A 72,089-nucleotide genomic window follows, 5' to 3' on the forward strand; every position below is an offset into this window, starting at 1 on the left:
TCTGTGAATTCCCCCACCCCCTCCCGAATTTTGGCCTATTGTTTGGAAAATGAAAGGTTGCTTTGAGAAAAAGAGATGTTAGGATTTAATGGTGTAATATGTATGAATTCAATAATTTCCTATCAGGTGTGTGCAAAGTAGAACTTTTTCTAAGAACTTATTTTCCTTTTTGAGTCTTTATTACTGCTCATCAGCAGAAAGTTGAAATCTTTTATTTCTACATATTCCAGTCACTTCTAGTTTAAAACATAATTGTTCTTAGGTCCATCAGATTCAGATATGTTTTTATAGTCCAGTTTGGGTGTTGTTGACTCAGTCACTGGTTGGGTCCCAGCACTGTTCCTTTGAAAACTCTCTTTTCGACTTCCTGCCTGCCTGCCTTGCTTTCCCACAGCATTGATGATGTTATAGTAAGGCACCTGCAATGGAGGACCAAGCTGGATGTGCTTGTGCAAATCCTGGCTTGGTTTTTGGTGCAGATCATAACTTACCGCTAGTTCTTTAAAAAATGACTCTCGGGGCGCCTGGGTGGCGCAGTCGGTTAAGCATCCGACTTCAGCCAGGTCACGATCTCACGGTCAGTGAGTTCGAGCCCCGCATCAGGCTCTGGGCTGACGGCTCAGAGCCTGGAGCCTGCTTCCGATTCTGTGTCTCCCTCTCTCTCTGCCCCTCCCCCGTTCATGCTCTGTCTCTCTCTGTCCCAAAAATAAATAAACGTTGAAAAAAAAAATTTAAAAAAAAAAAATGACTCTCCCGGTTATCCTATTCATAAGGCACTTGAGTTAATTGTGGGACACCTGGCTGCCTTGTTTCTTATGCTTCTAGCAAATCCATGCCAACGCCAATGTGTGACCCTTTTACCTTCTTGTGGGGCTGGGTACCTCTACTATTCATGCTCCCAGTTACCATTTATGTTTTTATTCTTTTTAAAAATGTTTATTTTTCAAAAGCGAGAGAGACAGAGCGTGAACAGGGGAGGGGCAGAGAGAGAGAGAGAGAGGGACACAGAATCTGAAGCAGGCTCCAGGGAATGAACTGTCAGCACAGAGCCCGATGCAAGGCTTGAACTTGAGATCATGATGCCAGTGGAAGTTGGATGCTTAACTGACTGAGCCACCCAAGCGCCCCTCCCAGTTACCATTTGAGAAGGATTCTCTGGTCTCAAAGCACTGTTGGATCTTTCCATAGCTGCAATGGAAAGAGAGAGTTCAGACCCAGACCATAAAGAGGTCCTTTCTGTCCTTACATTTTCTGTGTACTTGTATCACACTGCCCTTTCTTTATGGTTCTCTTTTCTTAGTGCCTAGCACCAAAGGGCATGCCTGCATGCTCTAGCCCATAGCCGACTCCTATGGGAACAAGGAGACCATTGAAATTTCTAAACTCTTGGTCTTCAGGAATCCCAAAATTTCATGAGTAGGCTAGTTGAATGCTACCCTCTGTTGGATTTGGACAAACACCTTCTTTCTCCAATTTGTCTAGGTTCAAACAACCTTTTATCTCTTGAGTTGGAAAAGGCCAAAGTGTTAGTACTAACTTATTCACATCCTTCATGGATTTAGGGCCTGACAGCCAGTGGTAAAATCCTACTTGAATTTACCTATTTTAGAGTATATATATTTTTGTATCCTACAGCTTCTGCAGTAATCTGTGCCCTTTTGGTTTAGCCACGAGAAGAGAGGAGAAGTCTGCAGGGAGTCTGGGAGAATAAAAAGGGAAATTTTTATTGACATTTTATTTTCCCGTGGCTTTGGATAATCCAGTACACGTCAGCATAGAAAAGTAACCGTTATATACAATTGTAAAGATTCTACTGCATATATGCCTAATACCATTGATTAAGTGGTTTAGAAGATAATGGGAAGAGCATAGATATTTTCATTTTATTTCATGAAACAGCTTTAAAATTTTTTTTAATGTTTATTTATTTTTGAGAGAGAGAGAGGAAAGAGAAAAACAGGGCGCAAGTAGGGGAGGCGCAGAAAGAGAGAGAGACACAAATTCCAAAGCAAGCTCCAGGCTCTGAGCTGTCAACACAGAGCCCGATGTGGGGCTGGAACCCACAGACTGTGAGATCATGACCTGAGCCGAAGTTGGATGCTCAACCAACTAAGCCACCCAGGCACCCTGAAACAGCTTTGAAAGATAAAAAATAGGTGGGCTTAGATACTAAGGGAGGATTTTTCAAACACTACCCAAATTACATTAAAAGTAGATCATGTCTTGGGACACTTGGGTGGCTCAGTCGGTTAAGAGTTCGACTTCAGCTCAGGTCATGATCTCACAGTTCGTGAGTTCAAGTCCCACATCGGGCTCCATGCTGATAGCTTGGAACCTGGAGCCTGCTTTGGATTCTGTGTCTCCTCTCTCTCTGCCCCTCCCCTGCTTGCACTCTGTCTCTCTTTCTCTCAATTAAAAAAAAATTAAAAAAAAAAAAAAGTAGATCATGTCTCAACCCAAGATGGCTGACCTACCAGCATGATGCCTTTTACAAGTCATGGTCAACATTTAGTGAGCTCTTGCTATTGGCCAAGCACAATTCTAAGTACTTTATGTATATTCAATAATTTAATCCTCATAACTCTTTGAGATAGCTTTGTTATTTTGCCCTTGCCAGTTTATAGGTGAGGACATTGAGGCTCTGGGGGGTTAAGTAACACCCAAGTATATCCGCTAAAGAGTGGCAGAGCTAGTATTAGGCACCGAGGTACATGTGCTTCTAACCACTAGACCATACTACCAGTTTCTCCAAGATACTAAATCTAACCATCAAGATTACTTATACCAACCTGAGAGTTAGGTGTGAAGAAGGCAGCACAACAACCCTGTAATGCAGTTCCTTTGCTGGGCCTGGCTGAAAGTGTCCCACACTATTCCTGTCTCAAAAGGGTGGTGATCCTTATTATCTGTATATTTAAAAATACAGTTCTGGGACCCATACAGAATTAATTCAGCAGGTTGGATTGGAGTTCCGGGATCCCCATACTGTGATAGGGCCCAGATGGTTCTAATATTATGCAGGTTTCTCTCTGGAGAGTTCTGGGTCTCTCTAGTTCTGGTCCCTATGCAATGCTGGTCTACATATTTCAGAGGAGGAATCAGCAGGACAAAGGCCCTAGGGTGCAGTGGGAATAAGATTTGCATGTTTAAAAATCAAGATAAAGGCCAGTGTGGCTGAAGCTAGGCGAGAAGTGGGAGAGGAATAGAAAATGTGATCATAGGGGGTTAAATCACGTAGGACCTGATAGGCTATAGTATGAGGTTTGCATTTAATTCCATGTAAAATGGAACACTAGGGGAACTTTTATGCAGGGACTGACATGGTCAAATTTAATGTCTTAACCATCAAATGAAATTCAAGCAGGTTTTCAAAATAAAACATTTTCACCAGGCTCTCCATCTAAGAGGAAACTGGCATCTGGACTGCTTTTCCTAACATATTTAAATTTCTTTAGATATTTCTTTCTACAAGATTATTTTTATCTCGTGTTTTATATGTAATATCATAGGCCACACTACTGAAAAACTCTGACAAATATTTAATTCTTTTTTGCCGTTTTTTTTTTTCAACATAAGTTTGCAAATTCTATTCTTTACAATTCATGTTCTGGAATTTGTTGTATTCTATTTCTGCTGGAACAAATTACCACACATTTAGTGGCTTAAAATAACATGAACGTATTCTCTTACAATACTGTAGGCCAGAAGTCTGATACAGATCCTACTGGGCTAAGACAGAGGTGTTACTGGGGGGCTTCTGGGGAATTCCTTTCCTTGCTTTTTCCAGCTTCCAGAGCCACCCACATTCCTTGGTTCTTGGACCCCTTCTTTCACTTTCACAACCAGATGTCTTCATCTCCCTGACCATTCTTCTGTGGTTACGTCTCCCTTCTCTGTTTTAAGCACTCATATGATTAGCAACACTCAGATAACACAGTATAATCCCCCTACCTCAAGGTCCTTAACTTAACCACATTGGCAAAATCCCTTTTGTCACGTCAGATAACATATTCATTGTTTTTGGGGATTAGGATGGGGACGTCTTTGGATGGAGCATTATTTTGCTCACCGCACTGTGCTTCTCCTGAAAAGAAATTGCCTTCAGATCCAAATTTTTATAAAAAGTTCAATGTAATATAAAAGTTAGGAGCCTGTTTGGATCTGGCATTCTGAATGGTGATTTCTCAGTGAGGTTTTCTTCTTTTTCTCTATGAAATCAACAGAATATTTCATCATTTTCTGAAACCTTTACCAGCCCTTTTATGCCTTAAATGTGTACAGAAGCTCCTATATTACACATAAATTGTTTTTCTTTCAATTGTTTCCTCTCCCCAAGTATTCGTTCCTTTTATTTGTGCGTTATCTTTATGTCAAAGCATTTCTCAACTTGACATTTTCTTTCCAAGGTTTTAGCCTCCCATTACACAGGCTTTTTATTGCTTCACGGGAGAAACTTACCACAAAGTTATTTTTATTCCCTACCTGATTACTTCACTTTCTGACACCAACATTATTTTAACCTCTAAAAAGTACAGATGCTTCATATGATATTTATTCGTAAGAGGTCATAGATACAGACAATTAAAATTCTGTTGGTGTTCGTGGTGAAGTGTCAGCTTTAAAATTGACAGATTTATGTTGATCTTATTTAAACATATACCTACATACATATGTATATATTTTATGAACTTTCACTTGTACGATCTTTCCACTGTCTTATGACCTGGTGGCTGATTACCTGTGAGATAGACTGCCAAGAATTTAAATTTTGACTTAGAGATTAAGTACAGGTAGAAAGGGTTTGAAATGTACAATCACCAACCGATTATAATTCCTATTGATATCTATTTCCAAAGACTGTACAAGCCCGTTATATTGGAGTTCCTATTAGCTCCTTCACACAGAGATTTGGATTTAGAGCTATAGCTCTTTAAGCAAGACTTAAACTTGAAAAGTACACGATGGCACGTTTGTAGGTCTATTCCACTTAGCAGGAAGGACCAAAAAAACCTCTTATAGGTTTTGTCATTTCATTTGCTCTGTCCCTACATTTTTGTAAATGTTATGGCTGTTCTTTGACAAGTCTCTAATTTTTCAAATAGAATGACTGTTCATGAGAGGATTTCAATCTTCAGCACTTGGCTTTTCTCTTTCTTTCTTCCTTCCTTTCTTTCTCTTTCTTTCTTCTGAAATATGCAGCTTAAATTGTGCAAATGCCAGTGTGAGCATTTAGTAGTGTCAGCTACTAAAATTCAAATATCAAAGTCTCCTTAATTCCTATGGTATTTCATTTCTGCTCAAATCCCCAATTTTTAGGTCACATTTGGGGAACTCTGCCCTTCCTCCTCTTCAGCTTGAGGGATAGAAGACTCTAGTTTCTGCATCAGTCTGGGGAGGACAACATTTTTTCCTCTAGTGTTGCTGCCTTTGTATCCAAGTTTTGAATTACAGTTAAGTTTTCTCACAGGGTTAGTCGTATATTCTGAATCTCCCAGGAGGTGGGGTGTGTTTCGGGACAGCTGATAAAGGAAGATGGCATGATCACTGTGTTGGGCCACCGGGGAAGCTGAGTTATAGGAGTGGCTTTTAGAGAATCTATTTTCCTAATCTCTGGATTAAAACATATGAATCTTTTGAAAAGTATATTTCAATATAAACTAACCTAATTCAGGAAAATATCCAGGACTGTAAAATAGTTACTGGGTAAATTTGAAATGATGTTATGGCTCAGTTTGTGAAAATATTCAGGGCAACTTACACCAATTTGGAAATATTGTATTTGCAGACAAATGGCACAAATATATCACAGGCCTAAAAATTGGTTTATAAAACAATCTAAACATTGCACGCAGAGTCAAGATATTTTCAGGATGTGCTTGAGGGAGTGCAAACCTTCATTTCATGGAAAAATAAAGAACTCAGTGCTAAGGAAATTGATGTTATGCTAGAAAGTTCCCTATCTGAGATATGTATACAAGCAGTGAAGGGGAAAAGAACGCCATCTGTCTAACTCTTGATTTCCAAGTGTTAAAAACAAAAGTCTAGAGTGTAGTGGGCATACGTCAATATTTTAATACTTCTATTAACAATGTTAAGATAATTATTAAATACTTGAAAATTGATTGGGTGAAAGACTGTGTATTTGCTGTGGAGTATTTAACGTTGAATCTAACATGGCCTATGCACTCATGGCCATTTAATTGGAGAGAAAATGCATGCATGAAAATAATTACTGAACTTGGTTGAGAATGTTTACTGCCACCAGGAGGGTAGAGTTCAAATTTTGTAGGACTTTAGAGGACAAATGGTTACTTTCAACTGGTTTGGAAAAAGATTAGTGGCATTGGTATTTCAAATGGGCCTTGAAGGTTAGCTATACATCTGGGCATTGAGAAGGAACAATACAGGGGAGGCATGGGAGTTGGGAACCGGTAGAGGATGTAGTTTAGCTTCAAGTGTGGAAGAACAGAGGGAGAAGCAGGACACACATCCCAAACCTGCCCTCCTTAGGTCTCATCTCATCTGAAGATGCCTTTTTACTGGTTTGAGAAGTATCCATTTTTCTTCTGAATTAGTTTCCTACATTAAAAAACCAGGAGTTTTTATACAAAAATACAGATTTCTGGCTTTTCCTAAGACATGGGTCCATGTTGTCTTAAGTGGTCAGCTCTCTTCAGATGCAGCTATGGTCTCCCTTTTTTTTTCTACCCCAGGACCACTTTACCCAATTATGTGCCCACTTTGTCTCCGTTGGGGTTTGAGATCCCCTCACACTGAGTGAGGACCAGATCATTAAGGGTCTTGTAGGAACAAACTAGTAAATTTAACTTTATCTTCCCCCTGTAGAAAATGGTTTCTGAGGAGAGGAGTGACATAAACAGTGGTTCAGAAATATCTGTCTGGGAGCTGGCTTACAGATGGACGGGAAAGGGAGAATTAGATTTGGAGGGAACAATTAGGAAGCTACCACATGAGTCTGGGAGTAATCATGAGGTGAAACTAAGAGAGTGTCTAGTCAGAGGAATTATGAGAACAGGATTTATAATTTTGTGGCTCCATATATATATGGAGAGAGGGAAGAGTGCAAGTGTTTTATTTTTCTCCATCTCTGTCTTCTACATAGCCCCTACATAGGATTAATTTGTGCTTGAGAGAGATCAGAGCAAACAACTATCTGAAAATTTGGCATATTTATTATAAGTATGCCAAAGATTTTGTTCATATATTGTATAGAATCTCTTCAGGAGAACCCAGGAAGTAAATTTTTCTGTGGCTTTGCTATTAGGAATGGGGATGTGTATACTGAATGTATATACTGAATAGCTGTGTGGCTTTTCTTTATGGGCACGATGTAACTACTCAGATTTATTCTTTCTCTCTGGTGAATATAGAAAGGTCAGAGCCACACGTGTGACCACATTGATTTCACTACATGCACTTATGTACTTAATTTCATTCTTAAGTTTTTTTTCAAGAAAACAAAGTAATTTTTAAAATATGCTTTATTTTGTATTCAAGTATAATCAACATACATGTTATATTAGTTTCAAATGTACAACATATTCAACAATTTTATACATTTCTCAGTGCCCATCAAGGTAAGTGTTCTCTCTTTTTTTTTTTTTTAAAGTTTATTTATTTTGAGAGGGCGAGAGAGCAAGGCAGGGTGGACAGGGGGAGAGAGAGGAAAGACTGCCACAGGAGTCCAACACATGAACCGTGAGATCATGACCTGAGCCGAAACCAAGAGCCAGATGCTTAACTGATGGAGTCACCCGGGTGTCCAAAGGTAAGTGTCCTCTCAATCTCCTTTGTCTAATTCATCCATCCCCCTACCCACCTTCCCTCTGGTAACCCTAAGTTTGTTCCCTATATTTAAGAATCTGTCTTTTTGTTGGTCTCTTCTCTTTGTTCATTTGTTTTCTTTTGTAAATTCCACATATGAGTGAAACTGTATGGCATTTATCTTTTTCTGACTGACTTATTTCACTTAACACCCTTTAGGTTTACCCATGTTGTTGCAAATGGCAAGATCTCATACTTTTTTATGGTGGAGTCATATTCCAGTGTGTGTGTGTGTGTGTGTGTGTGTGTGTGTCTTCTTTGTCTATTTATATATGGATAGACACTAGGCTGCTTTCATATGTTGCCTATTGTAAATAATGCTGCACTAAACATAGGGGTGAGTATATCTTTTTGAATTAGTGTTTTTGTTTTCTTTGGGTAGATACTCAGTAGTGGAATTACTGAATCATGTGGTAATTCTATATTACTTCTAAAGACTCTACAAAAAAAAACCTAAGTGAATTCAATTAAATCATAGGATATGAAATTAATTTACAGATAATAATATGCAAACATGTTGCATTTCTGTATACTAATAATAAAGTAGCAGAAAGAGAAATTAAGAGAACAATTCCATCTGGGGTGCCTGGATGTCTCAGTTGGTTGTGCATCCGACTCTTGGTTTTGGCTCAGGTCATGATCTCATGGTTTTGTGAGTTCAAGCCCCACATCGGTCTCTGTGCTGGCACCAAGGAGCCAGCTTGAGATTTTCTCTCTCTCCTTCCCCCCCCCACCCCGCCCCCACTCACACTCCCTGTCTCTCTCAAAATAAATAATAAAAAAAATTCCATTGACTATTGCACCAAAAATAATAAAATACCTAGGAATAAACTTAAGCAAAGAGGTGAAAGACCTATACTCTGAAAACTGTAAAACACTGATGAAAGAAATTAAAGATGACACAAACTAATGGGAAGATATTCCATGCTCATTGGAAGAACTAATTATTAAAATGTCCATACTACCCACAACAATGTACAGATGTAATATAATCTGTATCAAAATAGCAACAACATCTGTCACAGAACTAGAGAAAATAATCCTGAAATCTGTATGGAATCACAAAAGACCTTGAAGAGGCCAAGCAATCTTGAAAAAGAAGAACAAAACTGGAGATACTGCAATCTCAGATTTCAAAATACACTACAAAGCTGCAGCAATCAAAACCACACGGTACTGCACAAAAATAGACACACAGATCAATGGAACAGAATAGTGAGCCAAGAAATAAACCCATGCTTATATGGCCAATTAATCTACAACAAAGGAGGCAAGAGTATGCAACGGGAAAAAGAGTCTCTTCAACAAATGGTGCTGGGAAAACCGGACAGCTACATGCAAAAGAATGAAACTGGGCCACTTTCTTGCATCGTACCTAAAAATAAACTCAAAATGGATTAGAGACCTAAATGTGAGACCTGAAACCATCAAGTTCCTAGAAGAAAGCGTAGGCAATAATTTCTTTGACACTAGCCATTGAAACATTTTTCTAGATATGTCTCCTTTGGCAAGGGAAACAAAAGCAAAATTAAACTTTTTGGATTACACCAAAATAAAAGGCTTCTGCACAGTAAAGGCAACCATCAACAATACAAAATGATAACCAACTGAATGGAAGTAAACATCTGCAAATGAAATATCTGATAAGGGGTTAATATCCAAAATATTGAAAGAACTTACAAATTTAACACACACACAAAACCCCAAATAATCTGATTAAAAACGGGCAGAGGACATGAATAAACATTTTTGCAAAGGAGACATATAGATGGCCAACAGAAACATGAAAAGATGCTGAAGATCATTAATCATCAGGGAAGTGCAAATGAAGATACAATGAGATATCACTTTATACCGCTCAGAATGGCTAATCTTGCATAAAAACCAGGAAATAACAGGTGTTGGTGAGGATGTGAGGATAAAGGAACCTTAATGCACTGTTGGTAGGAATGCAAACTGGTGCAGCCACTGTGAAAAACAGTATGGTGGTTCCTCAAAAAATTAAAAACAACAACAATGCTTTTTTTAAATTAAAAAAAATTCCATTCATTTTATTTTATTATTTTTACTACTAATTCTAAAAGTTTTTATGTAATTTCAAGGTATTTAAAATTTTTTTAATGTTTATTTTAGTTGAGACAGAGAGAGAGATTGGTGGAGTGACAGAGAGAGGGACACACAGAATCAGAAGCAGGCTCCAGGCTCTGAGCTGTCAGCACAGAGCCTGACATGAGGCTCGAACTCAAAAACCGTAAGGTGGTGACCTGAGCTGAAGTTAGACACTTAACCGACTGAGCCACCCAAGCTCCCTATGGTATTTTTAAAATTACCTTACATCCTTTAAAATTTTTTTTAATGTTTTTTCATTTTTGAGAGAGAGAGAGAGAGAGAGAGAGAGAAAGAAAGAGAGAGAGAGAACATGAGCAGGGGAGGGTAAGAGAGAGAGGGAGACAGAATCTAAAGCAGGCTCCAGGCTCTGAGCTGTCAGCACACAGCCTGATGCAGGGCTTGAACCCACGGATGTGAGATCATGTCCTGAGCCGAAGTCAGATACTCAACAGTTGAGCCACCCAGACTCCCTGCCTTACATCTTTTTTAGAGCACTGTAGAGTATAAAAGGTATATTATAATAACATTAATTAAATTCATGTTTAAATTAAGCCTGAATTTCCCCTTTTGTGACTTTACAAAGATCAAATAGAAAGGTAACCGGATTTGATACAAAGTAAAATAAGTGAAATATTTTATGAAGATCCTTAAGGTTTGAAAACCCAGGAAACATTCATTGACAAAAGACAAGCCAACATTTCTGAGAAATGTTACTCAGAAATTGGACAATATTAAAGATATGTTAATCCAGTTAGTACATGATTAGAAGAAGAAATCTTATTCCATCATGAAAGAATGTTTAAAAATACACATATTCTAGCATTAAGATGATGTTCATTCTGATTTGTATACAATCTTGTCCTGAAGTTATGCCTGGAAAACTTTTTCCGGGCTTGTGAAAGAAAACAGAGTCTTTGGCTGTGACTCAAAAGTAGATTAAGGACGATAACCCACTGAATTCAGACATCTTGCTAATAATTAGATGCTAATTTGGTAGTTCTATTCCTTGAGTGTTTTTTTTTTGTTTGGAGTTTTGAACAATTATTTATGTTCTTTCAACAACTTTTTAACATTCTGAAACTACTGAAATGAGTAGGACATATTTCTTGACCTCAGAATGGAAAGGCGTTGAACCATAGACCGTGACGAAAGTATGCAGAGCAAAACATTAAGCAGATGGAAACAATTCAACACGCATTTTTTATTTTATATAAGGAAACTAATTTCACTTTTAAGGACTGGAAAAATGTGTTATTACCTATTTTATTTGAAACTAATACATCTGATAGTATTCCAGTTTATAGAAAACAGCATTAGACTGGGAGTCAGGCTTATTCCAGATCAACCTCCAATTGGCTCAATGACATTAGGCAAATTGGTTAATCCATCTACAATTTATTTTCATTTCTAAAATGACATTGGTGTCTTTGAGCTAGGCAATCTCTTCCAATTCTGACATTACGTGATTTTCATCTGTATTATTCATATGTGGCTTAAAAAAAAATTCACACTGGATGAGTCTTCTCTATGCATGAAAAGGTCCTTTTCGTTCGAGGCTTTAGTTTTAAAGGGCTGCCTCTTGGTTTTACATTTGTCCCTTGCTTTGTGCCTGCTTATTTTAAATTTGACTCTATCACCGACAGCTTTATAAAGTGAATGGAAATAGATCATGCTGAGGAGAAGGAAGATTGATTAAAGAGAAAGGTGAAAAAGGCTGAAAAAGAATAAAAAGAAGCTGAGAAAATAGTTAAGACAGTAGCAAGAAAGGAATGAGAACCATAGCCTCAAAACCTTTTTGATTCAGGAAATATTTCTGCACTTTATCAGTTTATTTAGAAGGAACTCTTCAGATGAATTTCCTCAGACAATTTCTATGTGTCAAGAACCAAGGGTCAAAGGTATTTGGCTCATTTTACTCTCCCTTTTGCTTATCTTATGCCTCTTATTGACTAAAATTCTAAAAACAAGTTTGTGTACTCAATTCAGCCACTCAGTATTCAAATGTATTCTTGTTAAATTTTTAGAGCTGATTCCTTTTTAAAAGTCATGATTGAAAAGCCCCTTAGCTTCTGGAACACACTGTCTCTTGTTTCTTATTCCACTTCCCTGAGGAACAGACTGTCTCTTCTTTCTCATTAGACCTCCCTGACGATTCTTTTCTGTTTCTGTTGCTGTCCCCTTCTCATTTTTGGGATGCACTGCCCCAGGACTGTCACCCCAGGCCCCGCTTTATTCTTATCTGCTCTGATCCTCAGGTGACCCCATACCGCTGTATGACATACCATCTCTGTGCTCAGAGCTCAATTGTCAGAACTCCCATACAGAGACCGCAGGGGAAACCTGCTAATTATGCAACGCTGGTTTATTAAACTTGCTAAGCAAGGGAGTATCTCACCTTGGCAGGGTCTCAGGGGTGTCTCAAAAGGGAGACATAGGGAAGGGCACTTACTGGGCTTTAAGAATTGGAGTTAGTCATATGGTAGTTTTAAGATGGAAGCAAGTGAGTGTGTTTGGGCAAGAATTGATGAGAATTGAGTGAGTTGCTATTCGGAAATGCCTTCTTTTCAGAGAGGCCTTCCTTGATTATCTTATATGAAATAGAGCAACTCCATTCCAACTTTCTATTCACTCAAACTGCTTTATGATTCATAGCACTTTTCATCACTTGGCATATTTTATATCGATTTATTTTTTATTGCTGGACTCCTTCCGCTGTTACGTAAAGTTCCACTAGGGCAGGGCTCTCACCTGTCTGGCTCACTGCCAGATCCTTCGCACTTAGAACAAAGCCTAATAAGCATTCAATGCACATTTGTGGAACAAATGAATAAATGGTACTCTTAATTAATGCTAGCTGTAATGACTACTTTTTCACTTTTAATTATTTAGTAATTATTTCCAAGCTTAAATTTGTGATTACTTCTGAATCCATTTCAAAGGCTACAAACAGTCAGTGTGTCCCTAGCAGGGGCTCCTCTGAATGCCAGCTCGTGTCAGTTTGTCGCTGGGGTCTCCTTTTCTGACGGTGTTAGTTCCATGGCAGCAGTTAGTGGACAGGAAGGATTTGACCTCTTGCTTTTCTTTGACAGTCGTTTTATTTTTATGAAACTCGGTATAAAAAGGGAAGCAAATGGCATTTCTTTCGTTCTTCTCTTCTTTCCCCTTCCCATTTCTTATTTGCCTCCCTCCCTCCACTCACCTCTTTTTTTCTTTGTTCTTTTTTTTCTGAAGGCAGGTTGCTGGGTTAGCCCTTCACTTCTCCACTGAAAAACAATTCGATCTCCTTTTAGTTCAGAAAAATTTATCACTGATTTTGAGTTCTGCCAGAGCTCACCCAGAACTTTCTGAGAACTACGTTTCGTGGTCAATACTTACATAAATTTGTAACCGGTTTACAACAAATGGAACTGCGCCATGAATGTTGCAATTTGACAATGAGCAGCATGTGCCAGGATAAGTTTCACCTGATGTGGTGTAAGCCCTAGATGGTTTTTGAGGGTCTCCTGGAGTAGGATCTTGAATTGTATCTGAAGCTGCAAAGAAGCGAAAGATGGGCATCTTGCTTACAAAATTGTTTTTGGTGGGTTTTCTTTTGTTAAAAAATTTGTATAGCTTTTTTTAAGATAACATTTTTAATTGACATTCAAGTTTTAGTGGCCCTTAATTATTATTATTAAAAATTTTTTTAAATCTTTTTATTTTTGAGAGAGACAGAGAGAGACAGAGTGCGAGCGGGGGAGGAACAGAAAGAGAGGGAGACACAGAATCTGAAGCAGGCTCCAGGCTCTGAGCTGTCAGCACAGAGTCCCACGTGGGGCTGGAACTCATGAACCATGAGATCATGACCTGAGCCAAAGTTGATGACCTGAGCCAAAGTCGGATGCTTAACTGACTGAGCCACCCAGACACCCCTATTATTATTATTATTTTTTAATTTAAATTTTAGTTAACATACAGTGCAATATTGGTTTCAGGAGAAGAGCCCAGTGTTTCATCACTTATATACAACACCCAATGTTCATCACAAGTGCCCTCCTTAATGTTTTACATTTTTATCACTATAATACATACATAGGCCTAAAATATGTCTTAAGTCCCGAGAGGTTTACAATATTTAATACAGCAACAGCAACAGCCCCCACTGCCCTCTCTACTCTTCTGCCAAGTCTCAGTGCCCAGTGATAACTGCTTTGAACACTCAGGAGATTTTTCTAGTATTTACTTTTAGAAAATAATTTGTTTTTATTGCTATGTCTTGATTTATCAATTCTAGATTCTATCTCTTGACTTCCTATTATGGTTAGTGAGCACTTGGCTTTCCTTCATTGTTCATCCAAGTCTCTGCCCTTATCATTCCAATAGAGTTACATGGTGATAAAACAATGATCATTTATATTCACAGCACTCTGTAAATGCTATCCCCTGAAACACCAAGTAGTGTATTATGACTATATTTCTTTTCTTAAACAATGTTTTCCTTTTCCTGTAGTTAACAGCTATCCAGTTTCTTTTTTCCCCATAGTTAGCAATTGCCTAGTTTGTTACTTGATAATTTTCCTTAATTTTTCAAATGTTTTATCAGCAATCCTATTGGGGCCTTAGAGTTGGGTAATTCCAAGAAGCATCATTCTCTCTGGAGTTGTGTAATATTGTGGTATTGTAAATGTCTCAACAGTTTTTTCCAAGTCACTTATTGCATTTCCATATAAATTTTAGAATCAGCTTGTCAATTTTCATATATGTGCATGCACACACATACACACAGACCAACTAGAATTTTGCTTTGGATTGCATTAAACCTATACGTTCATTAGTGAAGCACTGACATCTTAACAATATTTAGTCTTCCAATCTTTAAACAAGGTATGTGTCTCCATTAATTTTGTCTTCTTTAATTTCTCTTGATATTGTTTTCTAGTTTTCAGTATAGAGGTCTTATGCATGTTTTGCCAGATTTATCTCAAATGCTGTTTAAATGATATTGTTTAAAAATTTTAATCTCTAATTGTTTGGTGCTGGCATATAGGAATACAGTTTATTTTCCAACTTGATCTGGCATCCTGTAAATTGCTAAACTTATTAGTTATAATGGCATTTTTGTAGATTTCATTAAATTTAACACATAGGTGATCATGTCAGCTGTGAAAAAAGGCAGATGTAATTTTGTTTCCAATCTGTATACCTTTTATTTCTCTCTCTCTCTCTCTCTCTCTTTCTTTTTTTTTTTTTTTTTTTTACCTTATTTCACTGTGTATAACAGCTAGTATGTTGAATACAAGTCCTGAGAGTGGACATCCTTGTGTTGTTCCTTATCTTTTTTTTTCTAAATTTTTGTTTATTTTTGAGAGAGAGAGAGAGCATGAATCAGAGAGGAGCAGAAAGACAGGGGGACAGAGGATCTGAAGTGGACTTTATGCTGACAATAGCAGCAAGCCTAATGTGGGGCTTGAACTCATGAACTGTGAGCCAAAGTCAGATGCTAAACCAATTGAGCCACCCAGGCACCCATGTGTTGTTCCTAACCTTAAGGGTAGAACATTCAGTCTTTAATCATTAAGTATGCTTAATGATAGGTTTTTCATAGGCACCCTTATCAGATTGAGGAAGTTTCCTTTTATTCCTTGTACGCTAGAGTTATTACAAGGAATAGTTGTTGGATTTTGTAAAATGTGTTTTCTGTGTCCACTGAAATTATAATATAGTTTTTCTTTTTGGTTGTTTAATATGACAAATTACATTGAATAATTTTAAATGTTAACCCAACCGTGTATTCTTGGGTTAAACCCCAATGGGTTATGATAAATTATCTTTTTTAGATATTGTTGATTCAATTTTCTAAAGCTTTGTTCAGAAATTTTGTATCTGTTTTCATAAGAAATATTCATCTGTAATTTTTTTTGGCAATATTTATTTTAGGTAGAGGTATTAGATTACCAGTGCAATGCTGGTCTGATAAGATTAGTTAAAATGTGTTACCTTGGGCGCCTAGGTGGCGCAGTCGGTTAAGTATCCGACTTCAGCCAGGTTACGATCTCTCAGTCCGTGAGTTCGAGCCCCGCGTCAGGCTCTGGGCTGATGGCTCAGAGCCTGGAGCCTGTTTCCGATTCTGTGTCTCCCTCTCTCTCTGCCCCTCCCCCGTTCATGCTCTGTCTCGGTCCCAAAAATAAATAAACATTGGAAAAAAAAAATTAAAAAAAAATAAATAAAAATAAAATGTGTTACCTTATCTATAATTTTCTAGAACATTTTGTGCAGAACTGGTATTTTTTTCCCTTAAATATTTCTTCTCTTTCTTTCTGTTTTTTTTTTTTAAGTTTATTTATTTATTTTGAGAGAGACAGGGAGTGGGCACATGTGTGAGCAGGGAGGGGCAGAGAGAGAAGGAGTGAGAGAATCCCAAACAGGCTCCAGGCTCAGAGCTCTACATGGGGCTCCACTCCATGAACTATGAGATCATGACCTGAGCAGAAATTGAGAGTTGGACACTCAATCGACTCAGTCCCAGATGTTCCTTTCCTTAAATGTTTCTTAAATATGTCTTCAAATTTATTATTTCACCAGTGAAGCAATCTGAATCTGGAGTTGTCTTAATTTAGAAATTAAATTTTCTGACTAGATTTGGGGCTGACATTATCTAGTTCTTTTTAGTGGTCTTTAGCAGTTTGTGTCATTCAAGGACATTTTCCATTTTATATAAGTTTTTGAACTTACTGGCATAAAGTTATTCATAATATTCCATTGTTATTCTTTTAATATCAGTATAACTTATAGTGATGTCACTTTTTCAATTCTGAAATTGTCAATTTGTATATTATTTCTTTCTTTTTTCCCCTTGATCAGTCTGTCTGGCAGTTCATGAATTTTATTAATCTTAAAGTGCGTTTCCTATAAACAACATATATTAGATCTTGCCTTATTTAACTAATATGACAATCTCAAACTTTTAATTGGTGGTATTTATATTTAATGTGGTTATTGATATGGTAAAATTTAAATCTATCATCTTATGATTTATTTTCTATTAGCTTATTTGTTCTCTGTTATCTTTTTCCTCTTTTATGACTTTTGAATTATTTTTCATGATTCCATTTTACCCCCTTTTTTGGTTTATTAGCTACAACTCCTTCTCAAATTTTTGTTATTTTAGTGCTTGCTTTTTGGGTATATCAGTCTGCTATTAAGTGATAATATACCACCTTCCATATAGTAGAAGATCCTTGTAGTAGTATTGTTACAGAACCAGGCTGGAACGCTGGCAGGAAAACCAAGTGGAACTCAGAGATCTTGGTGGATTGGAGATTTATTAAACACTGGCGGACTCAGAGGAGACCGTTTCTCCAATGATCTGAGAGCCGAATGCAAATGGGAAGGGTAATTTATAGCTGTCAGCTTCCATATCTGTGGGGTTTTCGTGCATGTGGCAAACAGGGCAAGAAGAACCCGGAAGAGGCATCTCCAAGCTAGAGACCAGAGCTTGTTTTAGTCCCTTCGGCCATCTTATGGTGTAAAACTTTATTCATTTTCCCAACATTCTCCCCTCTGATGCCTTATTAAAAATCTTTTATTAGGCATTACTTTTTAGCTCTAGGAATTGGTACCCTTGGAGGGCTAAGATACATGCTGCAGTTTGGCAAGCAGCAGTGTTTTCAGTAAAATGTACCAGGGTATTTATTATATAGGGACTGACGGTCACAAGCACAATTATGGAAAGGAGGGGCCCTGCCAGGGCAGGGAGCCAGGATGTCCAGTCTGTGAGATCCCATACTCTCCATTGACTGATATTTTCCTGTTGTCTACATTGAATTCTTTCCTTGAGTTCCTTAACCTTAGTCCTGATTATTCCTGATTGGTTTACAAATAGCAACATTCCTCCCCAGAAAGATACACGTCCCTCCTTTTTCTGAAGTGAGGAGGTCGAGGGCTCACCTATTTTGGAGGAACACTGCTGCCAGGGAGTTTATTTGGCTTTGTCAGGTTACCTGGGAGTTTGCCATACGTTCCATGTCCAGCTTGTTGGTGCAGTCTCTATTAGCCCAACAATAAGAAGCAAGATCAGGGCTATGACACCGGGAAGGGGCAAGGGCTGGCAGAGTTGCATCCAAAGCCCTGGGCTTCGGTCCACATGTTGATTCCTCAAGATTCTGCCATGCGCAGGCCAGCCAGCTTCCGGGGTGTGGCTGGAGCAGGGCTGGAGATCTCAGGGGCCAGTGTCTTTTTGAGGGTCGGTTTAAGCGGGTTGACTGGATCTGGATCACTTTGCCAGGTTGAGGGTTCCTCTGAGTTGGCCTTATGAACTCTGGAATGATGGACCCATGGGTGATAACCTGAAACTGAATCCTCTGTTTGGTTGTATGTCTGTGAAGTCCACCTCCAAGTCTTCAAAAGGGGCAGGTTTCTGGTAACTGTCAGATCAGGTTTAGGGAAGACATGGTTTACATATTTAGAGACCCATCCTGTTTTCCAGTTGTTTAAATAATCATATGCCCATGGGGTCCTATTATTATCTCTACAGAATAACAAGCATAGAAAATTGTCTATATATGAAATACTGTGACAATTTTTCTGAAGTTTACCTCAAGTTGTCTAGTTTAGGCAAACAACAAACATTTCAAGATAATCATAACTAGAATTTAGCATCCATAACAGTGCATTGTTGAAACATAGTTTTTCTCTCTAACCCTCCTCCCCTCCCCCCAGAGATAGCCAAATTGAGACCAATGCATTTGCAGAACAAGTCCAATCTTAACAAACCTGGCCTAATTATTTACATAAGCTCAGCAAGAGTAGCGATTCATCATGAGGATCTTTTAAAGTTTGCTTTGCTGGAACGTTTTATAAGGAATCTCCGGGTTGAACTTTTAATAGCTTCTCCAGGCCAGAAGCCAAGCCAAAAACTTGCCATCGGACAGGCCTGCAATACTTGTAGAATCGGGCAAATTCCTCCTCACGAGGTCCCCAAGGTATCCTGAGGTTTCTTCACCTGCCAGGAAGTGACCTTTACTCACCTGGTGAGGCTGCTGGAACTCTGTAAGCAAGGTATCAGGCCAACTTTTCCAAGGGGCTTTATGGCTCCATGTTTCCTAAAGCCAACCTTAGTTCTTAAAGCTGTCTAGTCATATCTGAGTCTATGAATGTCACTCTCAAATATGACATTCCAGTCAAATCTTGGTAAAATAACCAGTATTTCCAATGGTGACCTGTTACAAGATGAAACGATTCTTATTGAACTTATGCAAATAATTGTAATTGCCATGAAAGAAAGAATACTCACTGAGAGTTTTCGAATTTCAGGGGGGTTATGTAGAGAGAAAAGATAAATGCTTCATTTGACAAATGAATACTTTATGACATTTCTGTATATCATAGATATCTTAAGAGAAAGTTTCCTTAATCTAGAAGAGCAAACATTAGAGAACCAGCAATATTTTCAGCAAGAATCACAAAACTATACTCTTCCTTACTTCATTTTATCCTATGTTCCTAATTCTTGTTCAATTTGAATGCAGCTTTTTAGTTCTGGAAAGTCTTAACCATTTTAGTATTAATCTTAAATATGTCGAATACCTGTATTTGTCCCCGAAATCCTTTTTATAAATTTCCTTGAAGAAGAAACACGTTTTGTGAGAGAATAAGAACAATTATAAATGACAAAATCTGAGAAATAGACATTGTTAAATATCTGATGAGAGTTCATTATGATGCAATTGACAAAGAAATTCGGTTATTTCTGTGACACATAACATTTCAAGTAATCAGAATATTAAGTGATGACCTTACATCAAAACATTAAAACTTTAGGAATTGCATATATATTTGGGCAGTTACAACATTTACCTGTGCAATACAACCTAAGGTTTACCATTGTGCTTTTCCAAGTAACTTAGCATCTCAAATAAAAGGGCCTAACTGGTCAAAAAGACTTCATTTACCATTTAAATCCTGGCAAGTTTGTTAAAACCTTAGGAAGTTATAAGCACATCCTAAATAGGATTACAGATCATTACAAATCTTAAAACTTTATTTATTCAACCAAGGTGGCAATAAAAGATCCTAAAGGTGAATGTGTAGCACTATATAGTTGTTACCGAAACCTAGCTCCTTTAACATTGAGAAGTTTTAACTAAGTAATCCAAGACCTGATAAAGATGAAACCTAAAACTTTGGTTTTCCTGGAAGACAAACCTTTGTTTGCATTGTCTTATCTAGAGCAGATCAACAGTCCAAGAAAACTTTGTCATTTGAGCAGAGAAAAAAGCAGAATTTCAACCTTATACCAGTGTACTTTTAAAATTCCATTCATCTCAACCTTAGTCCATCCTGAGCACATATAAAATTCCTTTCCAAAGATATCCCTTCATGAACCTTCTACAACTTTCCTTTGCCTTCAAACTTTGTCCCAAAGACATTTCTCTCCAAATAACCAGTCTCACTTAGGACAAAATTACTTTCTTCTACCCTCAATAAAAATGTATTTCCATTCCTTATATCTTTCTTACATACCTCCTACTTTCCTACATACAGGGTTGCTTTCCTTATTTCCATCAGTCTTAAGTATACTCAGCAGAATTTTAACTCTTAGGAAACCTTAGTCCCCAATTGAGGACTAAGTAACCGAGAGGTGTTTACACCAGAATTTTTTTAGATGGTAAATTCATGAACCAATTAAGTACAAAGCATGTTTTCCAATAGGTCCAAATAGCCTTAATTTCTCTGCAATAAGAAGTTAAAAACACAAACCTATATTCAGTAATCAAAGCTTTAGCAATTCATTCTATTTGGAAAAGACCTAGATGTCCAAGGGGGTGCACTTTACTCCCTGACCTTGAGGATGGGAGGAGGAGTTAATGGTGCCTGAGGCATTAAGGAGGGTATAGGAACCAGTTATGTAGACCACACCCAAGCTGGCCCAGAAACAGCAGGGGGAGAGGAAGGCGGAAGAGGCAAGGTGCCAGTAGAAGGCAGAGAAGGAAAACTTTATTCAAAACCTTAACCCAGAGGAGGAGACGCCATGTTTTTTTCCACCAAAGTGGAAATATGGAGTCTACATCAGGCCAGAGAAGACAGGGAATTTCCCAGAAACAAATGGATTTTCAGCAACTGCTTGGGATCATTCCTTAAATCCCCATCCGGAGGTGGACTAACCACAGTTGGCTCCAATTATAGCTGTTAACCTGGGAAATGAGGGAGAATCCCTCACATCTATTAGGCAGAGGAACAGGGAGGGAGAGTCAGTGTCCCCTTCAGTCTGATTCTATCTTGGCCAGACCATTAAGGTCCCCTTCTCAAGGTTCCTCCTGATATTGGCTGTGTTTCTGGGACTGTCCCTTTTTGGGACATTCATTCTTCCAGTGTCCCTTCTCTTTGTAGTATGCACATTGGTCCTTTGCTAAGGGGGCCCTGGGCTTCCCTCCTTTTGGTGGTTGGGGTCTTCCCATCTTTGCAGTGTCTGTTTCTTTTAGTGTTGCTGCGAGAAGGGTGGCTTTCTGTTTTAGTCTTCTCTCCACTTCTCTTTTGGGTGTGACTTCTCTGTTTATGAAAACTTTATTGGTGACCTCTATCAGCTGAGGGATATTCATCCTGGCAAAGCCCTCCAACTTCTGGAGTTTTCTTCTGATATCTGGGGTAGCCTGTGCCACAAAAGAGGTATTTACCATTTGTTGACTTTCTGGTGCCTCGGGTCAAAGCGGGGGGGTATACACGGTATGCTTCACGTAGTCTTTCATAGTAGTCTCCGGGAGACTCCCCAGGCTGCTGTGTGACTGATGATATTTTAGTCATGTTCATGGGCTTTTTGGCTCCAGCTAGGATTCCCAAAGGAGGGCTTCCTGGTATTGTTGGATGTGGGCTTGTCCTCCTTCTGTGGTGAAATCTCATGTTGGGCGTTCTTCAGGCATGACAGCTTGAGCCCAGATGTCAGGGTCATTGATCCCTGGAAGTGCATGATCTTCTAGATACTGTCATGTTTCTCTCATTCTTCTTCTTTTTCTTCTGTATTAAACAGAATACAGAGTAACTGTTGACAATCTTCCCAAGTTGGTTGGTGGGTCTGGAAGAGGGACTCCATCAAGTTGACCATTGCTTGTGGCTTTTCAGAGTATGATGGTATGTTGTGTTTCCAGTTGAGGAGGTCGGTTGTAGAGAAAGGTTGATAGATCATGGAACAACGGGGCTGAACTGTTCCATCCTCATTCTGTCTTTCAGGCTCTCTTGTCTCCCTTACAGGTGTTTGGAGAGTGTTAGGTCTGGGTCTGGGGCACAGTCTGGCTTCTGGCCCTTGTTGGGGAGGCTTCTCTGGGTTGGGGAGGGGAGGAGAGTTGGGCAGTGGTGGCAGTGGAGGAAAGACAGATGGGGAAGGAGTTTCTAGCTCAGGGGCAGGGGGGAGGGAGTCCAGTGAGTCATAATGTGGCAGATGGACGGGATCTTCCTCTGGGTCTCCTGCAAACACTAGGGGAGTGGTGAGTTGCTTCTTTGGCTCCCTGGGTGAGTCTGTGGATGAAGAGGCTAAAACCTTTGCCTGGCTCTGCTTGCTATGGATGAATTGCACCCAAGGTGGAGGATTTTGGGCAATTTCAAGCCAGGAGTCGATGTATGGAAATTGATCAGGATGACCTGGGTTCCCAGTGACTATCAGCCAAACCTGCTGCACTATTTGAGCATCTAATGTCCCTTCTGGGGGCCATCCTACATTGAATATGGGCCATCCTAGTTCACAAAAAGTCCTTAACTTCCTGGGTGTCATTTTCACTTGGTAATCACCTGAAAATCCCTTCATAAATTTTTGAGCATGACTTCTAAAATTGTAGTCTTACTCTATTTTGATCCTATTATTCCTTTCTTGTGTTCAGTGTCTTGGAGACAGACAAAGGGAGGGTATCCCCTTGGATGAGAGGACCAATCAGATATTCCACTGGTCATGTTCCCAAGGGAAACTTTAAGTGAGGCTTGGCCATAGCAGACTCAGCTTTGTGACTTGTGGTAGGAGTCTGATCTGATGCTGCCCTGGACCATATGCCTTTCACCATGAGGCAGGAGAGTCCACCCAGACTTGGTAGAATTTTGGGGACCTTGAGGGTGCCCATCCATGGAGCCACAAACTCGAGCTCAACTGGCAAGCCTGGCCAACCCCCGCATTCACACTCACATACACACCTGAAGTTATTACATTTCTTCCCACAGAATTCCTACCTGTGAGACCTCTGAGGTCTCTGGGGAGTGATTAGGCCCTCCTTCCACTCTCGTGAGTGGGCCTGACTAGATTGGGTCCCAGCCTTACCAGTTTCGACGTCAGGTCCAGGTCCTCACCTGCCAAGTCTCCTGGAGTCTGGCGGGAACAGCGGAGTGGGGCCAGCCTGAGGTGACCTGCTGAAATTCATGCCAGGCACACCTTCTCCCTAGTGATCCCTCCTTCCGTCACCACCTGGCTGTTCTCCCAAACCGGTGGCAACAATGGGCCAGCGCAGTTGGGTTTCCCGGTCAGGGAACCAAATATGTTACAGAACCAGGCTGAATGCTGGCGGGAAAACCAAGTGGCACTCAGAGATCTTGGTGGATTGGAGATTCATTTAACACCGGTGGCCTCAGAGGAAACCATTTCTCCAACAATCTGAGTGCCCAATACAAACGGGAAGGGTAATTTATAGTTGTCAGCTTCCATTCTGTGGGAGGTTTCCTGCGCTCATAGCAAACGGGGCAAGAAGAACCGGAAGAGGGGTCTCCAAGCTAGAGACCAGAGCTTGTTTTAGTCCCATCTGCCATTTTACGGTGTAAAACTTTATTCATTTTCCCAACAGTATATACTTCCATTTCACTCCTTCTGACCTTTGTGCTATTGTTGTCGTGTATTTTACTGTTATATTTATTACACCCTCCACCATATGTTGTTTTTCTTTGTGTTTAAATATTTAATTGTCTTTAAAAGAAATTTAAGTAATATGATTAGGTCTTGTATATGAACCCATATAGCTAACATTTCCTGTCTTATTCATTCTTTTGTTCATTTCCATTTAATCTCATTTCCTTCTACCTGAAGGAATTTCTTTAATGGTTTTTGTAACGTAAATCTGCTGGTAATAAATTCTTCCAGCTTTTGTATGTCTGAAAATATCACTTTTGCCTTCATTTTTGAGAGAGTTTTTTTGAGTATAGAATTTGTCTTCTAACACCCAGTGCTGTTTACTAAGAATTCAAATCACTTTCTAATTCTTTTTAAATGTATCTCTTGGAAGCTTTTAGGGTCATATCTTTGTCTCTGATGAGTGAAAATTTCATTGTGATGGGTCTTGGTATCTATCTTATTGTTGATGAGGGAGCATAAGGCAAGCTGACACGCTGCACCCCCAACCCCTGTCCCAGGTGGGATATGTGTGATATTCCTCAGGCACTCCTGGCTGCCCAAGAACAAAGGAAAGGGGAAAACAAATAGTTAACTGACAGAGATCATAGTCATGAAAGACAGGAATCTCTATCAGTTGACATGTCTTAGTAAATTACAAGAAAGAGGCAATCTTATCAATACCCCAACCTCCAGAAACCTATAAACTCAATTTCCTGGAGCCCCAACATCACCCTCCCCTCCACAGTGATATGGGGAACAAAGGCAAGAAGGAAATGGCAAATAAAATAAACTTCCTTATAACCTGCAGCCCAGTGACAAATACTTGGGGCAAATACAGAGTATACCATTTCTGTAGGAACTGTCTGCTGTTGTAATGTTAATGGCTTACTACAGGGAAAACAACCTCAGCTTGACAATAGCAAGGCCTCCAGTATCTTAGCAGTCCTCTTTAGCCTATCAAAGTCCTTCTTGAGGCCTCCCTTTGCCTTTACCTCCCTGCCTCTGCAGTATATAACCAGTCACTCTTTGTAACCCCAGGGCCGCTCTTTCTGCTAATGGGTCCTATCCCTGTGCTTTAATAAAATCACCTTTTTTGCACCCAAGATGTCTCAAGAGTTCTTTCTTGGCCATCAGCTCTGAACCCCCACCATTCCAAAACCCCATCATTGTGGGGGCAGGTTCCTGGCCTTTCTATCTAGAGATGGGAAACCTTTAATTCTGGAAAATATTGTGTCTCTTTAACAATTTTTGCTCTTCTTGTAACTCTTTTTTTCTTTCCTACAAGTATTAATTCAATGTTAGCATCCTTGATTGACTTGCTAAGACTTATTTCTTTCCTTAACAAAAAAATAGAATCTTTTTTTGTGTGTGTGACTTATTTTACGTTCTGGGCAATTTTTGGGCAATTTGTCATCTGGGAAATTTCCTAAATTTTATATTCCTTTGTTTATACATATGTTTCTACTCTCAAAAATTTTTTTTCTTTTTTGCTCTCATAGTTTTTTTCTGATGTTTTTAATTAAAAAAATTTTTTTGAGACACAGAGAGAGAGAGACAGAGACAGAGACAGAGCATGAGTAGAGAAGGGGCAGAGAGAGAGGGAAACACAGAATCTAAAGCAGGCTCCAGGCTCTGAGCTGTCAGCACAGAGCCCGACGTGGGGCTTGAACTTGTGAACTGTGAGATTATAACCTGAGCTGAAGTCGGCCGCTTAACCGACTGAGCCATTCAAGCTCCCCTCTGCTCTCATAGTTTTCATGTTCAACAGTTTTTTCTGATTTTTTCTTTTAAACATTCTTTTCTCCTTTTTCTTTTTTGAAACTTTTGTTTTCTATTTCAACACATTTTATTAGTCTTTTATGGTTAGAACTTTTATTTTCTCATTGCTGTTTTGTCTATATAGATAGTTTTTATTATTTTTTTACCTATCTCAGTCTGATACCTTTCTTCGAATATTAGTGACCCTTACTTGGCTGACCATTCATATTTAAGAGTGAAACACTACAGAATGGAATGTTATCTCTTGAGTATTTGAGGGACATGCCGTTGTGTTAAGGTACTCTTCAGGGAACCAGTTTACTTTACTGGGGGATTCCTAATGGTCAATGTGGAAAGATATGCTTATACATTTTCTCTAAGGCCATTTATTTTCTCCAGAAAAGAATTTTTCAATTTTCTTCATGGGAGAAATAGGTTGGCTGTAGGAATTTTGGGAAGCAGGAAGTGCTATGGTTGGCTTCCATGATTCAGACATAGACGTACTTTTAATGTCATGTTTAATGGTGCTCTTTACTATACTGATGTCCTTGCATCCCAAACTTCTTCCTTTTTATTTCTCCTGAGAATAAAGCAGCACGCTCCTGTGGAAGGTGAGTTGGGGTGTGCAAATCACCCCGTAAGGGCGTGATACCCTGCACTATGTAATGGCGGGGGATGCTGGAGACCTGTCTGCTCCAAATACAGTAGTCAGCCAGTCCTATATTTTAGCCCTTGGTCTCTCTCCACAACTCTGTGGTACCCATGTCATGGCACTATTCTCAGGAGCAAATTGGCTTGCTTCTTGGGTGTATCTCCTGCATGTGCTTGAGGCATAGCTTTTTTGTTGTTGTTGTTGTTCTGAAGCAGTTACTACGTTTCCACTTCACTGAACGTTTTTATCCGCTATTGTCTACACTTCTGTTCTCATTGTCCATGTGGGTTCATATATTTTGTTGTTGTTGTTTTAAAAAAATAATTTTCAAGCCTTCACTGGCAGTTTAATTGGTTTTTTAAAAGACTGTACTAGAGTTAAGTTTAAATTGCTCTAACAACTTCTGGCTATGTTTAAAAGGAATTCATTCAGAGGAGAGGCAGCGAAAGAGTTTCTGTTGAGCATCTATCACGTTAGGTTTTGTATGTTAGGTAGCTTTATTCTCATTTAAAAGTGAGGAAACAAAGACATATTAAGTTAAATTTTCTCCAGATCGTACAAGAAAGAACCCAGCTTTATATAAGGATACAACTTCATATGTTTCTCTACATACCAGTGCTTCCCAACTCCTAGGGAGACCAACCGGCCCAGTTGGGGATTGTCCCAGTTTTAGCATTGGGAAATCCCACATGCATGGAGTTCTCTCAGTCTGAAGCAAAATGGGATGGTTCACTAATATCACAAGAGGGTTTTTTTCATGTACAAATTCCTGGGTCTCATCTTCCTAAGAACCTGACTTAGTTAATTTTGGGGTAGGATCTGGTATCAGCATTTTTTAAAAGCCAGAATTATTTGATTCAAATGTTCACAACCACTGCCTTATACCATTCTGCCACCTGACAGATCAATAGCCTGGATTCCATTGTCTTTTAATCTCTAGCTGGCATGCAAAGCACTAAATCCTGGGGTCATCAGTATACACAGCATAACAAAGAAGTAGCCTCTAGACTGGGGTGGTTGCTGGCCCACTGCTTGTTTTTGTAAATAAAGTTTTATTGGAATACAATCATGTTCACTATATTCTCTTTGGCTGCTTTCTTGTGTTGCTATAGCTGCAGAGTTGAGTAGTTTGAGACTCTTGGGTGTACAGATCTTAAAATATTTACACACTGGCCTTTCACATAGAAAGTTTGCTGACTCTTGCTCCTGACCCTAACATGAATCAAAAATAAAAATAAAACAAAATGGAAAAAAAAGTCCCACCATATTAGAAGTGCCATTGCACACTCAGCAAGAGCATTCTTCCTTTACTCAAGACATAGTTCTAAGGCCTGAGGTGGAAAGAAAATTGTGAAATGTACCCTGTCCCTTTCACATTTTTATGTGCATACATATAACCTGGATATCTTTTATTTTTTATTTATTGTTTATTTTTTTAATGTTTATTTATTTTTGAGACAGAGAGCATGAGTGGGTTAGGGGCAGAGAGAGAGGGAGACACAGAATCTGAAGCAGGCTCCAGGCTCTGAGCTGTCAGCACAGAGTCCGACACGGGGCTCAAACTCACAAGCTGTGAGATCACGACCTGAGCTGAAGTCAGACACTCAACTGACTGAGCCACCCAGGTGCCCCTAACCTGGATAACTGTTATTTATTTATTTATTTATTTATTTATTTATTTATTTATTAAAAAAATTTTTTTTTCAACGTTTTTTATTTATTTTTGGGACAGAGAGAGACAGAGCATGAACGGGGGAGGGGCAGAGAGAGAGGGAGACACAGAATAGGAAACAGGCTCCAGGCTCTGAGCCATCAGCCCAGAGCCTGACGCGGGGCTGGAACTCACAGACCGCGAGATCGTGACCTGGCTGAAGTCGGACGCTTAACCGACTGCGCCACCCAGGCGCCCCATAACCTGGATAACTTTTAAAATGCAGATTCTGTTTCAGTAGCATGAGGTGGGGCCAAAATTCTGCATTTCTAACAGCTCGCCAGTGGTGTTAATAACGTTCTTGATCCAGCAAACACAGTGGAATGCCAGATATATAGATCACTGGGTGCTTTTCAGAGTGAAAGGTGAAATCAGCTCAAACCCTAAAAGCAGCTGATTGCCGCAGTAGAAAGAGCTATTGCCTATTGACCATGTATATGGACCAGGTAAATCAACGGAAAAACACACTACTGTGGGAAGGATACTGGGCTTGAATGTCACTTTCAACCAATGACTCTCAAAGTGCATTCAAGACACCTCAACAGCATTAAGAGATAGCTTCTTAGAGGGCTAGCTTCACATCGACTTCTGGGCCAGGAAATCCTTAGGAAGGCATAGGTTGCTGTGCTTAAACTGTGATAAGTCAATTAATGATTATGTTCCCCATTTGCCAGAGACGGTTTCACTCTGATGCCCCGCAGGAGAGCCCAGGATCAGGAGTGCCACACACACCTGATATCACAAATTCAAAGAAAGTGTGACCCCATCCAGAGTAAAACAACACTTTTTTATCTAAAAAAAAAGAGAAAAGAAAGAAAAGAAAGCCAGCTTGGTTCTTAATTTTGCACTTGAATCTGTTTTTTCTTGTTTTTGTTGTTGATTTTGCTCTAAGTAGATATTATCTCCTATATCTTTATTTTAAAAACAAATTAAAAAATCTGTATTTATAGTAGGAAATTAGAAATAAAATATTAAGATATCCATAATCATACATATTATGCATGAACACGCCTATTTTCCAAAATCTTCACACAAACTGGTTGGTACAGACTTTGAAAATAAGTTCAATAGATGAAAAGTGGCATCTTATTATTTTAATTGACATTATTTCAGCATGGGAATGTTGTTTATAGAAGAAATGTGTGCCCATTTAAAAAGCAGTCAGAAGTTCTTAAAGGTTTTTAAAAATTATTTTTAATTTTTTTATTTTAGAGACAGAGTATGAGCAGGGGGAAGGGCAGAGGGAGAGTGAGAGAATCTTAAGCAGGATCCCTGCTCAGTACAGAACCTAAAGTGGGTCTCAACCCCACGACCCTGGGATCATGACCTGAGCTGAAATCAAGAGTCCGACACTCAACTAGTTGAGCCGCCCAGATGCCCCAAAAGGTGTTTCTGTAATCCTAAGAGTTTGATATACATAAACTGATAAGTGTATAAGTACATACTCACATAACTATACTCATTATTCTGTGGCCTGCTTTGTTCAAGACCTGGATTTGACTGTGCCATTCATCAGTTGAATAAACTTGGTGACGTTATATACATTCTCTCTCCCTCTGTAAAAGGCACCAATCATATAGGATGTATAATATATGTATATGTATGTGTGTGTGTATATATGTTTCCAGCTTATATTTTGTCTTCATAGGTTTTCTGACATGCATTCCTTATATTATGTGGTCAAATCATTTGAACTATTTTCAAGCATTTTCTTTAAGGTTTGATGTTCTGTTTTCTATAACTTTTTACTATAGAAGAGGCATTATTACTGTTTATGCTGATGTTTTGATAAAAAGTTTTCTACTTTTTGAAAAAGTCAAATTTCCTAGAACGTTAAGTTCAACCTAGAGAGAAGACTTGGTTTTCATCCCTTTATTACCAGAAGGAGATATAGAGCAATACAGTTGATGTGTTTTCAAGTTATAGATCTGAGGTCCTTGAAGTCCTGCTAGAGCTCCACGGTGGGTCCATGATAGATGTAACTTGGCACATTCACAGAAGCTTATAAGTAACTGGTGTTTTTTCAGAATTCAAGACATACCACATCCTGATTCCAAGCACACTTAGTCCAAAAGTATTTGGAAAACTCTTTACTATAAGTAAAAGCAGATTTGTTGACAACCTTCATGATCCCACTGCCTCCTAGTGAAATCCTTTATATTAAAGGGGATGGTGATGCTGGAACGGTGGAGTCAAAGAAAGAGGCCTTGAACTTCACCACCAATTTCAGGCTAAGAGATTAAAACTGAAATATGCTGCTGAAGGTGTGAATCAGAGTGAAATGGCATCAATCTGCACCACAGCTTTTATCTGTCATCTTTCATTGGCCAAGTGAAGACGCAGCAAATGAAAGTGTTCAGAGCCACTGTAATGATAGACCATTTTTTAGAAACTATCTTTTGAACGGTTGAACTTGCTTTAACCTTGGTGGTTTCTTGCTATCACTTTGTCCACCAAGATATTTGACACGACGTACTTTAGTTACTTGAAGTTACCTTAACAGTACCTTGTTAAACTTTTCCCTTCATTGATATTCAAACATTTTCTTTTTTTTGCAGGTATATCTTTTGGCATAGAATTCTGGAGGACAAACTTTCCTCCTCAATTATTCTATAAAAAATAACATATTTTCCTGAATTCCTATTAAAATTTTAACACCTGCTGCTTGTCATTTGACATTTTCACCAACACGAGCATTATTAAGTTTCTGTTAAGTTTTAAGTGTTTTTATGTGACCTACAGATAGCCTTGGATGTTGATAACTTTGTTTAAATGCACATTGCAAACTTGCAAGGAAAGCAAATCAAAGTAAACACTATTCTCTTGTCAATTGAGATGCACAAAAATCCTTGACAACGGTTTTAGCGTACAAGGAAACAAGAATCACTGAGATCATGACTAAGCAAAACCTACTAATAAGAATAGTGAGGCTAGTGCTAATAAAAAAATTCTCACTTGAGGTACCTGTAGCTTGCAAGTTATTAAAGCCAAACCATTACCTTTTATTATCTACTCAAAACTTTTATTATCTGTTCAATATACTGCATTAGGGTTTGTGGAAAGAGTGGATATGTTTTATAGTTTCATAAATTCTGCTGGTTTTATTTGTCAATATTTACTATTTTGAGAGGTAATATTTTTATTAGCCTAGTACAATTAGCTTTCAACAGGGTTCTTAAATTATTATCTGTACTGCAATAAAAAAAAGTAAGAGTTTATCATTCCTGTCTACTCTTTCTATTAAGTTTACCAACATTTAAATACATGTCATTGACAGATTTCCTTAAAAACAATAAACATTCACTCATGACACATCTAATGGATATGATTTTGGAATTCATAACAATGATTGTGTCTGATATATGATTTGCCTTTGTGGCTTATTTATTTATGCTTGTAAAATCTTAACCAATTTATCTCTCAGAATTCCCTAAACAGGACTTGTATGGGAGAAAAAAATTCATCCATAACAATGACCGCAATGAGTTAGATTAGGTCCTATATGCCAAGTTTAGCCCTTCTTGTTTTTGTCAAGTTGTGTTGGGACATAGCTGCACTCATTGGTTTACATATTGTCTATGGTTGTTTTTGTGCTACTACTTGTACGTTTTGTTCTGTTCTATGTTGACATAGAAATAACGTAGACCTACGGCCTACAAAACCAAAAAAATTTATTATCTGAACCCACCAAAAAATTCATCATTCCCTTAGTTCGGTTACTTTTTTGTAGGGCTATTCACTTGACCACCAAAGATTATACCTTTGATGTGCTATGTTCAGTTTATTTAAAGAATTTTTAAATTTATTTCTCTATTTTTGAATAGGAGATACATGTATATGGTGTAAAATTTAATAGGTACAAGGGAGTATACAGTGAAAAGTAAGCCTCTCTTCTACCCGACTTCCAGTTTCTCTCCAAAAGACCATCATTGTTACCTGTCTCTAGCTGTGTCTTTACACAAATATTCTGACTATATAATTTTATATGATTATAATCAACTTTTTGGACAGATAACAACATATACGTTCTTCCCTGCATTTTTTAAAAAAAATTTTGACTATGTATCTAGGAGATTGTTCCACAATCATACACATAGAACTGCCTTTTACTTTTAATAACAAATAGTATTCTATTGTTTAATTATAATTTATTTAGCACCTTGTGAATGGACATTTTGTTTATAGTTGTTTTTTCTTTTATAAAATTCTGCAAACTTTTAGGGGGCATATATGTGTTTCTGTGCACATGTGCAAATATATTTCTAGGATAATTCCCTGGAAGTGCATTCCATACTTCAAGGCTGTGTGTACTTTAATTTTTTTGATTAATGTTGGCAGATTGCCTTCTACAGAGCAACCAATTTTACACCTCTGCTTAGCAAGATGTAAAAACAGTTGTCACCATATCTACATGCTATATAGAGCATTCTCAAACTTCTGATATTTTCTTCCTGGTAGAGAAAATAGTGTCTCGTTTTAATTAACATTTATGTTGTAATGAGTGAGGTTTGGCACACTTTACTATAAGCCATTTGTATTTCCTTTTCTGTGAGTAATAGTTTTTGTTGCTTAATTTATTGTTATGTAATTTCCCCCCCCCCCCCCCCTTTTCCTGCTACCTTGCTTTCTTTCCACTTTGGTTTTAATAAACAAATACGCACTTTACTAGAAGCCAAATGGGTTGGCCACTCTCATTTCTATCGCTTTAAGGGGACTGCTGAGCATCAGAACAGGGGAGTGTTATCTCTTCCTATAGTAATTTTGTTCCTGTATAAAACACATAACCTTCCTTTTAGGGACCTACAACTTAACATATCCCTATCTGTACTCATTATCAAAGAGAAGATAGCTTTCAATATATGGTTGTAAATTTAAACATATTTTCATCATGGAAATATTCCTTCAAAAAAAGTCTTATGCACATATTGAATATATATAAAACAGATTTGTTTTAAAAATGGATTGTAGAAGAAACCAGTTAAGGGTTTATCAAATTGAATCTCATAAACTCTTTATCACTTGCGAAAAGCTCAAGTAAGTCCTTATAGAAAGACTAGAGCGAGGCTGCCAGAACCAGCAGTGAGGAGGTTCTCACGTATAAAAGTACCATGACAATGGGGCGCCTGGGTGGCGCAGTCGGTTAAGCCTCCGACTTCAGCCAGGTCACGATCTCGCGGTCCGTGAGTTCGAGCCCCGCGTTGGGCTCTGGGCTGATGGCTCAGAGCCTGGAGCCTGTTTCCGATTCTGTGTCTCCCTCTCTCTCTGCCCATCCCCCGTTCATGCTCTGTCTCTCTCTGTCCCAAAACTAAAACAAACGTTGAAAAAAAAAAAAATTAAAAGTACCATGACAAGACACTGGTGGGGGACCCAAATGAACTTCCAGGTCTAACTTGACATCTGGGAAGCTCATCTACCTCACCTTAATTATCAAGAAAAAATACCCAAGCTTTTTAGGCCTCAAGTAACCTACTGATTTTGAGCAGGTTATGCTGATTAATAGTGTGCTCAGATCAACCAATGTAAAACTAAAAGAATAATTTATGGCATTATCTTCTATGTATTCTGTACTTTAGGTCCCATCATTCAATAACATGGGTGTACAATTTGCAGCTAATCCATATTGGAGATTCACCATGGAAGTTCTTCCCTTAAAATTAGGTACTGTAGTTACAGCTGGGTCTCATGGAACAGAATAGGTTTCTAACTAGGCTAGGCTTGTCCCAGATTCATATGCTTCGAGAGGAATATGGTACTCTTTTCTGGAGGGTCAATTTTTCTTGGAAAAAAAATTATTAATTATAAAATTATATTTGTAAATTTACTTAATATAAAATTAAGTGTGTGTATGTGTGTATAAATAGTAGAGACAAATCGTGAGAATGTTGAGAAGTGATATATCTAGGTAATACATTCCCAATCGAAGCAATATTGCCTCTAGTGGGGTGGAGATTGGTTCTTGGGAGGCCAAAAAACTTACTCCTTTTATCTATAAAGTGTAAGTATATACACAGTACATAAACAGATTTATAGTGTATCTCTTATATTAAAATTTGTTTGGATAGGGGTTGGCAAATAGGAAAAAGCATCTAAGTTCTCCTTAGAGAGAACTTTGAAGTATGCTATTGAAAAAAAGGTTGAGAAACACTCTTCTAGGTGAAGGACATATTTATGTATATTGTACAATGCTTACAGCTTTCTGAAGGTTTGAAATGGGAAGCCTTGATCATGATTAAATTTTATTTTCATCCTGTTTTTCACTGCATGGTGCTGGCTGGATAGTACCAAACAATCTAGATATAATTAAGTGGGTAAATGTTTTTAAAAATGTGTAAAATGTTTTATTGTAAATAAGAATAGCAAAACTCCTTATTGGCCAATCTGGTTGTTAGTTACTTTGATAGCTTAGAGGGAAAGAAAATGAGTAGCTGGAAGACTGGGGGCCCAAGACAGGTACTTAGGGCAGGTGCCCTGCAGTTGAGCCAAAATAGTCTCACCATTTAGTGCCCATATACTGGCTGTTGGAGTAAAGGAGCAGAGAGACAGAGTTCCCTGGAAGTCTACAGATGCTACAAAACTTCTGAAATAGAAGCTTTCCTTCTTTTGATCTAGGGGTTTTAAACTATTGATTAGGCACTAAAAAACTGATTATTACAGATTAGTTCAACTTCTTGCTGTAATTGTACCCAGACATTTTGCCTACAGGTTATACTATTGTGTTGAAGGTCCTCTTCTTCTGGTGTTGGTTCCTAATGAACTTAATTATATTTCAAATCTGTGTTTGTGAGTGTGTGTGCTGTGGTTTTAAAAATCACTCTTCATTTGCCTTCTTAAAATACAGATGTTTGAAGTTAAGTTGGTTATATTGATGATGATATTTAGTGATGAAGAGAAATACTTTGAAGTATAGGTTAAAACCATAAAAATAAAAGTTAATGGTGGAAAATTCACAGCAATCAGAAATCAGCAAGGGTGAGACTAGACCTGACATTGTTCCTAAAACTTCTCATAATAAGCTGGCAGATATAAACATGTATAATACATTTGATAATTCAAACATGGGATTATCATTATAGAAACATGGGTGAGCCTAAGCCTTGATATCTCTTATTTATAAAAAAGAAAAAAAATCCTCATCAGTGGCAAACATATGAGTTTATTATTCTTGCAGTGACATTTACAAATCAGAAAAATTTAGAAGAAAAATATTCTAAAAGGAGAAAAAGGAGAAGTATCCTGGCTAGAAAGAATATTATAAAAAGCCCAAATAGTAAAATAAATGTATTTTAAAAATTCTTATAGCCAGTTTCAGCTTCACCTTGAAAAGTGACACTCCTGTGATAGGAATCACTGTGTGATAGAAATGGCTGAATCTATTTGGATCCAAACCCAGGCAGCCAGACTAACAAAAAATATTCCCTTATGGAGCATTGCCTATTGTAATGTGTGCAAAAGGCATGCTTTCAACACTGATTGAGAGACTGAGGTTCACTTGGTTGGATAAAGGCATGGATAATAATAGTTTCACTTAGTTTTAAAATTTGGCTGTTGTTGCTATATTTATAACAATGTCTATGAAGAGAGGCTATTTTGTAAAGTGCTTCATGGATAAATAAATTTTCAGTAGGGGAATTTTAATAAAAACTGTCCAGACATTTGCACAGATGGGCCACATCTATAAAAGGAAAAGATGCTTTAGGAACCTTCAATACACCCTACCTCAAACAGCCTGCCTCCTGATTTTTGCATTGTGAACCAGGACTGGGGGGAGGCATGGGAAGGATAAAAATTATGATGGTTTTGGTAAAATAGTTATTTGAAGGATTAACTTCATGGGCAACTTTATAAGGAGAGAAGTAACGTGAAACACTTGTCTTCCCCTGTTGTGCAAGGAAATTCTCAAAATTTACTTCTTTTTTCCTGTAAAAAGAGACATTAAGACACAGTATGGAAGATGGAGGGCTAAAATGAGTGAATCTGCTACTCATTTAATTTCCTGTGGCTGAATACACACAATCAACAATCGTGAATGAAGGCTGTTTTGCTGCAATAATAAAAGAGATTGGAGAGTTAGATGCAGACAGTTAATTATGAGAACTATGAGTTATTTGAGATCCTAGAGCTGTAATGAGGATTAATGGAGTTAATGAATATGAAATTAGATGTCCAGCACAAAGTAGGCAGTCAAAAAAGATAGGTGGTTCATTTTGTGCATGTTAAAAATAAAGCATTGATGAACTAAAGGACATAATTATTTATCTTCAATACAAACATCATTGCATGAGTGTTTTTCTGAGGCAAAAGAAAATTCAGCAGACCTGAGTGGCCTGACTCCTTGGTAGATATAGTTATCAACATTTTAAAAAAATGTTTATTTTATTTTTTAGAGAGAGAGAGAGACAGAATGTAAGCAGGGAGAGGCAGAGAGAGAAGGAGACACAGAATCCAAAGCAGGCTCCAGGGTCTGAGCTGTCAGCATAAAGCCTGGCCCGGGGCTCAACCCATGAACCTCAAGATCATGACCTGAGCTGAAGTTGGAGGATTGACCGAGGGAGCCACCCAGATGCCCCATCATTTTTACTACTGGTAGCTAAAAAATTTGTGTGCCACACAACTGGTGGTGTGTTGGAGCTAGCTTCTTGCAAGAATTAATTAGAAAGTTTTCAGAAATTTTTGCAAGGTTGTTGATATCTCATGGGTAGCTTGAAATCAGCCATGGTGGGAATATATGCACCATAGAAATTGGCAAAAGTGATGCTAGGACTTGAACTTTTTCCTCTTTTATTTTTTATTATTTTTTACAATTTCTTAATGTCCATTTATTTTTGAGAGAGAGAGAGAACAGAGCGAGAGTAGGGGAGGAACAGAGAGAGAGGGAGACACAGAATCCAAAGCAGGCTCCAGCCTCTGAGCTGTCAGTACAGAGCCCCATGTGGGGCTCGAAACCACTAACTGTGAAATCATGACCTGAGCTGAAGTTGGACGCTTAACCATCTGAGTCACCCAGGAACCCCTTTTCTCTTTTCTTTTAGAGAATAGTTGTTAAACATTTATGGGTACTCCACTGCATAGAGCCCTGGACTTCAGGATTTTTCTGCTTTGTGATTGACTTGACATTTAGCAGTGAAAAAATTTATTTTTTAGTTTCATATTTTCAAATATGAGCTTTCAAAATATGGTGATATCAAGTAGAAAAAATTGGTTGCCAAATATGATTTGTGGGACCATTTTCATTAATTTGGCCCATTTTCTAAAATTGATATACATGATTTTGTATATGTTAAAAAGGAAGAATTACTTTTCATAATGATATGCAATTTAAAATCTTGCTTTTTAAATTTAAGTAAATATTAATTTATTACAAAGTAAAAACTAAATATATAAATTCTTAAGCTAAAGTAAGATAAATTCAAAAAAATTTTGAATTATGGTCTGGCTCATTCTAGTTTGGCTTTGGAACTGTAGAGAAGGCATGATTATTCTCTTTGGTCATTAGATATTCTTCCAACAAAATATTTAACAAGAGAAGATTTATACTAACTCAGGAAACCACTTAAAACTCAAATTTGTAAGAATATATTATGATAGTAAATTTTGTTCACACATATACACATATGCACACACATATCAAATAACCTTTTTTATGAAGGCCTGTACTAGATTCCTACTGCTGCTGTAACAAATTACCATAAAGTAGGTGTCTTAAAAACAAATGTATTATCTTACAGCCTGAAGTTCAGAAGTCCAAAATCATTCTCACTGGGCAAAAATCAGTGTTAGCAGGTATGACTTCCTTTTGCAGACTTTGGAGGAGAATCCATTTTCTTGCCTTTTCTAGCTTCTAGAGGTCGCCTGCATTCCTTTGCTAGTGGCCCTTTCTTCTGTCTTCAGGCAAGCAGTTGGATAGTATCTCAAAATCAATCTTTCAATCTCTCTCTCTCTCTCTCTCTGTCTCATATCTGCTTCCATTGCCACATTATCTTTTTTGATTCTGACTCTCCTGCCTCCCTCTTTTCTGTTATAAAGACACTTGTGGTTACCTTGTACTCATCCAGATAATCCAAGATAATCTTGCCATGTCAAGATCCTTAACTTAGTCCCATCAGAAAAGTGCTTTTTACCATGTAAGGTAACATATTCCCAGGTTTTGGAGAAACTTTGGATGGCCATATTCTAACACTGTCTACCCTTTGGCCCCCAAAGTTCATGTTTGTTCCACTTGCAAAGTATATTTATTCTATTTCAATTTCCCAAAAGTCTAAACTCTTTACAACATCAACTCAAGTCCAATATTTCATCCACACCTCATCAACTTAATGTCCAATTTTGTAAGTCAGGGGTTCATTCTGTGAGGGTGATGTAAGTCACTGGAGTATACTAAGTAGGGAAGTGATATCTTATTTGCATTTGTCTCAGTAGTTGTAACAGAGAATAGAGTCTTGGCAGTTGTTGTAACAGAGAATAGATTGCTTGCTTGTGTGTGTCTGTGTGTGTGTGTGCGCATGTGCTCATTCTTGTGTGTGTGAAGGGTGTGAGGGAGTAGGTATTCAAATGTAGACACTGGAAAGTCAAGAGGGCATTGTAGCAGTCCTGTTAAGAGTGGAAGGTAACAGGGGCGCCTGGGGGGCTCAGTCGGTTAAGCATCCAAGTTCATGATCTCACAGTTGGTGGGTTGGAGTCCCACATCAGGCTTGCTGCTGTCAGCCTGTCAGCACAGAGCCACAGAGCCTGGAGCCTGTTTCAGATTCTGTGTCTCCCTCTCTCTCTCTCTGCCCTTCCCCTTCTCACGCTCTGTCTCTCTCTGTCTCTCAAATATGAATAAACATTGAAAAAAAATAAAAAGAAGAGTGGAAGGTGGTTTGTATCAGGTTGGGCAACAGTGGGGAGGGAAAGAACAAGTAGATCTGGGTTATTTTTTGGAGTTAGAACTGCAAGAGAGTGGAAACTATGGAAACTACGGAAGAGAGGGCAGGATGAGACTGAAATCCAGGAACCTTATTAGGTTTTTGGCATTAGAAATTGGGTGGAGTCACCTACTGAAATGAAAAAGACTAGGAAAAGATTGGATGTGTGGTGTGTGTGTGGCGGGGGAAGGGGGCTGGGGGCGTATGGTATGCCAAACTTTTATTTTGATCATATTACATTTGAGGAATATATTAAACATTTAAAGGGAAATATCAAGCAATCAGTTGAATGTAAGAATCTGGAACTCAGTGGCAAGGTGAGACTGGAGATCAGTATTTAGGATCTATAGATCATGTCAAAGCCATGGAACTGGATAGAACCATTTCCAGAGCAAGTGTACATAGAGCATGTTGGTTAGGCATTGTAATGATTTTCTAAGTGGAGAGAGGCAAGCTTTGGGTTTAGGATTTGAGCCGAGACCGTGGTAAGAAGTCCTTAGGTGGTGAAAAGAATTCCATAGGCAACATACTCTCTCCTAGTTAAAAAGAGTTTTAGTGAAAAATATTTTGTTTCCAATTGGGCATTTTTCCTCTATGTACAGAGAGAATGGAGTTCCTGGCGAACTGGATACCAGGATAATGATTCTCAAACTTTTTTTTTTTTTTTTTTTTTTTAATTTTTTTTCAACGTTTATTTATTTTTGGGACAGAGAGAGACAGAGCATGAACGGGGGAGGGGCAGAGAGAGAGGGAGACACAGAATCAGAAACAGGCTCCAGGCTCTGAGCCATCAGCCCAGAGCCCGACGCGGGGCTCGAACTCAAGCACCGTGAGATCGTGACCTGGCTGAAGTCGGACGCTTAACCGACTGCGCCACCCAGGCGCCCCTGATTCTCAAACTTTTAAAGCCATAGCCCTTTTGGGAAAATGTCAAAGAGACCTGTGCTTTCATATCCGCTTACTACTACTTTCCAGTAGATGATAACTTCATGAAAACAAATCGCTGGAGAGGAACAAAATAGAGAAATTGCAGTACACCTGTTGATAGCAAAATATATGAAGCACTTGTTAACTCTAGTGTTATTTTATTTTATGGAACAATATACTTAAAACAACCTAATAGCTTTAAGTTAGTAAGTTGAAAGTTAAAAATCCTCTAGCAAACAGTTAATTTACTTTATAAGGTTCTAGTACTCAATAGGTTATTAGTAAGTAGTCCAAACATTTTATGTAAAATTATGAAAATATTTGTGATGCATCTGTAAGCACATAAAAAAGAATTTAAGATTTTTGTTTAGAGAGTTGTCAATTGAGGGCAGGACACTGGGCTGCCAGGCTGTTCACTACCCAGGCTCTCATCTGTGGGGTTCCTCGTACTGCACAGTCCATGGGAAAACCTTCTTTTGCAATGTCTTTCCTCTGGGCAAATGCTACCTTGTAATAAGAATTTCTTCTGTTGATCTGACAATCTCTTAAAGATAGCTGATGTTTGTAAATTCTATGTGGTAAGCGTATAGTTGTACTTTTGCTCTGTTTGAATGATAAGACCATGGTTAGCTTTGGCAGAGAGATGCGCGGGTTACAGGTGCATGACTCGTGAATCCTTGGTCTCTTAGAACTCTACCTTCATTTGGACAGCCTGGTGTCAAAGGTCCTCTAATTCCTCCTGTTGATGCAGGACGCACTGAAAGATTTACTGTTCCTTTCTGCGAGCTGTTAGGATGACATTTGTGCTTCCCCTCTGGCATTGGTGTGCTCCAAACTCTGCCTAGGCCTTTCTGTGATTGAGACCTTACTTTTTGCCTCCCTGTGGAGAGGGCTTAAGGTATTACATGCTTAAGGGTTTAGGGAAGTAAGTAAAACTTACTTTTCACAAACATATCTGGTGCGCATATGTTCTTTATATAGTTTCTACTTTATAGAAAGAAAAAAAGTTCTTAGTTCCATCTTTATAACTAGGAAATTAGACTTCAAATAGATTAAGCCCCTCACCAACCACAAAGCTGAGGTTCCTAAACAAAACCCTATAAAAAAATCAAGATTAGGTAATTTACATTCCCAGAGGGGAAGGGAGGATAGAGAGTTTGAGTTCACAAGTAAACAGATGAAAACTCTTGTATTTGCTGTATAACTGAAACGAATATAATTTTGTATGTCAACTATAATTATTAAAAAACTTAAAAAAGAAAATAAAAAAATTAATCATTAAAAATTAAAATAAATCTGACAATGCAATAAATGAAATGAACATTATAGGCAATTTAAATATACTAAGTTAGTAAGACCTGGAACTGTCCAATTTTCTATACCTTATTTTGGCTTCTAGAAACTTGTAGGATTTCCTTCCTTCATGATATTCATGAGATCTTTATATGTGGGTTTCTTGTTTATTTATTTTAATTATTTTTTGAGGGGGGAAAAGGGGCAGAGGGAGAGGGAGAGAAAGCAAATCTTAAGCAGGCTTCCCACCCAGAGCAGAGCGCCATGCAGGGCTTGATCCCCTAACCCCAAGATCATGACTTGAGCTGAAATCTAGAGTCAGATGCTTAACTGACAGAGCCACCTAGGCATCCCTGTATGTAGATTTCTATGTTGCACAAAATATGTCTGTTAAAAGGCATTTTCATGTGGATGATGTGTCTTGTTTCATCCAATTGTTTTGTTTCAGAATGTATAACTCAGTTTTAATTTCAACTTTGTGGGTCCTTTCATGATCCCAGAGACCAGTTACTGAGATGGTGGAGACTGAAGAAAAGATTAGAGACTGATTTATTTGTCATAGCTGATTGGGAATTTTCTAAATTTTCTAACGAAAACAATCTCTTCTTCATTTTAGAAGCTTATAATCAAGCCAGGCTAAATGACACAACCTTCCATCCCTTGTGCACAGGGCTCTATCACTCTCTTCAAGCAGAGCATGGGTGCTTAGAAGATTCCCAGGCCTTCACTGACAAAGCTCTCCAGCTCTTTCTTTTCCTTTACTTGACTCTTTCCCTTCCTTGTCCCAATTTCCAAAAATTTCCAATTATTTCCAAAAGAAGAGTACAAGTTTGGGTCCTGGAAAAAAAAAGCACAGTCTTGAGGAAAAGATATGTATGGAAATAATTCTATCCAGGTTAACAACTCTTAGTTGATGGGAGAAGTGAAAGGTTTTGGAGCTGAAAAGACCTTGAGTGGAGGCATGGCCATGCCACTCAGTATGTGGCTGTGAGAAAATATTTAATTTCTATGTCTCCCAGTTTTTAAAAATAATTCTACCTTCCCACACAGAAGTACTAAATTGGTTATTATGCAAAGAATATTTAACACACTGCCTGGTCTCTTAGTGCTCAACAAGTTATTAATGTTAGTTATGATAAGTATCGTATGTGTATATAGCATTAAGTGAAAATTTAGAGAGATATACTTTGTTTTGCAATGAGTCATTTTTTTTTTAAATCCTGAAGACACCTCTGTTACAATGAAATTCTAACCACAATCACCTGTGTCAAATCAGTTGTTGATATTTTGGTATAAATTGATCACAGTAATGACTGTTACCATAGGGAGGGTCTGTGAGTAGGCATTCAGTTGAAAATTTAATAAGTAATGAATACAGGGTTAGAGACAAGAAGCAAAAGGAAAAAAAAATACCAAAAGCAGCAAACCAAGGGGGGGAAATGAACATCTCTTCAAGTTATGGTGGCCAAGTTTTGGAGGATTCACACAGGGAATTGGTTAAAACAAATATGTATGGACTGGTACAAAAATGGGTTTAGAATTGGTTGTTGGGATTTAAGGATGTGAAACAATCACACTCTTTCTCCACTCTGAGTTCTTAAACTCTAGGAAAGGATCAGCACCATTGGTAAATCTGAATTGCAGAGCGCTTCTTGGACCAAAGGCCAAATGGAGCTTCCCTTTCCTACCTCTTGACTATTTCACCCAGTCCCAGACCTCTTGCAGACCACCTACAGTGGGGGTCTTCTTCCCCCAGCAGTGGGGGTATTCTACATTTTGGCATCTCTGTTTACTATAGGATTGGTGGAAACCAAGAGGAGAACAAGTGCTTCTTACAGATTGTGGAAACAGAGACAGACACACACACACACACACGCGTGCGCGCGCGCACACACACACACGCATGCACGCGCGCGCACACACACACACACACACACACGGAGGGAGAGAGAGAGAGAGAGAGGTACAGAGAATATTCCAGAAGACAGACCCTTGTATAAGTGGCCATCTAGGAGCACCTAGTTTATGGATGGAGGCAGGAGTAAGGGAAGACAGTTAACTGCTTCTCTCATGGACAATGTTAATTGAGAAGAACTTTTGCCGTTGTTCTGTCGCATTCCTGGCTGCTGCCAAGATTGTCTTTGAACAATGCTTGACAGAATTAGTTCATGAGAATGCCTTCCAGCTGATGGTTCTCTAAGATCTGGGGATGAAGAGAATATGCTTCAGTCCATTTTGATGGGGTTGAATTTGAGATGGTCACAGTATGGAGTACAGCATGGGAAATGCAGTTTACTTAACTGTATTGAGGAATGTCAGAAAGATACAGAAGAGTGGATACATACATACATGGAAAGGAGGAGTAGAGGGACACCTATGACAAACCATTCCTTTCACGGACTCCAATTACATATGGGACTTCTATATTTTACATAATTTTCTAGGATTGCTGAATTGTAAGTAGAAGAATGAAACGTTCCTATTCTCCCCAACACAAGGTGGGGTGGAGGGTGTCATGTTGTATAAGAGTTTATTGAAGATCTGCCAAATAGTAATTTTGGAGCTTTGTCCAAATCTTTGCTCAGCAGAGGGAGGCCCAGAGCTGAGTTGGCTGTTTGTACTGGAAAATGCAGCTAAATTTCTCTGCATAAGAAAGTGGAAATTATTTTTTTCTCCTGAGAGAATGTTGGCAGAAAACAGAATGGAGTCAGGTGGAGCCAGGAGATAGAGACATGATGGAATGGCATGGCAGAATGACCAAAGATTTAAGAGCAGGGAAGTCCAATCATGTTTTGTTTGTTTTGATTGGGAAGGGAGTTGAGATGATCACAGCAACTGAACTGTCAGGGAAATGCAGTTGTCCTAAGATGATTGCACCCCTCTGTGAATGCCTCCTGTCTTCTGAAACCCTTTGCAATGACTCTGACACAGTCACAGTGTGGCACTTTACCTGAGCCCTGTGCTCCAAGAAAGCAGCAAAACTTAAGAAATCCTCCCACTCTTATACGTTTCAGGAAATAGCTAACCTCAAAAGAAAAACTTGCCCCTTACATATTTCAAGATAAGCTCCTCTGCATCCTTTTTCATGACTCCCATAAAATTCCTGGATGATTCTTTGCTTACTTGCCTTCATAAAACCCCACACCCTCATCCTTTTCTTCTTTTTGATGAATGTTCTCCCTGTTGCAGTAGTCTGAATAAAATCATATTTCATACAAATATAACCTAGGGAATGTTAAACATCTAGGGAATTGTAAACCTATAAGAGTTATAATTGCAACTAATTGTCCTAATTGAACTGTGCATTCTTGTGTCTCGTCATGGTGCCATGACTTGGATTGAATTGGCTCTCCGGGCCAACCCCTTATCTTCTGTTCCTGACTGACCATCCAGGGACTCAACAGTGAGTCCAGTTCCTGGTTCTATGTTCTGGACTTTTGTCCACTGGGAGAATGATAGGGATTTGATTTTGATTCTTGGTGAGTACCTTCTCTGTTTCTGGTGCTGGCTTCTTTTAGTTTATGGTTTGAACATTTGGTGACCTCTGTAAACAGACTAATGGCATGAAGAATCTTATTACTTTTTTTTAAAGTTTATGTATTCTGAGAGAGAGAGAGAGAGAGAGAGAGAGAGAGGGAGAGGGAGAGAGAAAGAGAGAGGATGTGCACACACGCTGGGGAGGGACAAGAGAGAGGGAGAGAGAGAATCCCAAGCAGGCTCTGTGCTGATCCTGATGCAGTGCTCAGTCTTGTGAAATCATGACCTGAGCCAAAATCAAGTCAGATGCCTAACCGACTGAGTCATCCAGGTGCCTCAAAGATATTCTATTTCTGTTAAGTAAAGGACAACAGAGAATCTAGTTTGTTAGTCTCCTAATCTATTTTGAGATAAAATCAATTAAGAATTTCTACCCCCTGAGAAGAGAGCAGCTTTTCTGTGAGTTTTGCATTTCTGCATTCATGCATGACCCATGGCTAAAATTTTAGAATTGAAGGTGAAGATTTTTTTCTCTCTGTATTTGTGTTTAGGTCAGTGACTTAGAAAGTCCTTTTGTGTTTCACTGTATGAATGTATAATATTTTTCTATCTCTGGACAGTGTTACTAAACTGGATTATAGATTTATAAATTGCTTGAGAGAGTTTGGTTTTGATTGGCCTAGAGTTAAAATATACTTAAATAAATGGAAGGTTCCTAAAATTCCTATAAATTAGGAAAATTGAAACTCAAATATGTTCAATATTAAAAAAAGGAGGTGTTTGGGGCACATGAGTGTGGCTTAGTCAGTTGAGTGTCTGACTCCTGGTTTCAGTTCAAGTCATGATGTTGCGATTCATGAGTTTGAGCCCCACATCAGGCTCCACACTGACAGAGTAAAGCCTGCTTGGGTTCTCTCTTTTTCCTTCTCTGTCTCTCTATCCCTCCCATACTCACACTCTCTCTCACTTTTTCAAAATAAATGAACTAAAAAAAAAAAGAGTGTTTCTATTAGAAATTAACTCATAAATGTTTTAAGAATTCAAGTCCATATAATTTTGGTAAATATTTGGCAAACATGACTACTTTAATAATTTTGGTTTAATTAGAAACAGATATGTCTTCTCTGAGTTATCGGCATCAAGTATAACACATGTACATTTTTATTCTACTTGGATATTTTCTTCTTTGGATTTAAAGCAAGTTGAGTTAATGATCGAATATTCATTGGATACCTGCCTCATTTCTAAGTGAGATCGAGTACTGAAACATTAATCACTAGGCATGATTTTAATATATATATTTTTTGCCTCTTGTATATGTGTCAGAGAGGCTATCTACCTATACTTGAGTCTATCAAGTGTGTTCACTATCGCCATTTTGAGAAGTTGTACTATAAGGCCTATAGATGGTTGTGAGATGTGTATTCATGAGCTCATCTATTCTGCTGAGAAACGCTGGTGTGACAGACAATTCACATAATCCTCCTTCTTGTTTTCTCTGTGAGATAGAAACTACTGCAGTTGAAATTTATAATCAATATATGTGAATGAAATGCTACTGGAAGCAATAGTGGTAAAGAGGAACAACTCTGCATCTAAGATATGCAGGATGTGTTTTTGTGAAGGGAAGAAAGGACAATTTTGTCTTAAAGTAACATAACTGGTTGCTGTAGAATTAGAAATGGGAAGTGTGGGACAAAACTGCATGTAAAAGTTTCCCCCACAAGGGAATGCCATTTATTAGAATAGAAGCTGGCTACAGTTTGATAAATGTATCTATAAGGTTTTCAGAAAGGGTTTTAGTATCAAATATACTGGTGTAAAACTAGAATTTGATTTTCTTTTTGTCAAAATGACAGAATTTTCTTGGAGTAGTGGTCTGTTCTTAACGATAGGTTGTTAATGGTTACTTTTTACCTTCTGTATAGTTTACCTAGATAACAAAGTTTCTTGTTATCTAGATAACAAAGTCTTACCAGAATAATCTTCTCCAGTGTATGCTGACTTTGTTATGTCCTTGATTGTTTAAGAAAACAAAGATATCTCATGCTAAAATTCTTTACAATCACATTACCCTTTATGGTTATTTTAAAATATTTTGTTGCTACTTTGAAGTGAGTTGCAGCTCATTGTATCTCCAGCACCCATGACTGGATTCCTCTCTTAAGTGTTCAAATATCCTCACAACTTTTGATGTTTTCCTTTTCCAAATTAAGTGAAATCTTTTGCACCCGAAACTGTCTTTTCAGAGATTTCCCAGGGGGGTCCCTGGAAAAGCTACAAAGGATTTATTCTTTGACCTTTTAAAAAGAGTGATGTTAGAAATACTTAATTTGGGGGATATGTCACTGTTGATGAGTTGCATGGGAAACATTGTCAAATCAGAAGTGATGTTTAACCTTCCCTAGGATACATTTGCATGGTGTTATTAGAACAAATACTTTAGAAATTGCTGTATGGGAAATCCTAGAGATTCATTAATGTCCTTAGTGTCCATGAGATGTTTCTATTTATCAGTTCCTGGTGCTGTTTTCCTTGATATCAAACAACAGTATAGAGTGATCATAATTTCATATTATAATTTAAGTTATTTAAAAAATTGTCTTATATAATAATTTTAGTTATTTTTAAAAATGTTAACTTGGCCTAAACTTTTAAATTTGAACCTAGCATCTCCTATGCCAGTGGTTTTCAAAGGGAGATTTACACCACTTACCTAAGGAGCTTTATTAATATATAAATGTTTAGAACATACTCCAGACTTAGACAGTCTCTTTATTTGATATTTTGATATTTTACCATATATTCTAACTACATGCTTGATATATTCATAGTAAATTATGTCTCAGGTTTAATATATGTTATATTTGAAGATTCTTTTTTCTTTGTAAAGATTACGCTCACCTATTTTTATAAATTTGTTGCAATATCTACTCTCCTTTGAAAATGGAATAATTGTTATGTTTACAGATATGTAGTCTAAAACGTTTGAACTGACTTTTATCTAGTGTTGCATGCCATACATCCAACCGAATTCCCTTGTCAGTTGCATTATTCCTAAAAAAACTCTCATCCGATCTCCCTCTTCTGAAAATTATCAGTAATAGACTAACCACAGCTATTTTAAATATTTCGTCCTCTCTACATAGCTTTTTGCTTTACTTCAATACTTTCCCCAAAGCACTTGCAATCAGCCACAAGCCAGAGCACTTAGTTTTCAGTCCAGGACTATTTTAAAAGTTGTGGAAAAGAACTGTACTTGGTACTTTTGGACATAGGCTTCTGAAGGCATCATTTAAGTAACTTTGAGGCCAGTGGCTGAGTCAGGATTTCCAGATTTCTGGCTGAGAAGCTGATGGGTTTATGAGACTGCTAACCCAAGATCAAGCAGAATAAGAATTAATTACATAGGACAAAATGAACTGATTGAGGATGATTGTGGGTTTTGTTTGGAATATTGTTGATATGTTAATGTTCTATTTTCTGGATACATAAGGAACCCCTTTCCCTTTTCTTCAAGTTCTCTATAACTCACAACTACTCAGTAGACTATACTCTTATAAACTGAAGCACACACACACACACAGACCCCCCAAAAAACATTTGTCAGTTCTATCTTTTTCTCCCTGCCTAACAAGTATTCTTATTTTCAGGCCAATACAATTATCTGCATAGGCTCAATAAGAATCTGTCATTCTTCTTATCAGGACATAATCAAAATTATTGGTTATGCAAATGAGTTCTTACCTGGAATGTCATATTTGACCATGTTGCTGGTTTAAGGAGATATGACCAGATATGTATAAAGAACAGAGCTTGACTCTATGAAGCCAATTCTTACAAATTCCTCCTGGAAAGACCAATCTCGTACCTGCTTGTGAGGTTCCTAGCTTTATAGGTGAGTAAGGAAGTCACTTCCTGGTTGGTCTAGTGAGTGGTAAAGGATAAATTCAGCATCTGGATTGTCTATACCCAGCACATGATAAGGAAGGGTTTGGTCCATGTTTGGTCTCTGGGCAATAACATCCAAGCTCTTGGAATATCTTGGGTGATAAGTGTCTTTTTCCCTCTGAGTGCCTATTACTGCACCGCATAGTCTCTGCCAATGATAAGACCCATGGTGGGGACCTGAGGCTGGGTGGTATCAACTTGACCTCTGGAAGGCCTGACTATGTGGCTGACCCCAATAAAACCCCAGATATCAGGCTTGGTTAACTTTTCTTGGACGACAATATTCCTTTGTGTGGCCATCCATCATTTCTGGGAGAATTAAATGTGGTCTACAGGGCTCCACTGAGAGAAGATAACAGGAAGATGGCAACTGCCCAGTGTACCTGTTTTCTTTGCTGTTTTTCATCTGCATCCTTTCCCTGTAATAAACTACAACTGTGAGTTTAATGGCTTTTCTAAGAATCCTTTTAGTGATTAACAACAGATATGTCTTCTCTGAGTTATCAGCATCAAGTATAACACATATGTACATTTGGATATTTTCTTCCTTGGACTTAAAGCAAGTTGAGTTAATGAATGAATATTCAGAGAGAGCAGTCTTGGGGAACCACAAACAAATACCACCCAGAAAACTTAAAATATTTTGGGAACCTCAGAAAGAGAAGAATTCTCTCAAATTTTGAGTACTGCAGGTAAAATCTCAGGGAGAGTTCTTGGCTTGGCTCAAGAGGCTTTTAAAAATCCAAACTGAGATTCTGTATGAAAATACCAAGCAAAGCCAATCTAGGAAAGCCTATGTAGTCTGATTACCATTCTTTTTGCACCTATATAAATAGTAAGACTCAATCTAATAAGACCATTTTTATCTCATGATTAAGAATAATCTTTCTCTGAAGTTATCTATGAGGGGTGACTATAGAGAGAAATTTGGTATTTCAGTGGAAAACTGTGCATCCTCTATAGTGCACACTCCTTTCATTTCCTTTGAGGTATTTTGCACCTTACTTAACTTGTGGATAAATGATAGGTATGCAAACTCTATCTTGTCTATAGAGCTATAGTTGATTTCATCTCTACCTATAGTTGTGCCTACCTAATTATAGATTGAATTGGACTCTGTTACCTTGCCCGAGCTGTCAATTATTACCAATTTTTTTTTAACTCTTCCAGTTTTCTTTAAATGTGGCTACAATTCGCTAAAGTTTAAAATTTTTTCTCCCTTCTACCTGGCTTGGCGTCATCACAAACTAAAGCAGAACTGCCTAGATTCCTACTGGGACTCTAGTATGCCTGGCAGCTAGCCTGATCTTTTCCCCAGGAACTGAAGAAGCCCTTGAACTGAAGCCTGATAACTTGATATAATGCTCAATATCTCAGCAGACCTTGCACATGCACAGTCTAGAATTCTCCCTTGATAAGCCACTGGCTGGACCACTTCGGAAGTCTGGTGAAATGCTCTGGTCATGCATGCCCTTATATAAGAGATAGCCAAGACTGTGTATAACACCAAGAGCATCACCATCCTAGTTTGAGAGCTTCATGAAACTCAGTGAATGGTGCTACATAACTGAACGATTTTCCTCTACTGACCTCTTGGGATCTGTCGGGGAGGAAGAACTTCATTCTTTCCTTCATGATCCTTCTAGCTGGACTAAGAATGAAATTGACATGAAGACAGGTTAACAGGTAAACATCAAATTTAATAGCATACATATGGGGAATCCACATAGACATGGAAATTCCAAAGAAAGTCAGGCAACACGAGGCTTATATGAGCTAAGGAGCGGGGTGGGGTAGGATGGAGAATACACAGGGAGAAAGGCCACTAGCAGGAAGGTGAGAGATGTTTGGAAAACAAAGGTTACCCTATGACATGGATAAGTTTTTTAGGTAAAGAGAATCTCTGTCAACAATATTCTTCCTTTTGTAAGCAGGCATTTGAGGGGAAGGTAAAGAGCTTTTTTTTAACCTCTTTACTTGAATTTGCTGGGTTTTGATTGCTTTTAATTCAAAATAATGTTCATGCCAAAGTGGTCCATTTGGGGCGGCCTGACCTTGGCTCCTATAGATCCAATAAACTGGTTACCCTCAGTTCAGTGCTCAACTCCTGGCTCTTTTTCTTTAAATACAATCTTTTATATTAATATGTCTCTTTTTCATTTTAAGCATCCTTCTTTTAAGATGCTTGATCCCAAGAACCCTAAAACAATTGACCTTTGCCATAACCTCTCAACAAATAGTTCAATCTGTTTTATAGAAAGGATGCCAACAAGAGTCCTCCAGAGACTATTCCTTACACTCTGCTCTGTCCCACTCAGGATGTTTATGATCTCCTCCTGGTTTTTCAGCAACCAATGATCATCTTGATGAAAGGAGGGATTGACAAAGTTGAAGTTTATCTGAGTCCTGTGCTCCTGGGAAGAAGTGAGGGTTAAGAGATACCTCATCCTTCTTTGTTCCTGAAATGTCTAATGAAAATTCCAAATTAAGACCCACCTTTAGCTCTCTTCATGATACTCTTAAGATTTGAGGATGATTCCCTTGTTACCTACCTTCATAAAACTCCTGATCCCCTTCCTTTTCTTTGAGACATTTTTCTTTGATGAATGTTTTCTCTATAGCAATAGCCTGAATAAAATACACTAAAAACTTGGATTGCAAGTAACTTGGTCTGCAAGTGTTCCACAAGGTGAGCAAACATTCTAATAAACCTTAACTTGATAAATGAGCAATGTATTGCAATACGAGTAGTACATGATGCTGAATGCCACATGATCACAACTGAGCCAATGATTCTTGAGATTTGCTTTGATATATAAGTGCTTTGGATTACAAGCATGTTTCTGGAATCAATTATGCTTGCAAACCAAGGTTTTACTGTAGTCTCTTTAATTTCCCAGTGTATTTTGTTTTTCACAACAATTATAGGCTTTGCGTGTGTGTTTGTCTGTGTGTATGTGTTTGTGAATGTGTGTGTATGGTAAAAAATCAAGGAAAGAAGTTGATTTCCATCTTTTTCTTCATTAAAAAGAAATAAAAGAACAGTTGCAAGATGCACAGAGAATCTTAAGTATTAGTGTAAAGAAGAAATCAGAGAAGTGGCCATGAGCATTAAGCTGTCTGGGAATTTTCTGGAATCTCAGGGAGGGCTTCACAGCAGTGCTTCTCAAACTTTAACGCATGGACTATTCTTACGGGATTTGTTAAAATGCAGATATAAATTCAATAGAGCCGGCATGGGGCCTGTGTTTGTGCTTTTTCTCCCAGATGATGTTGATGCTGTTGTCTTTAGTGTGCACTTCGTGTAGCAAAGCATGGAAGGACGTGAAATGGGTGTCTGAGCTAATTTTTTCTAGAGCACAAGGATGACCCCAGCTGACTTTGGGTTATGTAATCTATGTAACGATGCCAGTTTGTGTTTGGTCACTCTGTACATTTTCAGGGAAACTTAGATCTATAGCATATAGACCACTCTCTTGCTAGTCTTAGGAAGAAGAGCTGACTTGCAGCTTTGTTCCCAGGAGGTAAAATTAATAACCACAACAAAAGGTGGTGACTCCTTTCAAGGCTGTATCATAATGGCTAAAATCAGTCAATAAGAGAACCGAGATTTCCAAGCAATCAGCTTGATGCAATATATCACTTAAACTTATATCTCATCAGCTATATGTTACAATGTAGTTTTAGCAGCTGCAGCCTTTACAGAGTCCTTAAAAGCAAGATGATTAGAACTCTGAAATTTCTAAACAAAGGCAAATGTTGACTTTAGTTCTCTCATTGCATTAGAAGCAAGATGAGGAATTGGTTTTCATAACATGGAACCACAAGCAATATTAATATTTAAACATTGCTCTGCACACGCAAAATTATCTTCTCTCTACAAGTATGATATCATCTTCTTATATATGTGTGGCTATCTAAATGCAGATTTTTTTTTTTTACAGTAAGACCCTGCCCCATTCAATTACACAGCCAGACAGCAGATACTATACTCATCTCCAGGATAAATTCCCATTAGAGAGCATGAGATTGAATTTACAGTACAGCTTGAGTGTTCCTAGTGCAGATTACACTTTTGAATTTACAGCATACTGTATCACCTGGGATGACTGAATTACAGATGCATTCCAATGAGGCTGCTTCCTCGTGTCCTCATTGCGATTGTGGACCTGGGAGATTCACACCAACGCATACACTGGTATTAACCTTGATGCAAAACAGTTCTTGATGTCTAGAATCAAAGAGTTCAAAAAAAGTTATATGCACAAATCCAGTTAACAGAAATGAGAGTTTTGGCACATAAATCCTCCATCAAAATTTAGAAGTTATTGTCCCAGTGAATTCACCCAGATGCCCACCAACTTCAAACATAATAGAAAGTGATGACTACCACTGTCACACTTTTCACTGAGATTGAATTGCAATGTACTGTGAGGGGAGAGAAATATCCTAGACATGCTGCAATAATTTTAGTGGCCTAAAGAGATGGAGAAGGTGAGTATATTTAACTGTGCAGTGAGCAGCCACATCAGAACCCTTCATATGTAGAGATGAGAGGCAGTGTGTGCATGTGTGTGTGGGTACGTGTGTGCACACACACACGGGTGCGTAAAGGTCAGTCAAACTGTATCTGGGATAATAGGAGATAATTTTTTAAAACATCTCTGACTTTCATTAAAAAATAGGGTCGGAAACAGGGATTCTATTTACACATTTTTATGTATGTATTTAAAAGGAAGAATGCTTGGGGCGCCTGGGTGGCTCAGTAAGACTTCGGCTCAGGTCATGATCTCGCGGTCAGTGAGTTCAAGCCCCGCGTCGGGCTCTGTCCTGACAGCTGAGAGCCTGGAGCCTGTTTCAGATTCTGTGTCTCCCTCTCTGACTCTCCCCTGTTCATGCTCTGTCTTTCTCTGTCTCAAAAATAAATAAACGTTAAAAAAATTTAAAAAAAAGGAAGAATGCTTTATTGATGATAAAACAAATCTTAATTTACTTACAGTCATGTATATAGAATTCAAAGAATGCAGATTTACCTTTTTTGTTCCCAGTAGATGAGTCACATTGTACAAGCTCAGCAGTTACACAATAGTATTATTCTAAGTAAATTTTCAATAGCTCATCTCTATTGCAGATTAGGCAAAAATAAAAGAAAAAGGAAAAAAGATAACTATGGAGGCATTTTGCTTTCTTGTGATAATTTGGCAAACTCATGTAGATGGATTCTGACAAAGCAAGTCAATGATTTGGCACTTGTTCAAGTTCTCTATCAGTTCTACTTTCTTTTGCCTCTCATTTCAAAGTGTCCTTAGTCCCGCCAGTTTCTAGGCTCATTCCAAATAGCCCAGATATACAAACAACTCTGTAGAGTTTGATGACTCTATCATTAAATTTATGGTATATAAATTCACCTGATACCCTGAAATTTGGTCAGCAAGCATTATCCCCTGTGGTTATTCCAGATTTTCACAAGCTCTAAAGTCTTCCACTCAACCCCCAGATTCCTCTCTTGGGAGCTGCTCCTCTAGTTCTAATGCCATCTAGTGATGGCCAGTTGGGTTTACTGCCTCAGCTTCCTGCAGTCACATTCTCACCTCCTTCCCCACAGCGTCAGCTAGTGGGAGATTTACCTACTGAAGGCTAATATTTTCACTTCTCTCTGTTGTATTGCTAGTAAGTCAATTGGACCATCCTGGAATGACAGTTTTATCTTTCTTTTCAAATGTTTATGCTTTATGTTTTTCCTGTCTTGTCTTGAAATGAGTATAGTCTTCAGGAAGATGTTAAATAATGGTGTTTCTGAATTTAATGAAACGTCGTTTCATATTTCACCATTAAATATAATGTATTCTTTAACTTTTTTCTACTTTATTTATGCTTATTTGATTTTTCCTTTATCAGACTTCTCTAATTGAATTCCTTGTGTATTTTTAAAAATCTTCCGTTCTTTTTATTAAATTCATTTTCATCCACCTATTTTCTTCTGGGTGTGCAAAGGATTTGATATGGAATACTTTCACTGTCATTCATTTAAAAAATTTATAACTTGATTTAGAATGAGGTTAGTAATTTCCTAGTGGATAGATATTTGTGGGGGAGGGATGTGAGAGAAGAAGGGGAGTCTTATATTTTGGTTAAGATATATGGCTTTCATAATTTTTATGTTTCAGAATTTAAAATTTCATTTGTACGCAAATACATAACCAATTGTTGGGTGTGTTTCATGGATATTAAAAAAATTGTTTTAATGTTCATTTTTATTTTTGACAGAGAGAGAGACAGAGCATGAGCAGGGGAGGGGCAGATAGAGAGGGACACACAGAATTTGAAGCAGGCTCCAGGCTCTGAGCTGTCACCACAGAGCCCGATGCAGGGCTCGAACTCACAGACCTTGAGATCATGACCTGAGCTGAAGTCACATGCTGAACTGACTGAGCCACCCAGGCACCCCTATTTCATGGATATTTTAAAAGCTTATTATAGTTTAACTGTTGAAGAGAAAACTACAGACCCAAAATGGCATCACCTAGGTTAAGGCCCCAATTCAGTAAACCATGATTTAATACCAAACCTATATGCAGCTTCAACCCCTCCTTTTCCCGCAGGAATGTAACTTCTAACCTGTCAGTCAGGAATTTTCTGCTCAACAACAATAAGGTAATCTGTCACATGGGCCCTCTTCATTTCCCTAAAGGGGAAATGTAATCCACCTACCAATACCCTTTTGTCCCCAGACGGGAAACAACCCTTTTTGTTTGTTTGTTTATGACTTCCTTGTTCTGACTTTAAAAATCCTTCCCTCTACATAGTTCTTTGGAACTCCCCTCTACTTGCTAGATGGGATGCTACCTGATTCATGAATAGATTAATAAAATCAATTAGATCTTTAAAATATCCTCTGGTAAATTTAATGCATCTATTCCTTAACTGGATCCTCCCACTGAGTTCCTAATAATGCTCAGGTCTCTCCTCTTATAACTCTTCCAGGACTTTGGGATGTTCTTCTAAATAGGCACAGAACACTTGATGGATCTGCTCCTGCATTTTCCATTCACTCTTTAATACATTGCAGTCTGTCTTTCATTCCCCAAAGGCATCCTCAGCTATCAGTAATTTCATAATTACCACATACAATGGAGCCTTTTCAGGCCTTTTCTCCCACATGGGTCTCAATTTGCAGCCACATTTTGGAGGGTAAAGCTTTATAATCGATTGCCTGCTCTAAGAATATATATCGTCTTTTATAAGTCTCATTTTGAGAGATTATTTAATGTTCATAAGGCTTGAAACAATACCAAAGTGACAGGAACTGGAGAAAAAAGTTGTTAATATATTTCAGTAGGAGAAGTAAAGAAGTTGAAAGTTAAAATGTACACACAGTCCTAGATTTAACCTCAGTTACTGTAAAATCCTTGCAGCATGGTTTCTGATCTTTATGAAATGAAGTAAAGCAGCATTCTGGCTCCCCATTGCCACACATCTTCTTGCTCCGTGTCCTCCGTGGGTCAGGTTTACTGGGTGCAGGGGGCTAAGGCAAGGTTGGAACTTTGGTTGGAACTGTCTATCAGACAGGCCGTCAGTCAAGCTTTGTTCTTTAGCACAGGAGCTTTCTCTGTTGAGAGCACATTGTTCCCACAGCTTCCCTGTTGATTCTGATAGGGTTTTGGAGAGGTGGGAGTCTGGAGCTGATGGCCAAGAAAGAATTCTTGAGACATCTTGGGTGCAAAAAGGTGATTTTATTAAAGCACAGGGACAGGACCCATGGGCAGAAAGAGCTGCCTTGGGGTTGTGAAGAGTGACTGGTTATGTACTATGGAGTTGGGGGAGGTACAGGCAAAGGGAGGCCTCCAGAGGGACTTTGATATGCTAAAGAGGACTCCTAAAATGTCAAGGGCTTTGCTGTTGTCAAGCTAAGGTTGTTTTCCCTCTAGTAAGCCATTAAGACAGTAGGGGGTTCCTGGAGAAAAGGTATACTCTGTATTTGCCTCAAGTATTTGTCAGTGGGCTGCGGGTTATAAGGAAGTTTAATTTTACCTACCATTTCCTTCTTCTTCCCTTTGTTGCCCACATCATTCTAGAGGGGAGGGTGATGTTGGGGCTCCAGGGAATGGAGTGTATGGGTTTCTGGAGGTTAGGCTATTGATAAGATTGCCTTTTTCCCCTAATTTACTAAGACATTTGTAAACTGATGGAGACTCCTGTCTTGCACGACTGTGATCTCTATCAGTTAACCGTTTGTTTTCCCTTTTCCTTTGTTCTGGGGCAGCCAGGAGTGCAAGAGGAATGTCACATATATCCTACCTGGGGGTGGTGTTTGCAAGGTGTCAGCACACCTTATACTTTCTCATCAATTTCATCTGCAGCATCACTGGAGCTACTTCTGGGACACCACACCCTGTGGGTGCTCTTCTGAAGTCAAGTCTCTTGGTATCAGGACAGTCGTGGGTGGATGCAGAGCAGAGAGAGGAGCCAGAAACAGGTGTGTATGATACTGCCAGGTCCAGCCTCCAGGTCCAACTGATGCCTTGGGATTAGGCAGAGGAGGACCAGGAGGACATGGAAGATGGTTCCGAAGTCTGGAAACAAATTTAGGAAACAGCTGGGAAAAGCAGGCAGAAGAATAGGCACCACCATGAAGAAATCCTTGATTCCTCACCAAATTTCTTATCTAGCCAGGAGCTTTTAATGTACTTCCTGCTTAGGCGGAAAGAAGACCTGAGCCTCCACCCTCACTCCCACCCAAAAAATGCAGAGCATAGAAGGGGGGGAGAGAACAGAAGCTAAAGGCAGAGCTGGTCTCTCAGTGTTTTTTGAATTTGCTTTCACTTTTCTCCTCATCCCTGAAGCCACAGAGGTCATTTTTACACAAATGTCTCTCCCTGGAGTGTAGAAATGTTGTTGGAACTTTTGAAGATGTTAATTTGAAGTGTTTCACATCCCCAAGTAGCATTAACAACACATGAATTGGATTACCATATGGAAAATGACAAGTTTCCCCTCTGAACACTGAAGTCAACAGGATGCAGAAAAATCTATTGTTACTTGTTACTGCTGTTTGGCACATTAAACATAATGGAGATAAGCAAACTTGGGGTCAAGCTGGGCTTCTATTCTTCAGTTCTTCCCTTTCTCAAGGTTGCTATGTGACTCTTTCAGGGTAGACTTGAAAAGTATCTGCTGACATTTAGAAAAATGAGATTCTTTGTTGTAAATCATATAAACACGGTGCTTTTTTTTTTCCTCTGAGAAAGTGAGAAAACAGAAATTTACCAGGTTAGAATGAGATTTAACAGACTCTGATAATTAACAGCTCAGTGTTTAGATCATAATTCCTCACTTCTTTTCTTTATGGGGAAATCATCATCAGCCTCGAAGCTGGAACATATTACAAAAAGTGAGGCTGAATTTGTGAACTAACTAGAAGTTGGAGGCTGCAGAGAATGATGCTGCTGAAACATATGTGTGAATGAGTGTGTTTTTATTATAACCTTTAGTGATATAATTACTTGTAGGTTCCTCCTGCCCTTTCCCATTTTCTTTTCCCAATTTTTCTCAGCTCAAGGTATCTTCAAATGGCCATTATACTTTTGAGCTCAGGGTAATTATAATAGGGCATCATGGTGGTCAGAATGCAAGGGGCTGTGGGAATAGACACTTTTTTTTTTAGCTTTTTGATATAACTTGCAATATTGCAAACTATCCTCTCAAAGAAAGATTTTTGTTCTGATTTTTCAGTATGTTTTTATGCTTTTTTTTTTTTTACCAAAAAGTATGATATTTAACAACGAAACAAGTATTTACTGATTGTCTACTATGTGCCTGGCATCTATATTGGAGTTAAAATGATATGAAAGGCAGTCATTGGCCTCTTTTATTAGACTTTGGTGGTCAGTCTCTTGTGACAGAGACATCTGGGATATCCTCTCCCAAATGGTAGCCACTTGCACATGTGGCTAATTGTTGGGCAAGTTGATCATGTGGAGGCCAGAGGCTTGGGCAGTGAAAATATTCAGCCAAGGCAGGACAAAGGGATAGAAGTTTACTGAATACACTTCAAGGGAGCAGCCAGCAGGACTGCAAAGGAGAGACTGTCTATCAGGAGGTGGAGGGGTGGGGGGGTCATGAGGAGGTATGGGAACATAAGGAATTTTCCTTTTTTGGTGACTGTGCCTGGTTTTAAGTAGCCCATTGATCACCTAGGGACCATGGCTATTTAAAAAAAATTTTTTTTTAAAATTTTTTTTTCAACGTTTTTTTAAATTTATTTTTGGGACAGAGAGAGACAGAGCATGAACGGGGGAGGGGCAGAGAGAGAGGGAGACACAGAATCGGAAACAGGCTCCAGGCTCTGAGCCATCAGCCCAGAGCCTGACGTGGGGCTCGAACTCCCGGACCGCGAGATCGTGACCTGGCTGAAGTCGGACGCTTAACCGACTGCGCCACCCAGGCGCCCCTAAAAAAATTTTTTTTAATGTTTATTTATTTTGGGAAAGACAGAGCATGTGTGGGGGAAGGGCAGAGAGGGAGAGGGAGACACAGAATCTGAAACAGGCTCCAGGCTCTGAGCTGTCAGCATATAGCTGGACATGGGACTAGAACTAGGGAACCACGAGGTCATGATCTAGGCCGAGGTCAGATGCTTAACCAACTGAGCCACCCAGGCACCCTGCGACAATGGCTATTTTTAAATGTGTTGCCTATTGAACCTGTTTGGTTTCAGCTGGGTCATCATTCTGGGCACTTTTACCTTACTCAGGTTTCCATTGCTGAAGCCTATTGCCTAAAAGTGGTCTCTACATTAATGAGCACTTGAAATGTGGTCAGTTTTTTTTTTAAATTTTATTTATTTATTTTTAATATATGAAATTTATTGTCAAATTGGTTTCCATACAACACCCAGTGCTCATCCCAAAAGGTGCCCTCCTCAATACCCATCACCCACCCTCCCCTCCCTCCCCCTCCTCAACCCTCAGTTTGTTCTCAGTTTTTAACAGTCTCTTATGCTTTGGCTCTCTCCCACTCTAACCTCTTTTTTTTTTTCCTTCCCCTCCCCCATGGGTTTCTGTTAAGTTTCTCAGGATCCACATAAGAGTGAAACCATATGGTATCTGTCTTTCTCTGTATGGCTTATTTCACTTAGCATCACACTCTCCAGTTCCACCCACGTTGCTACAAAAGGCCATATTTCATTTTTTCTCATTGCCACGTAGTATTCCATTGTGTATATAAACCACAATTTCTTTATCCATTCATCAGTTGATGGACATTTAGGCTCTTTCCATAATTTGGCTATTGTTGAGAGTGCTGCTATAAACATTGGGGTACAAGTGCCCCTAGCATCAGTACTCCTGTATCCCTTGGATAAATTCCTAGCAGTGTTATTGCTGGGTCATAGCGTAGGTCTATTTTTAATTTTCTGAGGAACCTCCACACTGCTTTCCAGAGCGGATGCACCAATTTGCATTCCCACCAACAGTGCAAGAGGGTTCCCGTTTCTCCACATCCTCTCCAGCATCTATAGTCTCCTGATTTGTTCATTTTGGTCACTCTGACTGGCGTGAGGTGATATCTGAGTGTGGTTTTGATTTGTATTTCCCTGATGAGGAGCAACGTTGAGCATCTTTTCATGTGCCCGTTGGCCATCCGGATGTCTTCTTTAGAGAAGCATCTATCATGTTTTCTGCCCATTTCTTCACTGGGTTATTTGTTTTTCGGGTGTGGAGTTTGGTGAGCTCTTTATAGATTTTGGATACTAGCCCTTTGTCCGATATGTCATTTGCAAATATCTTTTCCCATTCCATTGGTTGCCTTTTAGTTTTGTTGGTTGTTTCCTTTGCTGTGCAGAAGCTTTTTATCTTCATAAGATCCCAGTACTTCACCTTTGCTTTTAATTCCCTTGCCTTTGGGGATGTGTTGAGTAAGAGATTGCTACGGGTGAGGTCAGAGAGGTCTTTTCCTGCTTTCTCCTCTAAGGTTTTGATGGTTTCCTGTCTCACATTCAGGTCCTTTATCCATTTTGAGTTTATTTTTGTAAATGGTGTGAGAAAGTGGTCTAGTTTCAACCTTCTGCATGTTGCTGTCCAGTTCTCCCAGCACCATTTGTTAAAGAGGCTGTCTTTTTTCCATTGGATGTTCTTTCCTGCTTTGTCAAAGATGAGTTGGCCATACGTTTGTGGGTCTAGTTCTGGGGTTTCTATTCTATTCCATTGGTCTATGTGTCTGTTTTTGTGCCAATACCATGCTGTCTTGATGATGACAGCTTTGTAGTAGAGGCTAAAGTCTGGGATTGTGATGCCTCCTGCTTTGGTCTTCTTCTTCAAAATTCCTTTGGCTATTCGGGGCTTTTGTGGTTCCATATGAATTTTAGGATTGCTTGTTCTAGTTTCGAGAAGAATGCTGGTGCAATTTTGATTGGGATTGCATTGAATGTGTAGATAGCTTTGGGTAGTATTGACATTTTGACAATATTTATTCTTGCAATCCATGAGCAGGGAATGTCTTTCCATTTCTTTAAATCTTCTTCAATTACCTTCATAAGCTTTCTATAGTTTTCAGCATACAGATCCTTTACATCTTTGGTTAGATTTATTCCTAGGTATTTTATGCTTCTTGGTGCAATTGTGAATGGGATCAGTTTCTTTATTTGTCTTTCTGTTGCTTCATTGTTAGTGTATAAGAATGCAACTGATTTCTGTACATTGATTTTGTATCCTGCAACTTTGCTGAATTCCTGTATCAGTTCTAGCAGACTTTTGGTGGAGTCTATCAGATTTCCCATGTATAATATCATGTCATCTGCAAAAAGTGAAAGCTTAACTTCATCTTTGCCAATTTTGATGCCTTTGATTTCCTTTTGTTGTCTGATTGCTGATGCTAGAACTTCCAGCACTATGTTAAACAACAGCGGAGAGAGTGGGTATCCCTGTCGTGTTCCTGATCTCAGGGAAAAAGCTGTCAGTTTTTCCCCATTGAGGATGATGTTAGCTGTGGGCTTTTCATAAATGGCTTTTATGATCTTTAAGTATATTCCTTCTATCCCGACTTTCTCAAGGGTTTTTATTAAGAAAGGGTGCTGGATTTTGTCAAAGGCCTTTTCTGCATCGATTGACAGGATCATATGGTTCTTCTCTTTTTTTTTGTTAATGTGATGTATCACGTTGATTGATTTGCGAATGTTGAACCAGCCCTGGATCCCAGGAATGAATCCCACTTGATCATGGTGAATAATTCTTTTTATATGCCGTTGAATTCGATTTGCTAGTATCTTATTGAGAATTTTTGCATCCATATTCATCAGGGATATTGGCCTGTAGTTCTCTTTTTTGACTGGGTCTCTGTCTGGTTTAGGAATCAAAGTAATACTGGCTTCATAGAATGAGTCTGGAAGTTTTCCTTCCCTTTCTATTTCTTGGAATAGCTTGAGAAGGATAGGTATGATCTCTGCTTTAAACGTCTGGTAGAACTCCCCTGGGAAGCCATCTGGTCCTGGACTCTTATTTGTTGGGAGGTTTTTGATAACCGATTCAATTTCTTTACTGGTTATGGGTCTGTTCAAGCTTTCTATTTCCTCCTGATTGAGTTTTGGAAGCGTCTGGGTGTTTAGGAATTTGTCCATTTCTTCCAGGTTGTCCAGTTTGTTGGCATATAATTTTTCATAGTATTCCCTGATAATTGTTTGTATCTCTGAGGGATTGGTTGTAATAATTCCATTTTCATTCATGATTTTATCTATTTGGGTCATCTCCCTTTTCTTTTTGAGAAGCCTGGCTAGAGGTTTGTCAATTTTGTTTATTTTTTCAAAAAACCAACTCTTGGTTTCGTTGATCTGCTCTACAGTTTTTTTAGATTCTATATTGTTTATTTCTGCTCTGATCTTTATTATTTCTCTTCTTCTGCTGGGTTTAGGCTGCCTTTGCTGTTCTGCTTCTATTTCCTTTAGGTGTGCTGTTAGATTTTGTATTTGGAATTTTTCTTGTTTCTTGAGATAGGCCTGGATTATAATGTATTTTCCTCTCAGGACTGCCTTCGCTGCGTCCCAAAGCGTTTGGATTGTTGTATTTTCATTTTCATTTGTTTCCATATATTTTTAAATTTCTTCTCTAATTGGCTGGTTGACCCATTCATTCTTTAGTAGGGTGTTCTTTAACCTCCATGCTTTTGGAGGTTTTCCAGACTTTTTCCTGTGGTTGATTTCAAGCTTCATAGCATTGTGGTCTGAAAGTATGCATGGTATAATTTCAATTCTTGTAAACTTATGAAGGGCTGTTTTGTGACCCAGTATATGATCTATCTTGGAGAATGTTCCATGTGCACTCGAGAAGAAAGTATATTCTGTTGCTTTGGGATGCAGAGTTCTAAATATATCTGTCAAGTCCATCTGATCTAATGTCTCATTCAGGGCCCTTGTTTCTTTATTGACCGTGTGTCTAGATGATCTATCCATTTCTGTAAGTGGGGTGTTAAAGTCCCCTGCAATTACCACATTCTTATCAATAAGGTTGCTTATGTTTATGAGTAATTGTTTTATATATTTGGGGGCTCCGGTATTCGGCGCATAGACATTTATAATTGTTAGCTCTTCCTGATGGATAGACCCTGTCATTATTATATAAAGCCCTTCTTCATCTCTTGTTACAGTCTTTAATTTAAAGTCTAGTTTGTCTGATATAAGTATGGCTACTCCAGCTTTCTTTTCGCTTCCAGTAGCATGGTAAATAGTTCTCCATCCCCTCACTCTCAATCTAAAGGTGTCCTCAGATCTAAAATGAGTCTCTTGTAGACAGCAAATAGATGGGTCTTGTTTTTTTATCCATTCTGATACCCTATGTCTTTTGGTTGGCGCATTTAATCCATTTACATTCAGTGTTATTATAGAAAGATACGGGTTTAGAGTTATTGTGATGACTGTGTCTGTATGATTTATGCTTGTAGTGATGTCTCTGGTACTTTGTCTCACAGGGTCCCCCTTAGGATCTCTTGTAGGGCTGGTTTAGTGGTGACAAATTCCTTCAGTTTTTGTTTGTTTGGGAAGACCTTTATCTCTCCTTCTATTCTAAATGACAGACTTGCTGGATAAAGGTTTCTCGGCTGCATATTTTTCCTGTTTAGCACACTGAAAATATCGTGCCAATCCTTTCTGGCCTGCCAAGTTTCAAAAGAGAGATCAGTCACGAGTCTTATAGGTCTCCCTTTATATGTGAGGGCACGTTTACCCCTTGCTGCTTTCAGAATTTTCTCTTTATCCTTGTATTTTGCCAGTTTGACTATGATATGTTGTGCAGAAGATCGATTCAAGTTACGTCTGAAGGGAGTTCTCTGTGCCTCTTGGATTTCAATGCCTTTTTCCTTCCCCAGTTCAGTGAAGTTCTCAGCTATAATTTCTTCAAGTACCCCTTCAGCACCTTTCCCTCTCTCTTCCTCCTCTGGGATACCAATTATGCGTATATTATTTCTTTTTAGTGTATCACTTAGTTCTCTAATTTTCCCCTCATACTCCTGGATTTTTTAAATCTCTTTCTCTCAGCTTCCTCTTTTTCCATAACTTTATCTTCTAGTTCACCTATTCTCTCCCCTGTCTCTTCAATCCGAGCTGTCGTCGTTTCCATTTTGTTTTGCATTTCGTTTAAAGCGTTTTTCAGCTCCTCGTGACTGTTCCTTAGTCCCTTGATCTCTGTAGCAAGAGATTCTCTGCTGTCCTCTATACTGTTTAAGCCCAGCAATTAATTTTAGGACTATTATTCTAAATTCACTTTCTGTTATATTATTTAAATCCTTTTTGATCAGTTCATTAGCTGTTGTTATTTCCTGGAGATTCTTCTGAGGGGAATTCTTCCGCTTGGTCATTTTGGATAGTCCCTGGAGTGGTGAGGACCTGCAGGGCACTTCCCCTGTGCTGTCGTGTATAACTGGAGTTGGTGGGCGGGGCCGCAGTCTGACCTGATGTCTGCCCCCAGCCCACCGCTGGGGCCACAGTCAGACTGGTGTGTGCCTTCTCTTCCCTTCTCCTAGGGGCGGGATTCACTGTGGAGTGGCGTGACCCATCTGGGCTACTTGCACACTGCCAGGCTTGTGGAGCTGGGGATCTGGCGTATTACCTGGGGTGGTTAGGCAAGGTGCACGGAGGCAGGAGGGGCAGGCTTAGGGAGGGAGTCAGATCCGCTGCCAGAGGTTTGGCTCCGCAGAAGCACAGAGTTGGGTGTTTGCGGGGAGCCAGCAAGTTCCCTGGCAGGAACTGGTTCCCTTTGGTTTTTGGCTGGGGGATGGGCGGGGGAGATGGCACTGGCGCGCGCCTTTGTTCCCCACCAAACTGAGCTCTGTCGTCCAGGGGCTCAGCCGCTCTCCTTCCCTTTGTCCTCCAGCCTTCCTGCTTTCCGAGCAGAGCTGTTAACTTATGACCTCCCAGACGCTAAGTCGCGCTTGCTGTTGGAACACAGTCCGTCAGGCCCCTCCGCTTTTGCCAGCCAGACTTGGGGGCTCTGCTTGGCCGGCGAGCCGCCCCTTGGCCTGGCTCCCTCCCGCCAGTCCGTGGAGTGCGCACCGCCTCGCCGCCCTTCCTACCCTCTTCCGTGGGCCTCTCGTCTGCGCTTGGCTCTGGAGACTCCTTTCTGCTAATCCTCTGGCGGTTTTCTGGGTTATTTAGGCAGGTGTAGGTGGAATCTAAGTGATCAGCAGGAAGTGCGGTGAGCCCAGCGTCCTCCTACGCCGCCATCTTCGCTCTCCTCCAATTATTTTCGAAATGTTGTCAGTTTGAATTGAGATATACTATAAGCATTGCTCATGTGCTGGATTTTGAAAAATTAGTATTAAAAGGTACAATATCTCTTAATAATATTTATATTGACTTTTTGTTCAAATAAGATTTTGGATATATTGAATTAAAAATACAATTAAATTAATTTCACCTATTTTTTTTAAGCTATACACTAAGGAATTCTTTATTTAATAAAAATCTCTATGGCTGTAAATGGATGAGGATATTTTTGCAGTTTTAAACTTAATTTTTAAGTGTTCACTTATTTATTTTGAGAGACAGAGAGAGCAAGTGAGCACAAATGTGGGAGGGGAAGAGAGAGAATCTCAATCAGGCCCTGTGCTGTCAGTGCAAAGCCTGATGTGGGGCTCTATCTCGATCTGACACACTGTGAGCTCATGACCTGAGCCAAAATCATGAGTTGGATGCTTAACCAACTGAGCCACCCAGAGACCCTGTTTTAAATTTATTTTTTTATTCAAGTATAATTAACATATAGTGTTATATTAGTTTCAGGTGTATAATACAGTGATTCAACAATTCTATACATTACTCGGGGCTCATCATGGTAAGTGTACTCTTAATCCTGCCCACCTATTAAACCTTTCCCCCCACCCACCTCCCCTTTGGCAACTACCAGTTTGTTCTCTATATTTAACAGACTGTCTTTTTGTTAGTCTTTTTTTCTTTGCTCATTTATTTTGTTTCTTAAATTCCACATGCACGTGAAACCATATGGTATTTGTCTTTCTCTGGCTGACTTATTTCACTTAGCATCATACCCTCTAGATCCATCCATGTTGTTGCAAATGACAAGAATTCATTTCTTTATGGCTGAGTAATATTCCAGTGTGTGTGTGTGTGTGTGTGTGTGTGTGTGTGTGTGTATACCACTGCTTCTTTATCCATTTATCTATGGATGGACATTTGGGTTGCTTCCATATTTTGACTATTGTAAATAATGTTGCAATAAACATAGGGGTGTGTATACATATTTTCGAATTAGTGTTTTTGTTTTCTTTCGATTACCACCCAGTACTGGATAATACCATAATTCTATTTTTAATTTTGGGGAAATGTCCATACTCTTTTCCACAGTGGCTACACCAGATTGCATTCCCAGCAAAAGTACATGTGAGATTCCTTTTTCTCTACATCCTTGCCAACACTTGTTATTTCTTGTGTTTTTCATTTAAGCCATTTGGACAGGTGTGAAGTAATATGTCAGTGTGGCTTAGGTTTGCATTTCTCTGATGATTAGTGATGTTGAACACCTTTTCCAGTTTCTGTTGGCCATCTGTGTGTCTTCTTTGGAAGAATGTCTGTTCATGACCTCTGTCCATTTTTAATTGGATTTGTTTTGGTGTTGAGTTGTATAAGATTTTTATATATTTTGGATATTAAACATTATCAAATAGGTCATTTGAAAATATCTTCTCCCATTTGCCTTTTTGTTTTGTTGATGGTTTCCTTCTCTGAGCACAAGCTTTTTATTTTGGTGTAGTCCCAATTGTTTAATTTTGCTTTTGTTTCCTTTGCAAAAGGAAATAGATCCACAGAAATGTTTCTATGGTTGATGTAAAAGAAATTACTGCTTATATTTCCTTCTAGGACTTGTATAGTTTCAGGTCTCACATTTAGGTCTTTAATTAATTTTGAGTTTATTTTTGTGTGATGTAAGAAAGTGGTTCAGTTTCATTCTTTTGCAGCTAACTGTTCAGTTTTCCCACTGCCATTTATTGAAGAGATTATCTTTTTCTCATTGCATATTCTTGCCTCTACAATTAATCTAATTGCAGATTAATTGACCATATAAGTATGGGTTTATTTCTGAGCTCTCTATTCTGTTCTACTGATCTAGGTATTTATATTTGTGCCAGTACCATACTATTTTGATAACTACAGCTTTGTAGTATATCTTGAAGTCCGGGATTGTGATACCTCCAGTTTTGTTCTTTTTCAAGATTACTTTGTCTATTCACGGTCTTTTGTGGTTCCATACAAATTTTAGAAATATTCATTCTAGTTCTCTGGAACTAGATATTTTGACTGGTTGTATTAGATGTGTAGATTGCTTTGGGGAATATGGATATTTTAATAATATTAATTATTTCAATTCATGAATGTAGAATATCTTTCTATTTGTTTGTGTCATCTTCAATTTCTTTTATTAGTGTCTTATTTTTTTATGTTTTTTTTCATCATTTGGCGATTGTAAATAAAGCTGCTATAAACATTGGGGTGCATATATCCCATTGAATCAGTATTTTTGTATCCTTGGGTAAATACCTAGTAGTGCATTGTTGGATTGTAGGATAGTTCTATTTTGAACTTTCTAAGGAAACTCCATACTGTTTTCCAGAGTGGCTGCACCAGTTTGCATTCCCACCAACGGTGTAAGAGTGTTCCCCTTTCTCCATATCCTTGCCATCTGTTTCCTGTGTTGTTCATTTTAGCTATTCTGACAGGTGTGAAGTAATATCTCATTGTAATTTTGATTTGTATTTCCCTGATGATGAGTGATGTTGAGCATCTTTTCATCTGTCTGTTAGCCATGTGTATGTGTTTTTTGGAAAAATCTCTATTCACGTCTTCTGCCCATTTTTGACTGTATTATTTGTTTTTTGGGTGTTGAGTTTGATAAATTCTTTATATATTTTGGATACTAACCCTTTGTCAGATGTTATTTGCAAATATCTTCTCCCATTCCATCAGTCACCTTTTAGTTTTGTTGATTGTTTCCATTATTGTACAGAAGATTTTTGCTCTGATGAAGTCCCAATAGTTTATTTTTGCTTTTGTTTCCCTGCCAATGGAGACATATATAGTCAGAAGTTGCTATGGGCAATGTCAAAGAGGTTACTGTTTGTGTTCTCCTCTAGAATTTTGGTGGTTTCCTGTCTTACATTTATGTCTTTCATCCATTTTCAATTTATTTTTGTGGATGGTGTAAGAAAGTGGTCCAGTTTCATTCTTGTGCATGTAGCTGTCCAGTTTTCCCAACCCTGTTTGTTGAAGATATTGTCTTTTTTCCTTTGGATATTCTTTCCTGCTTTGTCGACGATTTGTTGACCACGTAGTTGTGGGTTCATTTCTGAGTTTTCTATTCTGTTCCGTTGTTTTATGTGTATATTTTTGTGCAAGCACCATGCTGTCTTGATTACTACATCTTTGTAATATAACCTGATGTCAAGAATTATGATGTGTCCAGGGGCGCCTAGGTGGCGCAGTCGGTTAAGCGTCCGACTTCAGCCAGGTCACGATCTCGCTGTCTGTGAGTTCGAGCCCCGCGTCGGGCTCTGGGCTGATGGCTCAGAGCCTGGAGCCTGTTTCCGATTCTGTGTCTCCCTCTCTCTCTGCCCCTCCCCCGTTCATGCTCTGTCTCTCTCTGTCCCAAAAATAAATAAACGTTGAAAAAAAATTAAAAAAAAAAAAGAATTATGATGTGTCCAGCTTTGCTTTTCTTTTTCAAGATTGTTTTGGCTATGTGGGGTCTTTTGTGGATTCATACAAATTTTAGGATTGTTTTCACTCTGTGAAAAATGCTGGTAGTATTTTGATAGGGTTTGCATTAAATGTGTAGATTGCTTTGGACAATATAGACATTTTAGTAATATTAGTTCTTCCAAGACATGAACATGAAATATTTTTCCATTTCTTTGTGTCATCTTCAGTTTTTCTGGTTTTCCTACAAGGTGATCCTGGCCTTTGAAAATGTATTTCGAAGTTTTCTTCCTCTTCTTTGTTTTGAAACAGTTTAAGGTGCACAGGTATTAACTGTTTTTAAAATGTTTGTTAGATTTACCTGTGAAGCCATCTGGTCCTGGACTTTTGTTTGTTGTGAGTTTTTTGATTACTGATTCAATTTCATTGTGAGTAATTGGTCTGTTCAAATTTTCTATTTCATTATGATTCATTTTTGAAGGCTACATGTTTCTAAGCATTTACCCATTTCTTCTAGGTTGTCCAATTTGTTGTCATAATTTTTCATAGTATTCTCTTATAATCCTTTGTATTTCTGTGGTGTTGGTTGTTATTTCTCTTCTTTCCTTTCTGATTTTATTTTTGTTTTTTTGAGTCCTCTTTCTGTTTCTCTCTGATGAGTCTGGCTAAGGTTTATCAGTTTTGTTGACCTTTTCCAAGAACCAGCTCCTAGTTTTATTGATCTGTTCTATTGGTTGTTTTAGTCTTTATTCATTCTGCTCCATTCTTTATTATTTTCTTCTCTCTCTTGGCTTTGGGCTTTGTTAGTTTTTTTTTTTTTTTTTTTTTTTTTTTTGCTAGCTTCTTTAAGTATAAGGTTGGGTTGTTTATTTGAGATTTTTCTGGCTCCTGAGGGAGGCCTGTATTGCTATAAATTTCCCTTTAAAACAGCTTTTATTGCATGCTAAAGATTTTGGACCATGTTTTCATTTTCATTTATGTCCATGTATTTTTTCATTTCCTTTTTGATTTCTTGGTTGACCCATTCATTGTTTAGTAGTATATTGTTTAACCTCCATGTATTTGTGTTCTTTCCATACTTTTTTCTTGTGAGTGATTTGTAGTTTTACACTGTTGTGGTTGGAAAAGATGCATGATATAATTTCAATCTTTTTGAATTTTTTGAGACTTATTTTGTGGCCTAACATGTGATCTATTCTGGAGAATGTTCCATGAGCACTTGAAAAGAATGTGTATTCTGGGAGGAGCCAAGATGGTGGAACAGCATGGAAGGTTTTTTTTTTTGCATCTTTTTTGCATCCATGAAATATAGCCAGATCAACACTAAACCATCCTGCACACCTAGAAAACTAATTTGAGGATTAACACAACAATCTGTACAACCTGAACCACAGAACTCAGCAGATATGTGGTGAGGAGAGGTGAACTGGGGGAGAAAGAAGCCGCAGAGGGCAGGGAGCTGTTTTTGCTTGCAGAGAGAAGATGGAGATGGGGAATGACTATGGGAAAAGCACCCCTACACCCCTGGGGGGAGCTGGAAAGAAAGTGGAGAAGTGGAAATAGCCACAGGGACTGACTGAACTAAAAAGGGAGAAAGGAGAAAGCAGAGGGTTTAAATTCCATTAAGACTATAAACAGCAGGAGTGCAGAGTCTGAAATTCCACAGCTGAATACCTGGCAGTGCTCTGGTGGGAAGGGCAAATCCCCAGGAGCAGAGTGAAGTACAGGGTGTCTTCAGGCCACATGGGGAGAGGTGGTTCCACTGCTGGGAGGACATTTGGTAGAGGCAGTGAGACCTTCACATGGGCAAAGGTCCCAGCAGACCCTGGAGAATGGCCACATCACTGGTGTTGGAGTAAGAACGTTAAGTAGAAAGCCTAGTGCCAGATGTGTGTTGTGATTTACCATAATCCCTGAAACACTGCTGCTACATGATTTCATGAACTTTTTCAGGGGCCGGCTGGCACCCACTGCAGTCTCGGCATCGGCAGCAGCACAGTCCCACAAACATTCCTGGGTGCGGGGGACACTTGGCCATTGCTTGGTGAGATCCTCCCACAGAGGGTCAGAATGGGTCAAAGCAGCAGTCCCTCAGAAGTGAGGGGTCGGGAAACACAGCAGCATTTGAGATAAAAGTCAGGAGGGAGGTGCCACCTGGAAACCTGATGTCTTGGTCATGGAGAGCATAAAAGTGGGGAGTAGACAGAAGCCAGAGACAAAGGACAGGTGTGCGATTGCTAATCAGAGAAAACAGAATTCCAATACTAGAGACTGGGTAACTGACTGATGCCATTTTTACCCCTGCCGTGCATGTGCATACACACCTACAAGCTCCACAATTATCTGCCCCAATAAGCTAAGCAGCACCATCTAGTGAAGGACAGAGCTGTTACACTAAGCCCTCCCAACTGGGCCAACCTCCCTCTTTAGGACCGCTACAAGTCTCTCTGCCTGATTAGTTTATGGACTATAAAGTGCTTCGTACTTTGACTTCTAGAGGAAAATGATGTAATTTCAATAGTTTTTCAGTCTGTTTGCTGGTCCATCTATTAAATTTTTTTTCTTTTTTGTTTCTTTTCTTTTTCTTGAATATGGAAAGAGGAAAAATTTATTTTTATTTTCAATTTTTATTAAAAACATTTTTCTTTAACTTTTTCCTACTGTATTTTTTGCTTTTTTGTAAATTTTTCAAATTCTATTTTACATCCACCATTTCATTTTATTATATTTCATTGCATTCATTTTTTCAAAAGTTTTCCTTTCTTATTTTTCTCTTTTCTCTTTTTTCCCTTTTTTCTTTTTCCCCTTTTTTCTCTAATCTTTCAAGCTGCTTTCAACACCCAGACCAAAACACATCTAGGATCTAGCATAATTTATTTGATTTTTTTTATGTGTGTGTTGTTTTTAATTTTTTAATTTTATTTTTTTACTTTATTAATTCCTTTTGTTACTTCAAAAGGATGAAATGAAGGAATTCACCCCAAAATAAAGAGCGGGAAGAAATGACAGCCAGGGACTTAATCAACAGAGATACAAACAAGATGTCTGAACCAGAATTTAGAATAATAAGAATATTAGCTTGGGCCAAAAATAGATTAGAATCCCTTTCCATGGAGATAAAAGAAGTAAAAACTAGACAGGATGAAATAAAAAATGTTATAACTGAGCTGCAATTTTCAAATGGATGCCATGGTGGCAAGGATGGATGAGCAGAGCAGTGAATCAGTGATATAGAGGACAAACTTATGGAGAATAATGAAGCAGAAAAAAAGGGTGATAGGGGTGCCTGGGTGGCTCAGTTGGTTAAGTATCCGACTTCAGCTCAGGTCATGATCTCATAGTTCATGAGTTCGAGCCCCACATTGGGCTCTGTGCTGACAGCTCAGAGCCTGGAGCCTTCTTCGGATTCTGTGTCTCCCTGTCTCTCTGCTCTTCCCTGC

Source organism: Prionailurus viverrinus, chromosome C2 (assembly GCF_022837055.1).
Source record: "Prionailurus viverrinus isolate Anna chromosome C2, UM_Priviv_1.0, whole genome shotgun sequence".
Lineage (NCBI taxonomy): Eukaryota > Metazoa > Chordata > Mammalia > Carnivora > Felidae > Prionailurus > Prionailurus viverrinus.